This window comes from Helianthus annuus, chromosome 9 (genome assembly GCF_002127325.2).
Source record: "Helianthus annuus cultivar XRQ/B chromosome 9, HanXRQr2.0-SUNRISE, whole genome shotgun sequence".
NCBI lineage: Eukaryota > Viridiplantae > Streptophyta > Magnoliopsida > Asterales > Asteraceae > Helianthus > Helianthus annuus.
The window spans coordinates 7,438,680-7,510,768 of record NC_035441.2 but is presented as its reverse complement, the minus strand read 5'-3'; the positions used below and the strand labels follow the sequence as shown (position 1 = coordinate 7,510,768).

The 72,089-nt window shown below is 37.7% G+C and overlaps 2 protein-coding genes, 2 long non-coding RNA genes and 1 pseudogene across 4 annotated transcripts; 2 read left to right on the top strand and 3 right to left on the bottom strand.

Moving 5' to 3' along the window:
• Nucleotides 1-16,950: 16,950 nt before the first annotated feature.
• LOC110877108 (UDP-glycosyltransferase 74G1) lies at nucleotides 16,951-20,094 on the bottom strand. The gene is made up of 2 exons (XM_022125268.2): nucleotides 19,371-20,094; nucleotides 16,951-17,744 (listed from the first exon to the last, which is right to left on the bottom strand). Exons 1-2 carry the CDS (start codon nucleotides 20,025-20,027, stop codon nucleotides 17,019-17,021), a joined length of 1,383 nt encoding a protein of 460 aa, XP_021980960.1. The 5' UTR covers nucleotides 20,028-20,094; the 3' UTR covers nucleotides 16,951-17,018.
• A 4,643-nt stretch (nucleotides 20,095-24,737) lies between these two features.
• Nucleotides 24,738-25,225, bottom strand: LOC110874076. The gene is made up of 3 exons (XR_002555616.2): nucleotides 25,114-25,225; nucleotides 24,894-25,003; nucleotides 24,738-24,792 (listed from the first exon to the last, which is right to left on the bottom strand). It is a non-coding gene; the product is annotated as an uncharacterized LOC110874076 (long non-coding RNA).
• A 17,388-nt stretch (nucleotides 25,226-42,613) lies between these two features.
• LOC110874077 lies at nucleotides 42,614-44,283 on the top strand. The gene is made up of 3 exons (XM_035976811.1): nucleotides 42,614-42,939; nucleotides 43,762-43,824; nucleotides 44,083-44,283. Exons 1-3 carry the CDS (start codon nucleotides 42,832-42,834, stop codon nucleotides 44,281-44,283), a joined length of 372 nt encoding a protein of 123 aa, XP_035832704.1. The 5' UTR covers nucleotides 42,614-42,831.
• Nucleotides 44,284-58,849: 14,566 nt separating this feature from the next.
• Nucleotides 58,850-59,532, top strand: LOC110874078. Its single transcript, XR_002555617.2, has 3 exons — nucleotides 58,850-59,099; nucleotides 59,185-59,261; nucleotides 59,334-59,532. It is a non-coding gene; the product is annotated as an uncharacterized LOC110874078 (long non-coding RNA).
• Nucleotides 59,533-68,388: 8,856 nt separating this feature from the next.
• LOC110877109 lies at nucleotides 68,389-69,150 on the bottom strand (annotated as a pseudogene).
• Between the last annotated feature and the right edge of the window lie 2,939 nt (nucleotides 69,151-72,089).

Genomic DNA, 72,089 nt, shown 5'->3' with positions numbered 1-72,089 from the left:
GTTTGGCTGGAATTTGCTGCATTCAGCAACAAAATCCCTGGAAATATGTACCCCTCGTGCCACGCAATGGAGGAGTACACAAACGGCGCGACACGCGAGGCCTCTCGCGGCCCGCGAGAGAAAACAAAGAACCTGTCGCGGCATGCGACAGGCTCATATGATGCAAAACTTTTGTTAATTGCAGTTTCAGCTTACGGACTTGGTCATACACGCTATAAACACCCTAAAACTAACTCATTTCATGGTTAATGAAATGTAGGTATATTGTACGATACCGGAGGACGATCAAGCTTGACGAAGAACCGAACATGATCAAAATTCAAGCTTCCGCGATATGATTCGTCATCACGTTTTTATGCAACGAATGTTTTACAAAATGTTGAATTGTTTTATTTCTTAAAAGTTTTTAAGAAATATGTATTTTGTAAATTATGTGTAAGTGGATTTACACAATTAAAATCGAAAACTATATGAAAATCGTATAAACCAAGTAAGGGTCTTACAAATATAAACTTAATCGACTGAAGACCGTGTGGGAACCACTCATTGGCATATGGTCTTGGTACCGAAATTTCGTTTGATAGATTGCCGAAGTTCTGAGATGCGTGATCTTTATGTTGTTTATCATCTGGGTTTCATGGTTGCATCTTTTACCGAAAACAACGGGGACACAAGTCTAGAACTTCCATGATACCATAGATAAGTGTACATATCAAACATACATGTATATAATACATGATGCATACGACCATCAATAAGTGATAAAAATATCACAGTCACCCCCGAATAAGTGATTTTAAATCACATCTATCATCTGAGAGTCAAGTTCGTCTCTTTTGTCGGTACGATGGTACTAACCTGTTGTGTGTGCAGATGAGGCATCAGAACCAGCTAAAGGCGAAGCGAACGTGTTAGATGACAAGCTGTGGAATGAAGACACTACCTGGATGCAATCAGAGTATCAAGATGATTGAGTTGCAGCTGACCACTCATCAACACCACGAGAACCTGAAGTATTGAAGATCAAAAGATTCACAAGCATCATTCAAGGAGGAGTTTGTTGATACACTCCCTGTTTGTCACACATGAAGATTTGAAGACTCTACAGTGTGAAGAATGAACCATCACGAGCAACATCCAAGGGGGAGTTTGTTGATGCAGTTTTATGTGGATGTGGCTCGGTCGGTACAGTTCAAGACCAACGTCGCGACATTCCTCCGTCGTGCGCCCTAGAGATCGACACGCGAAGCACGAAAGCCCGCGAGCTGACATCACCATGACATCACCATGATGATGTCACCTTGAATATTATATGAGCCTTGTTGTGCATGCATAGATGCAATCATGGTTGCAAAAGTCGCTAGGCGCTCCCTAGTCAGATTCGGGAGTACTCGGCTTATGCGGAGATTACTCGGGGAGTAATTGGCCTGGGAGACCAGTACTCGTGCCTCGGCAGCCTACCTTGTAGTGAGTACTCGGGGAGTACTCGGAGCCTAGGCGGGACTTTTACAACCATGGATGCAATATATGATGTCAGATGCATGCCCACGAAATACTTTTGTGCATGCAATTATAATATGGACGAAGAACCTACATGTATTCCGTGGAAATGGGTCAACGAAGAATCTGATGTTTTGTCATGTTGCTTATGACGAAGAACCCCCCATGTTTCGTGAGGATGCAGGTGTTTGGCTATAAATACAGATGTTGTAGATCTCATTTAAAAGGCGAGTAAACACATAAAGGGTGAGCCGGTAAAAGCTTAGAGAGAGTGTAGTCAGAGAGAGTTGTTGGAGTGCTTGTATTTGTATAAATCTTGTACCGAAACTATGTCGATTTGAATACACATCTTGTTACACATTGAATCTTTGCTACGTGTTTACTCATTCGCTCGGTTTGTGTCGTAACGGGGATTCCGCACTCGTTAAGGCATCCGAAATAAGAAATGATCGTTGTCTGACGATCCGTATCGGGACCTACATAAGAGTTAAATGCCTGGTTGGTCCCGGTGGTTTGCAAAAATTGCAGACTTGGTCCTAATGGTTCACTAATTACAGAGTTGGTCGTAATAATTGTAATATTTGCACTCGAGTGGTCCTTATCACTTAATCAACTTGTTTGAAGTTGGGTATTGAACGAACGGCTAACCGATCGAATTACCGTCCGATTGGATTACTCTGCGGATCATGAGATACTTGACTTCAACACATAATTGATTTTCAACATGTTCAATGCACTTGGAATGCCACCCGATCGAACTGCAGTCCGATCGAGTGCCTTCTACTGAGAACTTGTTTATACTGAAGTGCCTAGCCGATCGGGTTGCCGGCCGATCGAACGACCGTCCGATCGACCGACCTGAAAGGTAAAGATACTTCAATGTTTTCAAATGCTACAACGAAAACTTCAAAAGTCAAACCATCATACACAAACACATCTTTCTCAAAGGAAGAAACAATCCACTCGAACAGCCATCCGATCGGACTGCCGTCCGACCGGACAACTGTCCGAATGGACCGTCAACCGCACGGTCAGCCGTCCGATCGACCAGTTGTCCGATCCTTCAACACTTGTTTCCGTTTAACGCGTTGCTTATCATTATGCTATTTTAACTATTCAGGCTAACCCTACTCTAAAGCGCTCCCTTCAATCCATCAACCGCTGTGAGTATACTCGATCCCTTTTTGCTTTATGCACTTTTGGGTGTTACATATGTTACTTATACAAAATCACAATCGAACACACTACTCAATACTTTAAACGCTAACCGTTATCGCATGTATTACGTGACTTAATGAATGCTTGTTGTTATGTTTACACATGGAATGCTGTATACCTGCCTTAGCGACGATAGTACTATAGTTTGGACTCTGCACCCGTTCACACAGGGGTTGTTAAGGACAATTACTTGCATGGATTACGGTGGTAATAATGTATTGCGAACTGCCTCAGGCAGTCAACCCGCAGTCATTGGTATCGATAGGTTCATGTCGATAACTAACATGCATCGTTTTCCTCTGTGTACGGGCTGGTTATGCGTAAACTATTTCGAACTCTATATGCTATTATCAAACTTGTATACTCGCCTTTACACTATGTGTATTGACTTTATTTTAACGTATGTGACAGGTGTTTAAGATGCTTATCTGCAAGGAAAGCGAGGCTAGAATAAAGCTCTAGAGCCCAACAAATAGTTGTCTGTAGTAGTCAAATCAATGGTCTCTAGAAGCAGATAAACAATTGCTATAATTAAATCTGAGTTGTCGGAACGGAATTATTTGCCTAGAATTTGTCTGTAATAATTTGTTTAGTATTTGAGGCATGGTATGGGACATGTTAATTTAAATTGAATAGTAATGATAACTGTTATGGAAACTTCTGGACAATCTGTTTCGCTCAGTGCCATGCCCCGATGATTCCGCCATCGGTTGGGGTGTGACAGATTGGTATCAGAGCCATAACTATATGCAATTAGGCTATACTCGACCTAGTCTGGGTCAATTTCTAAGAGACCTAGACTATAGTTAGGAACCAACAGAACAAGCTTATATGCTATATCTCGCAATTCTCGTTTGTGCTACACTATCACTACACTCGAATTTTCAAATAGAGACAAGCGATTGAGTCTAGAATAGGTGTAAAACCGCAAACTCTCGACCATAATCTGCTTAGTCGACCCGCGTTTTTACTTTCAAACGGGGAGAATTATACCAAATCAGGAGTGAAATCCATATTTTGATGAATAATCTCCTCTATTTTATTAAAATCGAAGGGAAGTCATCAAGCCAGGGGTGGAACCCAAACCTTGACAACTTATTCCACTCGATTTTGCTTTACAAAACACTCACCTAAAGTCTCGACAAACTCCAACGTCCTGAAGTCATGATACGATCAAGGGAATGCGTGCTGAATGCCCAAGAATCGAAGCAGAAGCGCGATTCTGAGAGTTGAAAAGTGATGACAAGTCTTTGAGAATAGTCGAATTGCTTTGGTTAGTCGATGTCTATTTAGCCGCAGACAATCTATTTCTCGATGTTTTACATATTTCGATCCTGAGCCCGCGAACTGCTGACTCTGATAATTCGTTGATTTTATGTGTTTTAAGTGTATTTATCTGTTTATGTGTTTAAATTTTTGGAGAATTATTCGATTCTGCTTCCACCTCGATTGACACGCACGACTCGCACTGCACTTCTATCTCAATACGCTGACAAGTCGCTACAATACGAACGACATTATGCTATGACATACGCTTATACTATACTACTGAATATGCTATACACGATCGCTATATTCGAACGACACGCAAAGTTGGAAAAATAGGTTTCTGTATTCTGACCGCCTCTGTGATTAAATGCGTATGTACTTATGCGCTTCTATGATTCTGTGCTCCATGTGCTTATGTGCCTCTGTGCTTATGTGAATATGTGATTACATGCTTATGTGTTTATGTGATTTATGTCCTATTTTGTGTTATTGAGCTTTAGTAAGTAGTAGACGTGTGAGGTGAGATTCGATTATGATGTGTCTGAGACCTATGACGATGTCTGTTGCAGACAATGTCGTCATCTGGACACCGAACCCCACTAACTCGCCAAGAAAAGAGAGACAAACGTCTTGCTGCTATCATCGCCAAATAAGTAGCAAAAGCTGTGAGTGATGTTTATGAGAACATCTGCAAGTCATCTGAGGAGTCGAGAACCGAAGCTCCTAAAGATGCTACCAAAACTGTTTTCAGCTTCAAACAGTTCAAGGCATGCGGACCAAAGTAATTTACCGGAGAAGATGGCCCAACAACTATGTTTCAATGGTTCGATTTCGTTGAAGTCACTCTGTGCCAAAGCGGCTGTCCTGAAAATCTCTGTACCCTAAACGCAACCGGCGTCTTCCAGTCCCGTGCTCTAGACTGGTGGACGACCGAACGAAACAAACGCGGGAATGATGCAGCCTATGAGCTGACCTGGGAAGAGCTGAAAGCCATCATGAGGGACGAATTCTACCCTCCCCATGAACGCCAAAATCTGAAGGATGAGTTTTGGAACATTAAGCAAAAGGATGGAGACAACGCTGCCCTGACTGCTCGCTTTAAGCAGCTCAGCATTATCTGTCCCGATCAAGTCAAGACGCCAGACATGGCAATCAAGAAGTACATTCGAGCTCCACCCGACTGTGTTGCGGATTTTGTTCACGCCACGAAAACTTCATTGATTGAAGAGACATACTTGCTTGCCGCTGAAATCAATGACAAGCGAGTAAAAGCTGGTTTTTGGGATAAGCCCTCCAAGTCTCTGCACCAAGCCACCACTGCGCCAACCGTTGAAACCACCACTGCTCAACCGTCAAAGTCATCACGTCGTAAGAAGAACAACAACAACAACAGCTCTAGCAACAAGAACTGTGCTGTTACTACCACTGTTGCTCCTCTCCAAGTCGTACCGGCTCAGCAGCAATCTCACCACCGACCAGCACCAGTAACATATGCGCCGCCAGCAAAGCGTGCATACACAGGCCCCCACCCGGCTTGCCCAACATGCTCATATCACCATCCGATGGGTCTTGCCTGTCGTTTCTACGCTCACGGCAACATGTACGGCCACTTCACTACTAACTGTCGTACTGGTCCTCGTCAAGCCCCAACTCAAGCCACCGCTCATCAAGCCCTGCTCCCAGCCCCGCAAGGCCAACACACAACTTAGGCACCCGCTATCAACGCCCGAGTCTGCTTCACTTGTGGTGACCCCAACCACTTTGCGAACATGTGCCCGAACCGGGTTGTGAAGCAAGAACCCCAGCAGCAGCAGCAACACCAACAGCAGCAGCCTCAGCAGCAGCAACAAGCAGCACGCGCTAGAACCTTCAACATCAACGTGCGTCAAGCCCAGGCTGATAACAATGTGGTTAATGGTACGTTCCATGTGAATGGTATTTATGCATCGTGTTTGTTTGATACTGGAGCCGATAAATGCTTTGTATCGTTTGAATTCGAGAAGCTCCTTAGTCGTAAGCGCTCCCAACTCTCCTCAACGTTCGATGTAGAAGTCGCCACTGAAAGAACTGTCGCTGTTAATTCTGTTCTTCGTGATTGTACTCTTGAGCTCAAAACTCACATCTTCCCAATCGACCTCATTCCGATGTAACTCGAAAGTTTTGACGTTATAGTAGGCATGGACTTTCTTCGCAAAAACCATGCTGAAGTTGTGTGCTCTGATAAAATGATTCGATTCTCACTCGCAAGTGGTGATTTATTGTGTGTGTATGGTGAAACTGCTTCGAAAGGACTCAAGCTCATGTCATGTGTCCAAGCTAGCAAGTATCTCCGTAAGGAATACAGAGCCTTCTTGGCTAACATTGTAGTAGCGGAGAAGGAAAAGAAAGGAAGTCCTGGAATAAGCGATGTCCCCATAGTTTGTGAATTCCCGAATGTGTTCCCTGATGATCTCCCCGGTTTACCGCCAAGTCGTGATATCGACTTTCGTATTGACCTCATTCCTGGAGCTAACCCCGTTGCCCAAGCCCCTTATCGACTCGCGCCATCCAAAATGTGGGAACTCTTGAACCAACTCAAGGAGTTACTTGAGAAAGGCTTTATTCGCCCGAGCACCTCTCCTTGGGGCGCGCCAGTCCTCTTCGTTAAAAAGAAGGATGGGTCGTTCAGGATGTACATCGACTATCGGGAGTTGAATAAGTTAGCCATCAAGAACCGCTATCCCCTACCTCGTATCGATGATTTGTTTGATCAATTGCAAGGTGCTACGTGTTTCTTGAAAATCGATCTACGCTTAGGCTACCATTAGTTACGCATTCAGGAAGAAGATATACCCAAAACTGCTTTTCGCACCTGCTACGGCCACTATGAGTTCGTTGTTATGCCATTCGGTTTAACCAACGCACCCGCGGTTTTCATGGATCTGATGAATCGCGTGTGTAAGCCATTTCTAGACCGTTTCGTCATTGTGTTCATCGACGATATCCTGATCTATTCCAAGTCGAAAGCCGAACACGCGCAACATCTACGTTTGGTTCTCGAGTTACTCTAGGGGAATCAACTCTATGCCAAGTTCTCCAAGTGTGAATTCTGGTTAGAGGAGGTTTAGTTTCTGGGTCACATTTTAAATAGTCAAGGTATACATGTCGATCCTGCGAAGATTGAAGCAGTTAGGAGTTGGATTACACCTAAGAACCCGTCCAAAGTTCGTTCTTTTCTCGGATTAGCGGGCTATTATCGACGATTTATCGAAGGATTCTCTAAAATCGCTATGCCGCTTACCACTCTTACGCATAAAGACAAGCCTTTTGTTTGGGGGACCGAACAAGAGTCTGCTTTCCAAACCATCAAGAATATGCTCTGCAATGCTCCTGTTCTCACATTGCCCGACGGGAACGATGGTTTCATTGTCTACTATGATGCTTCCAACCTTGGTCTTGGTTGTGTTCTTATGCAACGGGACAAGGTTATAGCGTACGCATCTCGACAGCTCAAAATCCACGAGAAGAACTATACAACCCATGATCTCGAGCTAGGCGCGGTTGTTTTTGCGTTAAAGATATGGCGACACTACCTGTATGGTACCAAGAGTACGATCTTCACCGATCACAGGAGTTCACAACATATCTTTGATCAGAAAGAACTTAATATGCGTTAACGCCGATGGGTAGAACTCCTCAACGATTACGACTGTGAGATTCGTTATCACCTACGCAAAGCCAATGTTGTTGCCGACGCTCTCAGCAGACGGAGTTATTTGCTCAGCATCCGCAATACCCAAGCCCAACACGATCTCAAAACCCTCATCCGCGAAGCCCAACATGCCTGTTTTAATGAACGGACTCTGAAGAAGGAAAGAATCTATCACGATGGAGGTCACCTTGTAAGCAAATCGAATGTGATCTTCTATTTTCTGGACCGAATTTGGATCCCTAAGCGGACCGAATTGCGAAAGATTTTGATGGATGAAGCCCACAAATCCCGATATTCTATTCATCTCGGTACCGATAAAATGTACCAGGATCTTCGCTACAAGTACTGGTGGCCGGGCATGAAGAGGGATATTGCTCTCTACGTTGGGAAATGCCTGACTTGCGCAAGGGTCAAGGCTGAACATCAAAGACCCACTGGCTTGCTCGAACAACTGCCAATCCCTATATGGAAGTGGGAGAGTATAGCTATCGACTTCATAACGAAGCTTCCGCACACGTCATCAGGTCACGACAGCATTTGGGTTGTCGTTGATCGTTTGACCAAATCTGCTCACTTTTTGCCAATACGAGAAGACTACAAGGTAGAACGATTAGCCCGGATCTACACCGACGAGATCATTTGTAATCATGGTACGCCTTGCGACATCATCTCTGACCGTGATGCTCGGTTTACCTCGCTATTGTGGGAAATGTTTCAAGCGGCTCTCGGTACGACGCTTAACTTAAGTACCGCATTCCATCTTCAATCCGACGGACAGACTGAAAGAACGATCCGTACTCTTGAAGACATGCTCCATTCGTGTGTTATAGACTTCGGTGGTAATTGGGATAAATACCTACCGTTAGTCGAATTCTCGTATAACAACAGTTATCATACCAGCATACAAATGGCACCATTTGAGGCTTTATATGGAAGAAGATGTCGATCGCCTATTGTGTGGCACGAGATCGGTCACTCGCAATTAACCGGTCCTGAGCTACTGCAAGAAACGACTGACAAAGTCCTCCAAACACGAGACAACTTGTTGAAAGCTCGAAGTAGACAGAAAAGTTGCGCCGATAGACGACGCAAGCCCCTTGAATTTGACGTTGGCGACTAAGTACTCCTAAAGGTATCACCTTGGAAGGGTGTGGTCAGATTCGGCAAGAAAGGGAAACTAGCGCCTCGATATGTTAGACCTTTTAAGATTCTGGAAAGGATGGGAAAAGTCGCCTACAGACTCGAACTACTGGAGGAACTTAGTAACGTCCACCCGACTTTCCATGTGTCAAATCTCTGAAAGTGCCTGGCTGAGCATGATTTAATTGTACCTCTCGATGACCTCCAAGTAAACAAAACACTACACTTCATGGAGAAGCCTGGCGAAATCATGGATCGCCAAACCAAGAAACTCAGACGCTCGCGCATTCCTATTGTGAAAGTCTGATGGGAAGGCAAACGAGGCGCATAGTTCACTTGGGAACTCGAAAGCGACATGAAGGCGAAGTACCCGCAATTGTTTGTTACGACTTCGGCCTAATTTCGGGACGAAATTCCCTAAACAAGGGGAGGCTGTAACACCCCTGTGTTTCGAAAGTCAAAGTCAAAGTCAAGATTCAAGTCAAAGGAGGAAAAGATCGCTAATTGCAATCTGTCACTCCTTGCTCAATCCCTGCTTAACTTGTTTGACTGTAGTTAGTCTATTTTTTTATGTGTTACGTTAGTTGTATTATGTGGAGTAATTATTAATAATCGAAGTAATCGAATGATTATCGCTGCGAACCGCTATACGACTGTGAATGATAGGAAGTAACAATGCGATAAAGTCAATTAAACGCTAATCAATCTAATCTAATCCACATCGCGCTCGCAAACTCGAAATACGAATTTTTGGTTGTGGATATACGTGTGTGTGTGCTTTATGTGTTACTTGTGCATGTTTATTTATGTACGTGTGGTAAACAATCGAATCGCAACCGAACTCAATCGCAATCGAATCGCAATCGCAAAACGAATACAAATTAAGGATGATTGTATGATGATATAGTATGATAATTAGTGGCGAAAAGACAGTGCGAGATATGAGTGGTTGGGATTAAAAGTAATTTGAATAGTAAATTCTATCGCATTCGCATCGTTCGCAATCAAAATCAAAATATCAAAAGTCGTCGCACCGAACACTCGAATCAGGCGACTGATCGACCTACAAATCATTCCGGTGGTTGTGTGGTTCAAGATCCGGATTCTATCCACGAGGTTCACCGATTTCGGGTTAAACGCTAAACACCGTCTCGAACCGTTCACTCACCGGATTTGGGTGATTCCTGTCCGATCAGGTGAACCAAGTAACGACGAGGTTTCGGTTGCTTGACACGTTGTCAAAATACCTCGATAAAACGACAAACAATCAAAACAACCAAGTGTTAGACAAACAGGCCGACCAGGTCAGGGTGCTGACCAGCCAGCCGATCGGACAGTCAGCCGATCGGCTAGCACATTGTCCCACACTTAATCAACTTGTTTGAAGTTGGGTATTGAACGAACAGCTAACCGATCGAACTACCGTCCGATTGGATTACTCTTCGGATCATGAGATACTTGACTTCAACACTTAATCGATTTTCAACATGTTCAATGCACTAGGAATGCCACCCGATCGAACTGCTGTCCGATCGAGTGCCTTCTACTGAGAACTTGTTTATACTAAAGCGCCTAGCAGATCGGGTTGCCGGCCAATCGAATGACCGTCCGATCGAATGACCGTCCGATCGACCGACCTGAAAGGTAAAGATACTTCAATGTTTTCAAATGCTACAACGTAAACTTCAAAAGTCAAACCATCGTACATAAACACATCTTACTCAAAGGAAGAAACAATCCACTCGAACAGCCATCTGATCGGACTGCCGTCCGCTCGGACAACTGTCCGAACGGACTGCCAACCGCACGGTCAGCCGACCGATCGGACTACCGTCCGATCGACCAGTTGTCCGATCCTTCAACACTTGTTTCGTTTTACGCGTTGCTTATCATTATGCTATCGAACTATTCAGGCTTACCCTACTCTCAAGCGCTCCCTTCAATCCATCAACCGATGTGAGTATACTCGATCCCTTTTTGCTTTATGCACTTTTGGTGTTACATACGTTACTTATACAAAATTACAATCGAACACACTACTCAATACTTTAAACGTTAACCGTTATCGCATGTATTACGTGACTTAATGAATTCTTGTTGTTATGTTTACACATGGAATGCTGTCTACCTGCCTTAACGACGATAGTACTATAGTTTGGACTCAGCACTCGTTCACACAGGGGTTGTTAAGGACAATTACTTGCATGGATTACAGTGGTAATCATGTATTGCGAACTGCCTCGAGCAGTCAACCCGCAGTCATTGGTATCGATAGGTTCATGTCGATAACTAACATGCATCGTTTTCCTCTGTGTACGTGCTGGTTATGCGTAAACTATTTCGAACTCTATATGCTATTATCAAACTTGTATACTCGCCTTTACACTATGTATATTGACTTTATTTTAACGTATGTGACAGGTGTTTAAGATGCTTATTTGCTAGGGAAGCGAGGCTAGAATAAAGCTCTAAAGCCCAACAAATTGTTGTCTGTAGTAGTCAAATCAAGGGTCTCTTGAAGCAGATAAACAATTGCTATAATTAAATCTGAGTTGTCGGAACGGAATTATTTGCCTAGAATTTGTCTGTAATAATTTGTTTACTATTTGAGGCATGGTATGGGATATGTTAATTTAAATTGAATAGTAATGATAATTGTTATGGAAACTTCTGGACAATCTGTTTCGCTCAGTGCCATGCCCCGATGATTCCGCCATCGGTTGGGGTGTGACATTGGGTGTAATCTTGATTGTTCGGGTCGAATGAGTAGCGGGTCAGAATTCGATTCGGGTCAACATGAAAATGGGTTGCCCGAGTTAGTTAGGAACGTGAGTATTGACCGAGTTTGTTCGAAGAAAGTTGAAATGGAGGACGTGGGTTAATTCAATGCACGTTAGCCATAATGTTAGGATTAGGTTGTTTGTTATTTACTATTTAAATTCATGTATGCATAGGTTTCTGTGTACCCCATTTTTCATTCTGATAGAACAATCTGTTCATATATCTTCTTCTAATTATACACATTTTCATACGTAAGTATTTGTGTATGAATTAGAGTGTGTAGTGAGTGGGGCCTGAACCGACATTTGGTATCAAAGCGGGTGAGAAACGAGGGCCGTTTTGAGAGTCGGTGGCGAGAAACAGCGCAGCCCCTTTTCGCTGCAGGGCAAAACGCAGCAATAGGAGGAACCGATGTGAAGACCATGAGGCTGTTTTTGATAGTCTAAAGAAGATTAGGAAGCAAGGCAGCCGTTATGTCCAAGAAAAATGTCACCGAAAGCAAGCCGCAAGTGAAAGCAAACCACAGCAGATGTGGAAGGCGCATTCCTTTTTGGCTGTAGGGGTGAGAACGAGCAGAAGAAAGTAACCGGAAAGTGAAGTAAGAGACCGTGGCAAAGAAACAGAAACAACGAAAATAAGGAGACCGAGTCACCGAAAAAGACCGTTATCGGAGAAGAAGAACTAATGTCGTGATAGACCGAACGACAGAAACCGAGCTAGTTCTTCATCCGGAAAGAAAGACCGCGACCGCTGTCGGAAGAATTCTGACGGGAGACAGAGAAGACCGACAAAGCAGCTTGACCGAGACCGTGGGTGTGACAGTGATCGAAAGAAGCTTTTATCAAAAGAAAGCTTAGACAGAATGATCAAAAGAAAGACCGAGATTGTGAACAAAGACCGAGAGTTCACATTAGACCGAGTCGTGAACCCCAGACCGAAAGTACTCACGTTAGAAAGAGGAAGACCGGATCGTATTGGTTCGGATAATAAGAGTAGTAAGAAGAAAGGAACAACATCAAGATTACATGGGTGAATGTTGGGTGTAATCTTGATTGTTCGGGTCGAATGAGTAGCGGGTCAGAATTCGGTTTGGGTCAACATGAAAATGCGTTGCTCGAGTTAGTTAGGAACGTGAGTATTGACCGAGTTTGTTGGAAGAAAGTTGAAATGGATGTCGTGGGATAATTCAATGCACGTTAGCCATAATGTTAGGATTAGGTTGTTTGTTATTTACTATTTAAATTCATGTATGCATAGATTTCTGTGTACCCCATTTTTCATTCTGATAGAACAGTCCGTTCACATATCTTCTTCTAATTATACACATTTTCATACGTAAGTATTGTGTGTGAATTAGAGTGTGTAGTGAGTGGGGCCTGAACCGACACACCACACCTGCTACTAACACCATCGCCGCCCCTGCTACTTAACCCGCCGATAACCAAAGCAGTGCTAAAAAATGAGAGACTACAGTACTTCATACAGAAAAGTGGTCTCCTGAATTAAGACAGTGTATTTAATCATGAAAGCCTCTATCCTAAACTAGTTGTAGTCAGCAAAACTATAACGCACATACAACTTCTGGTCTGCAACCATTTACTACACTAACTGATTTGGAAGATAATAAGCATACTTGGATTTTTTAACTAATTTTCTTAGCTTTACAATGATGTGTTTTCACCAAAAGTAGCCTGCCAACCAAGACATATTAATCTGAAAAAGGCAACAAAAGGCAAACTTACATGAGTGCCAGCCGAAATGTGAAGATATGATGATTTTGCACCATCGGATGGTGCATTTGATGGCCGGTATTTACCCCTGCAGAAGTCATTCAGTAACACATAACGAAGACAAGAAAAAAGAATCACATTAAACTATCCAAGTAAGCTACTTGCCTAGTTATCACTATGGCACTAGTGCATACTTGTATCTGCACAAGTTAAAACACATCAGTTTTTGCTAACAAACTTTCATAACGGCGGGTGAAGTAGCAGGGGCGGCGGTGGTGTTAGTAGCAGGGACGGCGGTGGTGTTAGTAGCATGTATGGTTGTAGGTTTTTGTGAGGGTGGGAGAGAGGGGAAGAAGAAGATGGTTTTATTTATTTTAATTACTCAAAGGTAATCTAGTTATTTCACATACATTTAACTGAGAAAATTAACAGAGGTTAGTGATAAGAACCATCCGAGTGCAAAAATTACAACTATTAGAAACAACTCTGTAATTAGTGAACCATTAGGACCAAGTCTACAATTTTCACAAACCACAGGGACCAACTAGGCATTTAACTCATTTGATAATGATAGGACAGTATACTGAATTGTTAGTGTTAAATTGCTAAATATATAAATTATTCATGATATTAAAATTACCATACCCCACCACAATAACCTATATCGCAAATATCTGTCCTTGACCGATATCCCGATTTTTTACCGCATTAACTACATAGTTCCTCAAAGAATCCTTAGGGTGAGAGGGGTGGTCACATTGTGGGGAGTGGTAAACTCCCATCAAAGCCAATCAAAACATTCCATGTCAACTCCACTCTCCACTACCCAATTTTACATTCAATCACAAGGGGTGGTTCACCCGAATATATCCGACTATGTTGGACGAGCTAGAGAATGGATGCCACGTTGTCTTTTCAAGCATATGAGTAGGCTATACTCTCTGTTTTAGAATTACTTCTTTTATTCTTCATTTCAATTTGGAATAATGAGTTTTATTAATCCTAACTATTGTCCATTGGCCGGCAACGATCCCAACTTCAAAGTTTCCCACTGGCGGTCCCATCTTTTCACATATTAGCCTTCAATAGACCCTAACTTATAGAATGCTAACGCCGTTAGTCTTCGGTTGCCGGAAAATCATTTTTGGTCGGAAAACTCCATTTTGACCGAAAAACTCAACATTTTCGTCTCAAACCTCTTTGTATCCTTATTACGCATCTTTAGGAACCTTTTCTAGTAAAAAGCCCCAATTATTAAGGTCGTCAAAAAAACTCATTTTTTGCTGGAAAAACTTCTTTTTGGCTGGAAAAACTCAACTTTTAGCCGGAAAACTCAAAGTTTTCATCCTAAACCTGTTTTTAACCATAGATTGAACCTTTAAGAACCTTTTTCTGACCAAAAACGTTTTTCCGAAAACCGGAATTAAATGGTGAGATAAAAGCTACATGATTTTTGGTTTGAAAAAAAATCATTAGAAAGAAACTAAGAATAGGGAACCAGACATGTGGGTGTGGTTTAAAAAACATAAAGCTCTACAAGTTGTAGTGAGAATACACAACCTCTTAAAAGAAACTAGAGTAAATTTTAATTTGCCCCATGTAGTTTGTGTCAAATTGAATATTCACACCTTTTTTATCTAGAATTTGCTTATTGACACCCAAAGATTTTCAAACGTTGCAATTACCATTGATCAGCCTGAGTTGTAAAAAAGAAGATGAATTCGCCAGCCATTTTTTACTGTGTCTATGGTGGTGGTGGTGGTGTGAATATGATACGCCTTTGGTGGTGGTGGTGGTGGTGGTGTGACAGTGGTAAACTATGGTTGTGCTCCGATTTGGGATTTACACTCCCCCTCAGCCTGATCACTTAACTTTTTTGTTCGTACAAAAGGAATGTGTGTGATAGTGAAAACTAGATCCCTAACCGATGAGATCTATTCATACAAAGTATTAATATCTGTTAGCAATCTGGGGACATCACCCTGATCGCGACATCTAACATTTCTAATAGAAAAGATTCTACAGATGTTTCCACAGATGATAGAAACATCTGATGGAACTTAACATCTGTTCTAAGACTCTCAAACAAACACTGTTATACAAACACTGTTCCATTGGTTAACATATGTTCTTTAAACCCTTGTTTGTAGATTCCAAACATTTTTTCAGGTATATATAGACTTTTGGTGCTGTCCAATAGTGCTTTCATGTTTTCAACAGATCTTTGAATCCTTTAAACAGATGCTCCGCTAGTATTCAAGATTCACTATCTTTGAGAGAAGATGCACTACATAACTTGTTTTTTTCTTGATCAGATCAGCATGTTTTGGCTTTTGCAATCATCATTTCTTTTAAGGTTCAACAACAACAAAAATTAAAATAAAGAGGTGTGTAAGGAAATATAGAACAATAGACCAACCTTACATTGGTGTAAAAAAGTAGGGTTCTAATAAAAAGTTATGAATTGCAAACACCTACTAATATAAAAATAAAATCATCCTAACCCACAAAAACACATCATATAAAAACAACTCACTACAGAATAATAAGAAACCAACATGAACGGATCTCCAGAACAAACATGTCCATCGAATAAGAGTGAAATAATCTAAGGCCAGAGCTAAAACATATAACATGCACATGATTAAGGGAGATACTCAAAGGGAGATATGTGGGGGGGGGGGGGGTTACAGCTAATAACTGCTTTGTCTAGAAACATCAAACATTCATAATTTTTCATACATAAAAAGCCCAACAGACTTTATGATACGAGAATTGTAACACATTACTAAATAAAGGAAATATATTTTAACACAAGCTCGGTAAGACATAGAATAGACTTTATGATACGAGAATTGTAACATTCGATTAGTCGTAGATTAATCGCTATTCCCAGGTTCACCAATTGGCCAATTAACTAGTAAGCGGTCAACAGTTGTCAAATCCAGTCTTAATTGGCCAAAAAACAGTGGTAGAGAAGTAAACGTGTGTTTTATAGTTCGGTAGATTATAAAACAATTGCTAGAGAAGTAAACGTGTGTTTTATAGTTCACAAATACACGTCAAGAATTTTAGTTTTACTGTCATCGACGTCAGAATTCAATTGAATAGATGAAGAACTACGTGACTTCGTTCATTGGAAGTTGTAAAGAAAATGAGTTTAATACACACATTGGTGTTAGCAGGTGAACAGACTAGGGGCATTTTTAGCCGGGTATCCTCGCAAGTAAACATACACATACTCCCAAGCAAACATTCACTCTAATCACACTAGCCCAGCTAAACTTTAGTTTTTCAACCGGAACAAAATTCGCATACTATGCAATAGAATCTAACCTAAAGGAAATTAGTGGCTGCCACATGCCAACCACTTACTAGACTACCAACATCCACCAATAGAAGAAAGCTATTGTATATGTGTTATCTACTTTAGTATAGTATATAACACTTAAAGAAAATAACGACAATTTCTCTCACTGGTATATATAACTTTTTGCTAAAACATAAACCTTTGTAACTAATATACCTTGTTGTAAAAATATGAAAGTTTAGATGTTCAAGTTAAACTTTGATACATGATCAATACAAAGTTCAATATATGCCTTAAATCCTAGTACGGAATTGCAAAAAAAAAAATTTTCATATATCATTCAAAAAAAATAATTTTGCACCCTGTGCATGATGGTAAATCATTCATGCTTTAGGTCATTTACAAATTCGTGAATATCCTTATCAGAGCTCCCACCTTCATCAACGGCTGCTTTAGCCAATTCTCTCCATTTTACCGCATTCATTCGGGCTAAGACTCCTTTCTCCTCCTCCATAATCTTCTTTATACACGACACCAGATTTCCTCTTCTCACTATCCCGTTTTCATCAGCCTTAACTCTCACTCCAACACCCCAAGTTTCATCTAGCAACTTGGCATTTGTAGTTTGATCTGTCCATTGAGGCATTCCAACGACTGGGACTCCAAGACTTATTGCTTCAAGAGTTGAGTTAAACCCACAATGTGTAACAAAGCATCCTACTGATTCATGGGCTAGCACATCCAATTGTCTACACCATGCCACAACCAAACCCTTTCCATTTTCTGTTACGTCCATAAAATCTTTTGGTAGTTTACTCTCTTCTTCAACCCTAACAACCCACAAGAAATTAACATGGCTATCGCTCAATCCCTGAGCAATTTCTTCCATTTGTTCGTGTTGAAGTTTTGCGTTACTACCGAATGAAATGTAAACAACTGATCTCTTTGGCTTTTCATTTAGCCAATTCATGCATTTGTTATGGTTCACTTTGAAGAGATTGAACCCATAATCTTTATCATCATGAAGTCGTTTGTCAAGATACATTGATGGAAGTGTTGGCCCGATTACCTTCAAATTCCACATCTTTCTCATCCACTCTATCACCTACAAATTAAAAAAAAACATCATGGAGATTAAACAATACACGAATTATGCGATTGTTACATTATATTTAATGACTTCTGACTAACATTAACAAATGCGTTCGTAAACTATAATCTCATCGAGACTGCCTTTATGGAACAATCACTCACTATTATCAATCTACCACATTTATTGTCTCAAAAGAGCCTTCTACGGTCTTTAACAAGCTCCCTAAGCCTAGTTTAAATTTGTTAGGTTGACACTTCCTTACCTTTTCCTAATGGACTTCTTGAATTTTATATATATTGGTTTATGCCGATGGCATTATTCTTTTTGTTTTATTTTATTTTTATTTTTTTATACATATGGGATAAAACAAGGATACTTTCAAAAGTTCATCGATCACCCGTCTAAAAAAATAGCTATTAAAGATCTCGACAAACTTGCTTATTATTTGGGTCTTGAGATAATATTCACTAATAAAGTAATCTCTGACAAGCGCAACCCTATCTTTCATGGTCGGTGTTTTTTGGCTACCTCTTCGCTTAGAGCATTTACATTGAACTCTTCATCTCCATCTATATAAAAATATATTTTTCTCTAAATTTTGTAAATTTTTTAAAAACATTCCATATCCGACTCTTTATCTCTATCTATTTTTTACTCAGAAACATTTATTTTATTATTTGTTCTTTTTTCTACGTACTCACAATAAAAATATAGAAGGTTGAATATGAATTTCTAAATATAGAGGTATAGTTTCTGTATATTTTTCTTTATTATATAAATTTCAATGTGATGATATTTTTGTTGTTTTTCTATTCTTTTCTATATATTATTCATAATAAAAGCTTCAATGTGAATGTTCTTATGTTCTTACTGATAGGTATTTAAGATAATATTTAAAAGGGACAAAATGGTCATTTAACTTTATTTAATCTGTTATATTTATCCTAAATATTTCATCAAATAATTTTATTTCTTTCACTTTTAGAAACTCGATTCTAAGGGCAGGCACGATGGAGCCGTGATATATGTTTATCATGCGTGGAAGAATGGAACACACCACCCTCACTGTTTTATATCACTCGTGCATTTCATAACGCGTGGAGAATATCACGCTTGAAGAATGGAATATTGTGAGGGAATGTGAAGGTTTATTATTGCGTGTTATGAGTGATGGGTATTTCTACTAAAAAAGGTTGTGAGTGATGAAATAATGGTTTATGACATGACGGAACTTGATTGAATGTTGTAAGTGATGAGTGATCACCACCTCCACCCCTAAGGGAAGGCGGGGTGGGGAAAGTTTTTCCTGTGATGGAGAAGTTCAACGTGTGGAAGTTTCAATTTTTCCACCGCCACCATACAATCTTAACGAGTGAAGGATTGTTTCCGTGAAAAAAATCACGCGTGATAAATGGATGGATGTGAGGGGATGTGATGGGGTGTGAAGGTTTATTGTTGGGTGTTGTGAGTGATGACCATTGCCACTAAAAAAGGTTGTGAGTGATGGAATAATGGTTGATAACATGGCGAAACTTGATTAGATGTTGTGAGTGATGAGGCCCCCTCCCCCCTAATTGTTCCTCTATGTTGTGACATCTAATCTAATATGATTTATGAAAAAAAGGAAGCAACACTCACCTTGTCCTCAAGTTGGTAGAAACTATTTGTGAACACCCAACGTGCTTGATCAATATTAGCGAACTGATTGAACACAATCTCAGACCAACCAGGGTATGGTCCATAATTGTGTACAAAAGATGGTGTCTCCCAGCTTTCAAGCAGTGGCAACCCAGGAACCGTAACAGGTGCACCCAATGGCAAAGAAATCAAACCCTTATAAACATGATAATATATGCTGTTTACACTACAAGCTTGAGTTAAAAATGACCCGCCATCAATTCCAAACTCCATGGCCACATCCAAAGCCCATGTCATGAAGGAATCATAGATGATTGCATCAACTGTGTTCCCCTCACTTTGAAGCTTCTTGATAAGATCAGCTAGTGATTTGGACCCAACTTCTTTGAACGTTTTGAGGTAGGTTTCGGAGCTTTCAGCACTCGCGCTACCGCCTTCGTCAAAACCATCAGAAATGGCTTTAATTTTAATGGAGGTAGTGTTTTCTTTATGGGAGAGCTTTGTGTTTAAGATGTAGATGGTTGTAACTAGTGTTGTTTTGACACCTTTTGAGAGTAAGCGTTTGCCAAATTGGATAATAGGGTTTATGTGGCCTTGTGAAGGATAGGGGAAGAGTAGAACATGTGGTGATTTGTTCATCTTATGTTGTTCAGCCATTGTTGGTCTCTAGGAAATGATAGTGATAGTTGCTGGTTGGCGGCGGTTTGTAGTACTGTCATTTGTCACTTTAAATTGGATATGTGGGAGGGGCAAGCAATACGTCATTGCTTAAGTCACCATGGTTGGATTTTTGTTTGAAATGTTATCTTTATTAGGTCTCCTTATACGATTTGGTTTCGTTAACTTTATATAACTAGTGGGATTCTTATGTGTTTTGTGGCAGGCTTCGGTCCATATCATTTGATTTATTATAGTACCACTGTGATTTGGTATAGCAATTTATGTGACGTGTTTTACATCGACGAAAAACCATAAAAATGAATACTAGTACTGGGTCCGTTGTTCTTTGATCGGTATCGGTTCGGTTCCACTACGTCAAAAACCACTTACAGCCACACATATGGCCAAACCGTCCAGAAAAGTGTGGCTAAAGTTCATTTCTAACATTTGAAAAACTTTCAGCCCACTTATCGCCACACGTTTTACGTATTCGTGAGACCATTGTATAACAGCTAAAAACCTTTAGCCACAATTTAAGAAAAAACGGTGACATTTATTAGTCACACTAAAAAATGTGGCCAAATGTGATCTATGACCATGATAATTGTTTTATGTGACCAAATACACATGTTTTTGAAACATTTAGCCACATTTTGAGAAAAACTGTAACATTTATTAGCCATACTGGAAATGTATGGCCAAATGTGATCTACGACCATGGTATTTTTAATTATGTGGCTAAAAGCACATTTTCGAAAAAAAGAAAAAGAAACTAAGACATTTAGTAGCCACACTTAAAAGTGTGACCAAATATGATATACGACCATAGTATTTACGTGAGGATATGGCTAAAAGGTAATACATATGGCCACATACTTTTTAGAGAGAGACTAGAGGTTAGGCAATAGTCACACTCAAAATTACAAGATTTCATATGGCTTTACATAAACATTCGCCACACCATCTTTACTTAGTTTATTTTTGTGTGATGGAATGATAGCAAATGTCATGAATAATATATGTGACCAAAGGTTATAAAATAGTCACACTTAAAATTGCAAGATTTTGATATGACTTTATATAACAACTAGATGTACACCCGTGTGAATACACGGGTTTGTTCTAATAACGATCGGAATCAAATACTAAAAAACATATTATAATATATTATTTAAATTCTTTGTGTTTAGTTACATATCTTTATAAAACAATGTTAATGTGGTTGTTTTCTGTAGCCATGACAGATTTCTTTGAAAGTTAAGCTCAGTTGGGAAACCTGCAATTTATAACCATAACATTAGTTAGTAATAATTTACAACAGGCCAACGTTAGAATTGACTTGTGACATGTGTAACAACAGCAACAAACCTTTGCAACTCCATAGAAACAGCATAAGACAATCTGGTGAATATGGCGGTTGAACAACAACGTTGTTCGATGACTCAGAATCTGTTGAAAAAGAGAGTGTACCCTCTCTTTTATTTCTTGTGACAACTCTAGTCTTTCAACCATGTCGTTGATTCTTGCAGCAGCTAAGTTCACAATCTATCCACATAAAGATAAAAAAGCATTAATGATCAACTAATTAATAACAGCTTCTTGTACAGGTCTGGTACCTCGCTAAAAAGCAAATTAACAAACGTACAAACAACAAATTTGGATGAATGAGCTTCGAAAGCTCTTCAAACATACAAACAGTCTCATTACGACTCATCCCTCTAGCACTCTCCAAAACCTTCACTGCCACATGTCACCTGGCAGTACAACTCAGTAAACGGGCCCACACCTCCCTTCTGCCAGCAAGGACTCTTTCCCAAACTCGGATGTGGCACCCATCAAATCCTTAAAAGTAAAACTCATCAACGGCTTTTCAAATCTTAAATGTATGCTAATAAACTTAATAAAAAATCAGAATAACTCGGGTCACCCACGGGCATACCGCAAATAATTGGGATTTGAGTGAATTAAGTTGACCTAAGTTGCTACATCTGGATTCGCGACGCATATTGTCGACTTCATTTTATGGTAAAAATAACTCAACATTGGCTTGAAACACTGTTTTAACCCAACAGTGGTTTCAAACATTGTTTTAACCCAACAGTGGTTTAAAACTCTGTTTTAAACCAAGAGTGGTTTCAAACCACTGTTTTAACAACACTGTTCTGACTCAACAGTGTTTTCAAACACTGTTTTTAATCCAACAATGGCTTGAAACACTGTTTTAACCCAACAGTGATTTCAAACCTTGTTTTAACCCAACAGTGGTTTCAAACCACTATTTTAACAACACTGTTTTGACTCAACAAAGTTTTCAAACACTGTTTTTAAACCAATAATGGTTTCAAACACTGTTTTTAACCCAACAGTGGTTTAAAACTCTGTTTTAATCCAAAAGTGGTTTCAAACCACTGTTTTAACAACACTATTTTGACTCAACAGTGTTTGAAAACATTGTTTTTAACCCGACAATGTTTGAGTTAGTAAAATAAAAGCTGGTAGGTTGAGTTAGTAAAATATATATAAAATAAAAGCTGGTAGGTTGAGTTAGTAAATTTAACAAACAGTTGAGGGACATAATGGAATCAAATTCTAGATAAACAAACAACAATAAAACATGGAACGGAAGAAGCTTACCAATGAATGATGTTCTGAACTGGAAAAACACAATTAAGGGTGGTGGATTTGATAAGAAAGTTGCGTAGAAAACACAAGTGTTGAAGAAGCAGCCTGCACAGCACTGCTCTGCTGAAAACCAGAAGGAGTGATCAGCTTTGTTGCACATCGATTCTACTTAAACGAATCTGGAACTCATTCTCAGTCATTAAGGAATAAGGATAAACTGCATCTCGGTTGCTTTTTTTCTTAGTCAAAGTTACTGGCCTGACCTGTATATAATAGATTATCTATCATTTAAAAACAAAATATATAAATAAAACCATCACTTCCTTAACTGAAAATTGGAATTTATAGTCAAAGGGAAAATTGGGAATTAAGGTTCTTTGAGAAGCTTCTTCATGAATGTAACAACACCGCTATTCACGGTTGTTGATCCGTCGACACATTTGGTGGTTTCCACTCAGATCTAGGGATGAGCGTGGTACCGGTACCAAAAATCTTCAAAACTGGGTACCGGTAGCGAAAAGTATTTGAAGGTAAAAATTGGTATTTTACCAATACCATACCGAACTGGTACGGTACCGAAAATGCCAAAAAGTGGGTGCCAGTATAGAAAAAATTTGGCACTGGTAACCAGTGTCCCTACTCAGATCTGCCAACACCGGTAACAACCGACAACCTTCCGGACCATTGCTATTCTTAACTGTATTAAAACTAAACCCCGAAGCTTTAACTTAAGAGTAACCTGATAACCATTGCTATTTTCCACACAAATAATGGTAGAAAAGGGTATATAACATGATATAATGCAAGGAGTCGACAGAAGTTAATTTGCTATTTTTAATATTCAAAATGATACAAAGGAATCGTGGATGTAAAATATGTTTGTGTAGAATAACACATTGATATAAGCAACAATCTAATTAATTTTTAGATTTTGATTTTGATTTTGATATTATTACTTTTTCCTAAAGAAACTTCTTTGACTGCTGAATTGTATTACCTAATTATTATTTTTTTAAGCAACTATGATCTCTCAAGCTAGACCAGAAACAGGCGTATAATTTGCAAACTTGATATGGTCTTGTTCATGAAAAAATAGTTAAATTAGGTGGGATTAAAGTGGGAAAAGCTGTTGTTGCAATTCATAAGATAACAGGTTATGGCCTGAATTACTCATTCATAACAAAACATGTCGAAATTACTTCTATTAAAGGAAGAAAAAAACTATTGCTAAACAACTATTGCGAACCAATTGATGCAAATAAAAGTTAAAGAAGAGAAAACTGACCTGAACGGATCCTTTTTAACAATTCTTGATCAGGTACCAGGTTTTTCACACACTCACATCTGCATATATAAATATTCTTTAGCATGTACTTTGGCATGTATGAGTACACAAACCCATGTCAACAGATGAGTAAACAAACCCATGAGTACACGAACCCATGTCAAAAGGGATAAACTTTAGCGTGTATGCATAATCTACAATAAGTAAAGATCATCTTATTATCTCTCTAAAAACAAACCCAGGTCGAAAAGCATAAACTTTAGTACCTGAATGGTGGCACCAATGCGTCGCTAATAAACATGTTTGTTTTTGCATGCTTTATCTTTTTAGCTGGTTTATTCATTTTCGTTGCCCGAGTTGAGGTGATGTGTTGGGGAATGACTCGAGTCTCCCACGGGCATACCGCAATCCATCTCTCCATCCAGCTCCAACCCCAACTTGCTTTGCTTATGTCATAATATGCTATGTAATTATATGTTTACAAAAAGTAAACAACAATTCTTAAATTAAAAACACATTAGGGTCGTTTAAACATGTGAACTTGATGTTGATGAAACTCAGTTGGAATTGAATTCATTAACTGAACTCTAGTATCTACTCAAGCTTGGTTAAGATTGGCTCTATTCAAGCTTTTACTACGCCTCAGATTATTTTTTTCTATTTAACCCGTTAGAGATACAACAACTTATTAATAAGTAAACGGGTCGAATTTAGAAACATAGACAAACGAAATCCATACCTGCATATCAGAGGTCCATGGAGTGAAGTTGTCACGAAGGAGTTGCATGATCAAGGTGCTATATTGTGAGACTCCTCACCTAAAGTATCTGGCTCTGCAATTGCTTCATCAAAAGCCTAAAAAGAAGAAAACAAACACGCATTCATGTCAGTTTAGATGGAAAGAAACCGAAACGAACTATAGGTCCAAATTTCTTCGGATATTTTGATGTTTATACCTGTTTTGCAAGGCTGCAAGCGCGGTCTGGAGAGTTCAAAATTTCATATTAAAAGACACAGAAATTGAGAGCCAGACCGAGGCGAATTGGGTGTTCAATGTTTCAATAACCTGCAAATATTGAAACAGATTGACAACTATTTATCAGGGATCATTGCAGAAGAATATTGTTCCATGTGACTTGGACAGAATAATAATTCCACAACTTAAGTTTCTAGTACCTCTAGTTCATGAGACTTGGACTGAATTTTCAACTGATTTGGAAGCTTCTTTTGCTTTAATCTGCTTTCTTTAACCATCCAGAGACGACGCGTTCTGAGTTCCAGCTGTATTAAACATTACCTGCATGGCCCAACATAGAAGAACAGATTAAGAAAGTTATAAGACGAAACATAAAGGAATAGATTAAGAAAGTTACCCCTCCTGTGGCAAATATCTTCTTGCCTTCTGCTTTACTTAGGAGCCATGTTTCCATCATGTAAGTTACCCTCTTGTGGCAAATATCTTCTTGCCTCCTATGTTTCTGCCGCGGTTTCGTTGTTTTATGCGGTCGGGGTGTGACACGAACAACACTAGATTATATATGTAATAATGGACCATATTGGGTCTTAATTGATAACAACGGACAATAGTAGGTGAATTGTATGTCTTACTGGACCATATTGGGCCTTAATGAATTACAATGGGCAAGATTAGAGCATATATGTCTTAATGGACCATATTGGGCCTTAAGAGATCCCAACGGGAAATAGTAGGTGAATTATATGTCTTAATGGACCATATTGGGTTTTAGTGGATCATAAGGGGAAATACTAGATGATATATGTCTTAATGAACCATATTAGGCCTTAGTGGATCACAACAGACAATAGTAGATCATATATGTCTTAATAGACCATATTGGAACTTAATGGATCACAATGGATATAGTAGATCATGCATATGTTCAACGGGCCTTATTGGATCATAATGGACAATAGAAGATCATACATGTCTTAATGGACCACATTGGACCTTAATGGATCGCAATGGACTATAGTAGATCATGCATGTGTTTAACGGGCCTTATTGGATCATAATGGACAATAGAAGATCATACATGTCTTAACGTGCCATATTCGGCCTTATTGGATTATAATGAACAATAGTAGATCTAATATGTCTTAATGGACAATGTTGGGCCTTGTTGGATCATAGTGGCCAATAGTAGTCTGATCTGTGTAAATGCAACATATAAATTACATCAAATGAGCCATAAAACTAACCCTTTTTAAGTACTAATGTTGGAAAAAGAGTGTTTTTGTCTTCCTTTTGTATTTGCAGGATTAAATGAGCTCAAATTAACAAAAGAAGCAAAAAGGCAGCTAAATCTAACATAGATACAAGAAAAGGAACATAAGTGGATTGCCCGACCCCTCGACAGCATCCTCCCAAGCAAAACAGAGAAGGCAGAAGACTGAACACGCCCCGTGCTCAGCGAGCACGGAGCCGTGCCCAAGAAGCAGCAGAAAAGACAAACCTATAGAAGCTTCTATTGCCCACCACGGGGCCGTGCCCAGTGAACACGGGGGCGTGGAGAAAGTACTGCAAGCGCATTAATTGTAATTGCGAATTACAATTAATAAGAAGAGAGATTGTCAGACAGGCATGGGGCCGTGCCCAGCGGACACGGGGCCGTGCCCAGGCTTCTGTTCAGCCTATAAATAGGAGTGCTTGGTTTCATTGCAACTCATCCCTTGGCACACCACCTCTCTCACACTTCATCCACCATCCACCACCATCACAACACCATCATCCACCACCATCATCCATTGTCCATCATAGAGTGTGTGAGTCGTCTTGGGATCCAAGATTGATCGTAAGAGTTCTTGACAATCAAGGCCATGTTTGCCTAAGTCTCTTACATCACTTGGTGAAGACAAGTGTTTAGTATAATACTTTTTATTTTTAATCTTTTGTACTTTTTATTTGGTTTTGTATTAATGACTTTAATAACTAGTTGCTTATGTTGAAGGTGATTCTTCCTTATCGTTTGTCCGTGGTGTCTTGGCATTATTTTACTGTCTATATAAAATAAAAGATTTTCACCATTCGTATCTCCACGGTCTATATGTAGGTATGTTGGCTACCTGGTCGGGGGTTAAGGGAACGGTTTGGTAAAGGTCTTGCCCTTGTTCAGCGTTTAGAGGTCCTGCAAGGGACCTGGGTCAAATTTAGTAGGATCTCCTTCAATACCCAAAGGTATTGGATGGCGGGGATCCAAACTCTTTGACCCCCTCATAAGTTAACTACTATTAATACTATAACCCGGCTATTTAGGACTATATCCCTGCTGACTCAGACTACTTAGTCGAGGGTAACGTCACCTCCAAAAGAGGGGCCTACCATAATTTGCATTAATAACTTAATTCATTATCTTTCAATAATCCGACCCTTTAGGATTGTATCCTTGCTGACTCAAACTACTGGGTTGAGGATAACGTCGCTTTCAAAAGAGGGGCCTACTACAACAAATAAGATAATCTCTTAAACAAGTGCAAAAGTGCGAAAATAATCAAAGGTTATACTAATACACGAGTCGGATCCAAGTGATTCATCTTGTCTATCTGTTTTTATTTTTATTTTATTTTTCAGCATTTAGTTAGTTTTATTTTCTTAGTTTAAAAATCTTTTCTAACATTCTGATTTGATTAGACGTTGACGATAAACCGGTACTAAAAGCTCTTGTGTCCTTGGACGACCTCGGTATCTTACCAACACTATACTACGTCCACGATGGGTGCACTTGCCCATATGTGTGTTTAGTGTTAGTAAATATCGTGTTTTATAAATTTAAAACTTGGCTAAAAGTGTAAAAGGGCTTAAAATATACATCTAAAACATAACACACTTCACGCATATCAAGTTTTTGGCGCCGTTGCCGGGGACACAAGGAATTTAGGAAAGCTTAAAATCGACGGCCTAATCAGTTTTTCAAAACCTTTTTAAAACACGCGCACATTTTTCTGCATTTTAGTTTAGTTTGCATTTACAGTAGCCTGAACACGGGGCCGTGCTCACTGAACATGCCCCCGTGCTGCATATTTATAGTTAGATACCCAGATACAGAGTCTGAACACGGGGCCGTGTCCACCGAATACGCCCCCGTGCTCAACGAGACCAGTAACTTTAATTAAAACGCCCAGATACAGATCCTGTACACGGGGCCGTGTCCACTGAACACGGGGCCGTGTCCAGCCTTTTGTTTCCGTTTTTTATTTTGTTTTCTGGTCCCGAGACTCAGTTGTGGTCTGCTGAGTGATTCTTATGGATCAATACTCAGGAGGTTACAACTACACCTATAAGTAGGATGATTATATGAGGGACTATTGCACTAATTGTGGTAACCCGCACTCGGTACAATATTGTAACTTGTTTCAACCGTCCACTTCATACAACCATTATGAGGAGCCCAGGTACGAGCCATCAACTTCATACACATCCTATGAAGACCAAAGGTATGAACCTCCTTCCTCATACTCATATTTTGATGAACCAAGGTATGAGCCTTCATACTCATACTTTGAGGACTCAAGATATGAGCCACCACCTTCATACTCTTATTATGAGGAACCATGGCGTGAACAACCCACCTCATATGAGTACTATGAAGAACAAAGTTTCGACCCTTATCCATCATATACTTATCATGAAGAACAATGGTGTGAACCATCTACTTCATATGAGTACTATGAGGAGCCAAGGATCGAACAACCGGATTCAAGCTTTGAGGATCCCGATCCTTACTCTATCACCGACATAGCCGATAGGATAATAAAAAAACTCAAATTTATCGAAGGATGCATAAAAGAATCTCGCGCAAGGGAAGAGGAGTCCCGCGCGAGGGAAGAATTAAAAAAGGAAGAAACGATAATTGAGGAATTAAAAATGGAAGAACAAATAAGTGAAAAACCGACTCATAAGCTAAACAACGAAAAAGGTGAGGTCGATAACGATAAAATTCAAGAAGAGTCTAATTTAGAAGAAATTAATCTCTTGTCACTTTCTTTTGAAAATCATTGTTTAGTTACCCCTCATGCTAAGTTTTTAAAAGAGCTAAACACTAATACTAAAATTGAAGAAATGGTAAGTGTTAAGTTAACTAATGATCAAACTTCGCTAATAAAAGAAGATCCTTTTGAAATTAACATTACACCGGTTCCATGTTTCTTTCAAAATTCATTTATTAGTAATGTCACCATTGATAAAGATCTTTGCGTTAACATAATGCCTAATTACATTTTTGAAAAGTTAAGCATTAGTGATTTTGCTCCACTTCAAATACCCATTTTTCTATCCAATCGGAAGGTAATAAAATCAATCGGTGTGGTTGGGGATGTCTTGGTTCAAACAAATCAGATGGTTATTCCAACCGACTTTGTCATCCTCGATGGCGCTCCTCTAGTCTTGGGAAAACCTTTTGTAAAAACTCATGAAGCTTTGAAAAACCGGAAATTTAACAGACTACCTCTTCAATTAGGGGTATTCAAAAGGAACATAGATCTTGAGCGTTCAATGAAATATCCTTTTGGCAATATTGATCCCCTAATTGAAGATGAAGATGAGCCACCCGATACAACTGAAGAAGATGACCACTTTGTTGAAGAAGAGGTCGCCATAGAACAAACCTTTAAGGTTCTTGATCTAGATGAGCCACAAAATAAGGTGTCTCCTAAAGACCCACCCATTGAGCTCAAAGAACTTCCTAAGGGTTTGGAATATGCTTTTCTAGACAAAGATGGTAATTTACCTGTAATTATTTTCATCTAAATTAAGTAGCGTAGAAAAAGAAAAATTAGTTAATCTTCTTAAAAAACACAAAAATGTGATCGCTTGGAAGCTTGTAGATATTAAAGGAATAAATCCTTCCATGTGCACGCACAAAATTTTAATGAATGATGACTACAAAACAGTAATACAACCACAACGAAGAGTAAATCCCAATGTGCAAGAAGTGGTTAAAAATGAGGTCATCAAGCTACTTGACGCCGGACTAATCTATCCTATCTCTGATAGTCCATGGGTAAGTCCCGTCCAAGTAGTCCCAAAGAAAGGAGGTATGACGGTAATAACTAATAAAAAAATGAATTAATACCGACAAGAACCGTCACAGGATGGAGAGTTTGTATAGACTATAGACGATTAAATGAAGCAACAAGGAAAGACCACTTTCCTTTGCCCTTCATTGATCAAATGTTAGAACGACTATCCGGTCATAAATTTTACTGTTTCTTGGATGGTTTTTCAGGTTACTTTCAAATTCCAATAGCACTTGAAGACCAAGAAAAGACAACTTTCACATGCCCTTACGGAACTTTCGCCTATCGACTCATGCCATTCGGTCTATGTAATGCACCCGCAACATTCCAACATTGTATGGTGGCCATTTTCCATGACATGATAGAAAAGACAATGGAAGTCTTCATGGACGACTTTTCTATCTTTGGAGATTCATATGACCAATGCCTCGATAACCATGAACGAATGCTATCCCGATGTGAGGAAACTAACCTCGCCCTTAACTGGGAAAAATGTCATTTCATGGTAACAGAGGGGATAGTATTCGGTCACAAAATCTCAAGCGAAGGAATGGAAGTTGATCGAGCAAAAATAGAAACTATTTCTCGATTACCTCCACCATCCTCCGTTAGAGCAATTAGAAGTTTCCTAGGGCATGCCGGATTTTATAGAAGGTTTATCAAGGACTTTTCAAAAATTTCAAGACCTCTAACAAAATTACTTGAAAAAGATGCACCCTTCGTCTTTGACAAGGAATGCAATCAAGCATTTCTAACCCTCAAGGAAATGCTAGTCAATGCACCTATCATGATAGCCCCTGATTGGAAATTTCCTTTCGAAATCATGTGTGATGCAAGTGACTTTGCTGTTGGAGCAGTCTTGGGACAAAGAACAGAAAAGCATTTCCACCCAATTTATTATGCTAGTAAAACACTTAACGATGCACAAGAAAATTACACAACTACTGAAAAAGAGTTACTAGCTGTGGTATTTGCTTTTGATAAATTCCGTTCTTACCTTGTTCTTTCTAAAACTGTAGTCTATACAGATCATGCAGCTATCCGATACCTCTTCAAGAAACAAGACGCAAAACCCTGTTTGATCAGATGGATTCTACTCCTCCAAGAATTCGACATTGAAATCAAAGACAAAAGAGGAGCAGAAAACACTGCTGCAGATCATCTTTCACGCCTAGAAGACCCAGCTTTGGAGGCAACCAGGGACGAACAGATCAACGATAAATTTCCCACAGAGTCTTTGGAAATGGTGGAAAGCAGACAAGAACCATGGTATGCCGACTATGCTAATTACTTAGCTAGCGGTATAGTCACCAAAGGATGGCCACATCATCAAAGAAAGAAATTCTTTGCCGATGTAAAGCATTACTTTTGGGAAGACCCTTATCTTTTCAAAATGTGTGCCGACCAACTCATCCGAAGGTGTGTCCATGGTAGCGAAGCGCGAAGAATTCTCCGCCACTGTCATGAAGGTCCATACGGAGGACATCATGGTGCCGCTAGTACCGCACGAAAGGTATTTGATTCAGGATTTTATTGGCCAACCATTTACAAAGATGCACAAGATCTTGTAAAGACATGTGATGCTTGCCAAAGATCAGGTAATATTTCTTCCAAGAACAAGATGCCTCGAAGTGGCATTCTCGTCTGTGAAATTTTTTATGTGTGGGGACTCGATTTCATGGGACCCTTCCCACCGTCAAAAGGAAACAAATATATACTTGTGGCGGTTGATTACTTGTCTAAATGGGCCGAGGCCGAAGCTCTTCCAACAAACGATGGAAGAATAGTGGTAAAATTTCTGAAAAAATTATTCTCTCGTTTTGGAACACCAAAAGCTTTGATAAGTGATAGGGGTACCCATTTTTGCAATCATCAACTCGAAAAAATCTTAACAAGGTATGGGGTCTATCACCGGGTCTCAACAGCATATCACCCTCAAACGAATGGACAAGCCGAAGTGACTAACAGAGGTTTAAAACGAATACTTGAAAAAACCGTAGGATTAAATAAAAAGGAATGGGCTGATAAATTAGATGATGCTTTATGGGCTTTTCGAACTGCTTATAAAACCACTATAGGCACAACCCCATATAAGCTCGTCTATGGAAAAAGTTGTCATTTGCCAGTAGAAATAGCTCACAGGGCCTACTAGGCAATAAAAAGCGTAAACCTAGACTTAGAAACTGCAGGTAAAAACCGATTTTGTCAAATGAATGAATTAGACGAATTAAGGAATTATGCATACTCTAACTCCGAAATTTATAAGGAAAGAATGAAAAATTTACACGACAAATATATTATGCCTAATGAATTTCGAGTAGGAGACCAAGTTTTGTTGTTTAATTCACGACTTCGATTATTTTCGGGTAAACTAAAATCTAGGTGGTCTGGACCTTTTTCCATCACCCATGTTTTTCCTCACGGTGCAGTAGAAATTAAAGCTCGAAATGGGATTCCATTTAAAGTCAATGGCCAACGGCTGAAACTCTATCGAGGATCCATTAAGGATGAGGAGGAAGAGATCTTGCTTCAAACGATTAACGAGTGAGAAGCACCCACATCATACCTAGTATGTTACGAACAAGTGAGTATACATCGAAACCGGTAAGTCTTCTAACCATGTTTTCGGAAAAATGAGCACTCACACGAGCACAAAAAAAAATATTTGCTCGGCACGGGGCCGTGTCGACGCAACTGACGGGATAAAACCCTCTTTTCATAACAGTTACCTCATTCCACACGCCCCCTTTTGCCGAAAACGCTCTGGTTCAAGGCGATTTTCCGTAGATTTCCAATGTTACCTCCACGTTTAACAACATCAAGATGTCGAAGTTCACAAGATTTAACGCGAATGAGCTCGACGCTAGGGCAAGATACGAGTTACTTCAAACAAGGCCCGAGGAGTACCCCAGACAAGCGTGCACGGACCTGTTAACCTTAGTAAACCAGCTCGACCGATTCAACAACATCGTTACTGGACCACTAAGGGTTGCATTAACCACTCGGCTTCGGTCGGTGCATCAATGCACCATGGAGTTCTATAGTACTTTTACCTTCACTTCAAGGTGTGACCCGTTCGACAATGAAGGGGTTGCATTTCGATGTGGTGGAACGAGATACTCGATCTCTATGGCACAATTTGGGGCGATAGTGGGACTGTACGCGGAAGAAGAATCGGGGAATGAGGAAAACACTGGGGGGTTACGAGATTTGGATGAAAATGAACGTCAAGCCGCATGGGCCCAAATCGGTGAAGGAATCTACAACCCAACAGCACCAAGAGTACTAAGCTGAGGGATCCGCTTTATCGCTACATTCATAGGCTCCTCACTTACTCTCTTAGCCAACGACACGACAGTAGTGGCGTTGTTGGGTTGAAAGATTTGGTAGTCCTTCACTGCATCCACAACCGAAGGGCCCTCGATATTCCATATCTCCTGCTTCGAAACATGCATCTGAACCGTCTTGCTCGTGCACCAACACCTATCTTCTTTGGAGGATAGGTGTACCGCCTCTTCAAGCACTTCACGCGCATCCCTAGGTCCTTTGAAAGGAGCCCATGGTCGGGACGAGTTGATTATCACATTTGCCGCGCCATGAACCTACTTTATGAGGCGGAAGATGGATCAGTGAGTCAGAGGATGCAAGGCCACGCATGGAACCCACAGGAAGCCCTAGTTCTTCACGCTCCACCTCCTCACTACCAGTATCAACCCCATGGTGATTCGGGTCAATCCTCCTCACAAGGAGGCGGTTTTCCTAACCTTCAAAGTTTACATGATCTTTTGCAGGAAAACCTCATGTGGACCAGGAACACCTACAACCTTGCCAACAATACATACCACCGGGTCGGAGCTATCGAACGAAACATCAACGATATACAAGACGACATCGGCAGCATCCGAGAGTATATGGCGGGTCATGGGGATGGAGGTGATGACAGCGATGAGGACATGGACTAGGGGATTGAAGGAGCAGGAGCGGGTTGATGGCAAGCCCACAGATTTAGGTCCCTTTATCTATCGAAACAATTTGTGGCCTGCGTGCCAAGTGTTGAACAATTTACTTTCCTTAACTTCTTTTATTTTCTGCTTTATTTTTCTTTTACTCTATGGTTTGAACAATTAACTATGGTAATTTAGGATGTTGGTATTGCTTGGTGTGGTATTTAGTGATGAAACAGGTACAAACCAAGGCTTAGAGTGCTAAGCATTAGCACTCATGAAGCCAGGATGGGAAACCGGAGGAAGGAACCTATTTTTCAGGCTTACAGACAGTCCACACGGGGACGTGTCCAGCCGACACGCCCCCGTGCCCACGTCCCAGACCTGCTGTTTGTTTACTTTTCTGCAGATTTTAACCAGACACGGGGCCGTTCCTAGCCAACACCCCCCGTGTCCACCTTATGTAAGTTTTCATTACTGGCAGTTGACCACGGGATCGTGTCCAACGGACACGGGGCCGTGTCCAGACCGCCAGTAACATAAATTTTTGCTTTTAACACCATGTTACACATTCAATCAACCTAAAATTTAATTTTTGGGACACATTGAGGACAATGTGTAATTTAAGTGTGGGGGGATGCTAAAACCTTGAATTTTGCAAGTCCTAATAACAAGCCTTACACAAAACTCTATTGGAATCGCTAATCACCCCGAATTTTTTCAAAAATTTTCATTTTTTTACTTGTCTAAAGTTTAAGTTGGGAATTCTAAGACTAACAAGGTTATATTTTTACAAATTTACAACCGATAGCGTCGTGATAAAAAGAACCAACATAAGAAAATTATGAAACGGCATGACAAGCTTAGTTAAAATTCGATTATATATACTTGATCACATAAAAACCCATTCCCACAAAAAGTGAGTTTTGAGCCTTTATTGAGCATACAAATATACATCTTTACGCTAAATGCTTATTTTTCGTTTCTTGTGTGAATAGCCGCTTGGTTCTTACGACTCTAGAACTTGCCACGACAATTCATTCCCGGTCCTTACCAACTTAAACCCAAGTAAGTATATGATGGAGGCATTAGGACTAACCCTTTTTCTTTCAATACCATTATTTTTATTTTTTTTACCTACCCAAAAATCCCCCTAGTTAACCCCTTTGAGCCTAAACCTTTTTCATTTCTTACCCCAAAACCCTTTTTACCCACAAAAAAAAAAAAAAAAAAAAAAAAAACCCTTTTATTTTTACCCTTTATTTTAGTAACTAGCTCGGTTTTCGTGTGACTAAAAAAAAGAATTTTACAATGAAGTTAGAAATAAACAAACAAAGCTCCTAAAATAAAAGCTTGTTTGAAGAAATACTTCATTAAGATAAAAAGTCACTAAAACAAAATGTTTTACGAAAACCGACGCTTTTTACGCTTTTCGCCCTTTTCTACTAACCACTAACCCAACTACCCACCTTTAGCCCGACCCTTTACCCAAAAAGTCCTCTGGATATTTACAAAGATAAAAAGTTAAAAAGGAGGAGGATTGACTGCTTGGCAAGCCTATGGTAGGAATAAGTTCCATGCCGCTCTCGAGTGATTCACTAAAAAAAAAAGATTCGGCCGAGTGTGAGTGATTTCTCCCGTGAGGTATGTGAACATGTATATAAATGGAATTTTAAAAAGGCATGTTATGCCCAAATAAGTAATTTCTCTTATGAAACGTTCTAAATAAATCATAACGAATAGGATTGTAAATAAATAAAAATAAAACCCAATAAAGATCTTGGATTCCCGACACTCTATGACAAGCCAAAACCTTCTCTTCTACCCATTCCATTTGGGAGTGTAAGCCACGTATTAAAGAGTTTTGCTTGAGGACAAGCAAAAATTCAAGTGTGGGGATATTTGATGTGTGTAAAATGCAACATATAAATTACATCAAATGAGGCATAAAACTAACCCTTTTTAAGTACTAATGTTGGAAAAAGAGTGTTTTTGTCTTCCTTTTGTATTTTCAGGATTAAATGAGCTCAAATTAACAAAAGAAGCAAAAAGGCAGCTAAATCTAACATAGATACAAGAAAAGGAACATAAGTGGATTGCCCGACCCCTTGACAGCATCCTCCCAAGCAAAACAGAGAAGGCAGAAGACTGAACACGCCCCGTGCTCAGCGAGCACGGGGCCGTGCCCAAGAAGCAGCAGAAAAGACAAACCTATAGAAGCTTCTATTGCCCACCACGGGGCCGTGCCCAGTGAACACGGGGGCGTGGTGAAAGTACTGCAGAAGCATTAATTGTAATTGCGAATTACAATTAATGAGGAGAGAGATTGTCAGACAGGCACGGGGCCATGCCCAGGCTTCTGTTCAGCCTATAAATAGGAGTGCTTGGTTTCATTGCAACTCATCCCTTGGCACACCACCTCTCTCACACTTCATCCACCATCCACCACCATCACAACACCATCATCCACCACCATCATCCACCACCATCATAGAGTGTGTGAGTCGTCTCGAGATCCATGATTGATCGTAAGAGTTCTTGACAATCAAGGCCATGTTTGCCTAAGTCTCTTACATCACTTGGTGAAGACAAGTGTTTAGTATAATACTTTTTATTTTTAATCTTTTGTACTTTTTATTTGGTTTTGTATTAATGACTTTAATAACTAGTTGCTTATGTTGAAGGTGATTCTTCCTTATCGTTTGTCCGTGGTGTCTTGGCATTATTTTACTGTCTATATAAAATAAAAGATTTTCACCATTCATATCTCCACTGTCTATATGGAGGTATATTTCCTACCTGGTCGGGGGTTAAGGGAACGGTTTGGTAAGGGTCTTGCCCTTGTTCAGCGTTTAGAGGTCCAGCGAGGGACCTGGGTCAAATTTAGTAGGATCTCCTTCAATACCCAAAGGTATTGGATGGCGGGGATCCAAACTCTTTGACCCCCTCATAAGTTAACTACTATTAATACTATAACCCGGCTATTTAGGACTGTATCCCTGCTGACTCAGACTACTTAGTCGAGGGTAACGTCACCTCCAAAAGAGGGGCCTACCATAATTTGCATTAATAACTTAATTCATTATCTTTCAGTAATCCGACCCTTTAGGATTGTATCCTTGCTGACTCAAACTACTGGGTTGAGGGTAACGTCGCCTTCAAAAGAGGGGCCTACTACAATAACTAAGATAATCTATTAAACAAGTGCAAAAGTGCGAAAATAATCAAAGGTTATACTAATACACGAGTCGGATCTAAGTGATTCATCTTGTCTATCTTTTTTTATTTTTATTTTATTTTTCAGCATTTAGTTAGTTTTATTTTGTTAGTTTAAAAATCTTTTCTAACATTTTGATTTGATTAGACGTTGAGGATAAACTGGTACTAAAAGCTCTTGTGTCCTTGGACGACCTCGGTATCTTACCAACACTATACTACGTCCACGATGGGTGCACTTGCCCATATGTGTGTTTAGTGTTAGTAAATATCGTGTTTTATAAATTTAAAACTTGGCTAAAAGTGTAAAAAGGGCTTAAAATATACATCTAAAATATAACACACTTCACGCACATCATAGTCATACATGTCTTAATGAACCATGTTGGGCCTTAATGGATCACAATGGACAAAAATGGATCATACATATTTTAATGGACCATATTGGGCCTTAATGGATCACAATGAACAATAGCAAATCATATTTGTCTTAATGGACCATGCTGGGTCTTGCTGGATCACAATGGCCAATAGTATATCATACATCTCTTAATGGATCATGTTGGGCTTTAATGGATCACAATGGACAATATTGGGCCTAAATGGATCACACTGGCCAATCGTAGATCATACATGTCTTAATAGACCATATGGGGCCTTAATGGATCACAATGGACAATATTAGACCATAGTACATGTCTTATTGGACCGTATTGAGCCTTAATGGATCATGATGTCCAATAGTAAATCATACATGACTTAATGGACCATATTGGACCTTAATAGATCACAATGGACATTAGCATATCATATATATCTTAGTGGGTCATACTAGCCTTAATGGATCACAATGGATAATTATAGATCGTATTTATCGTTTAATGGATCTTATTGGGCTTTAAAGGATCTAAATGGACAACAATAGAACATATTTGTCGTTTAATAGATCTCATTGGGGCTTTAATGGATCACAATGGTCAATGGTCAATGGTGAATTATACATGTCTTAATAGACCATATCGGCAAACTAAAAAACATGTGACTATTATTAAGGGTGCAGAAGAACTAAGTCAAGCTCGACCAGGCTCGAGCTCAAGCTTATTTAACTTAATATAGTTTTTATAATATTATAATGCTATTTAATATTATTTTCATTCATACTTATATATTAAGAAAAAAATAAATAAGTAATGAGTTCGGGCTTGTTTTCTAAATGTGCTTGTTTTTAGACTCAGAGACTAATTTTGAGTTTTTTCGTCAAGTCGAGATTGACTAACTTATTCATAGCCCGACTCACTTACATCCTTGAGCCTTAACTCTTAGTTGTCTATGCTCATATCTCATTTATTTACCCAAAATTCCTTTCCCTCCGACCAAAATCAATCCTCCCATCCAAAAATTCATTTCCCTCCTAACCAAAATCACTACTACAATATGAAGCATTAGACGGTGTTCATATTTTGTTTAGACGGTGTTATTTTAATAACACCGTCTTAAAATCAATGACGGTGTTCATATTTTGTTTAGACGGTGTTATTTTAATAACACCGTCTTAAAATCAATTCCTCACATGACCACTGTGCAAATCCAATTAAAATATTCAACAAAATTCCATACAACACCGTCTTATGCTTAAACCCCGTCTTATGTCTACATACGCACCCTTTAGACGGTGTTCCCTTTGAACACCGTCTTATATGCTCATGGTTTAGACGGTTTCATTTTAATAACCCGTCTTAAAATCAACTCCTAAAACACGTATCTGGTTCCCAAAATTTTTAATTTCCCACTCATTGACTTTTAGAATCGGAAGTCATCTCTCCATGAGTCCATCACCCACCCCAATCGGTTCTCTCCCTCAACCTCATCGATCGTCTTTCCTTATTCGATCGATTCCGATCCCCCATACCTGACAGATGGTCGTCTCTACCCATCGATTTCTACCACCATACGACTGATAAATCGCGGCTGAATGACCGACGAACCACCACTGCACCAGCAGACGACCCATCATAACCGATCGATAGGATCATTTTTTCGCAACTCCTCGTTTCAGTTCTCACTTCAGCCCTGAGCAGGTAATTTTTCCCTTCCATCAATTAACCTTGCTTCAATCACACTTAGGGTTTTAATTAAATTGTTGAATTCGGTTGTAATTTTAGAATGTGTGTTCGACTGTTTGAGGGGGTATATCATGTTACGTGGATTCAAATGGTTTTAACAGAAGAAACGCTTGTAATATAGTTAATTGAAAATAGCATCTTCAATGAATTTTAAAAGAACCCAGCGGTTTGGTTTTGAAAGAGCAGAATGAGAGGGGATGGATTATTAAAGGCATATTTTTGGCAAAATTTAGTTTTGGTGCATTAGCTTACATAGTCATCTGAAAAGGGGAATCATGGTTATTTCATCCAAACTGGTTGTGAAACTTTACATGTTTGTTACCATGTTTTCATCTGAATTTCATTTTCAAGTCTACTATTTGGACATTTATATACTCTGTTGGTGAGTTAATGATCTAAGGTTTGTTGAAGGATATTGCAGCAAAGATATAATTATATGCACAACAAAGGCCAATGATTAACTTATGTACAGTAGTTAACATATATATTATTATTCTTATGGTTTAATTGCCTTTGTTATCGCTTAAACTTAGGGGTGCAAACGGGCCGAGCCGTGTCCGAGCTTGATAGGTCTTGAGCTCGAGCTCGTTTAACTTTAGAATATCCTTTATGTATATTCATATTAATGGTGCCTGTTTCAACTCTTGTTGCTGCTCCAACGCCACAAAACGTGAATCATGTAGACGTCTTGGTTACTTTTTAGCATGAAGTTAATGAGGAAAACATGCTTAATAGGGTACTTTTTTTTTTGAAAAATTGTTTGCCTTGAGTTAACCATAAGATCCACTCTGTTTGTTTATATGCACAATCTTCACATAGTTAGTTTCTTTTAATGAATATTCAGTTTGGAATCTGTTACCTCTTTCTCTGCAGTGTAAGGAACAAATAGAGAACACAGAGGAGAAAAAATGCATCCAAAGAAAACGATGAAAAGAAGAAAAAGGAAGCCAAAGAAGCAAAGTCAAAGGAACAAAAAGTGAAAGAGAAGTTGTAGGAAGTAAATCTGTTTATGACGCAGGGGCTCATGATCACTCATCTTTGGATGAGGTTAGATTGGTACTTTACATGAAGTCTTAATTTCTCACATCAAGTTTGGTTCTCTGTGATATTGAAACTGTTGATGTCTGTTTTTTTACTGCCCAATTTTTCTGATTTTTTCACCATGTTTCTTCAGATAGGATCTAAACAAAGCCCCTACTAATATTGAGGTTGTAGTGGTCCACAGATGATGACACGGATGCATCTATTGACAACATGGAAGAGGAGGTACTTGTTAAAATTCGTGTTATTCTCCGGTCTCTAATGATAATTTTTGTGTTATAAAATACTATTTATGCATATATTGACCATATGAAAGACGTTTGGACAATTGATCTGTAAATTTTTGTTGATATTGTAGTTAAGGTAATATGTTGGGTGTCTGAGCCAGTTATAAATGATTGCATATTATATGTTGGTTTTTTGTCTAATTGTTAGGTGTTCGGATGATTTTCTTATACATGTTTTTCTTTTGAATCAAGAACAATGAGTTTCGTAAATTAAAGAACACTTCGATTTTTTTGAATCAATAATAATGCTTGTTTATATGATTTATTATGGCAGGGTAGATATCATGGATGGGAATGCGGCTACATGGTTCTCCAACATATGTTTGACTTTGTCAATTTGTATCAAAACCAGTTTCCCGAGGAAGTAAGTAAAATATACTTGTTTATCAGTTTATTACTTAACTGTTTTTTTTTTAAACTTAGAAGGTTCAGATGTATATAACATGTAAGTATATACATAGCTTTAATGCCGATGTTATTACCGATTTTACTTTGCCTTTAAATTTAGTCTATAATATTTGTAATAACTCTTTCTATCTACTTTTATTTTAGATGTGGCACGCCACGAGAGAGGCTACGGATAATGAAATAGATGTTTTGTTGATGACGTTGATGCCGAAGTTTTTTAGCGAGTTAAGTATTTCGCTAGATTAGCGTATGTAGTTTATTTATACAATTTAACGTAGTTTGTTATGCATTCACAAATGATTGTAGTTTGACGGGTTTATCTCCGAATTGGATGTCTACGGGTTTATTTTCGATTTGAATATGTATTGTTTTGGTTTGATTTGAAAATGTTCCATTGGTGTATGTGTATAAGCTTGATGTATTTCCTGGAAAACCTTTTATATGTTTTTTTACTGCAAATGTATTTCCAGTTTATACGACGGTGTTCACCAAGTTTAAGCCGGCAGTTTATAAGATGGTGTTCACGAAGTTTAAGCCGGTGTTCAAACTCTGAACACCGTCTAATAAGACATGAAGTTTAAGCCGGTGTTCAAACACTAAACACCGTCTAATAAGAGATGAATTTTAAGTCGGGGTTCAAACTGAACACCGTCTAAAAAGACATCATTTTAAACCAGCGTAGTTTAAGACGGAACACCGTCTTAAAAGCGATTTCACCCCGTCTTAAGCTCTATTTTGTAGTAGTGAATAAATCTAAATTTTCATTTCCCTCCAACAAGATTCACATCCCCCAGTCAATTCAAATGAAAGACCTTAATTAGCCTCCCTTTACATACTCAACCTTTACACCGCAACCCTAATCCCTAACAATCGAAATTAGCATAACTATTATATGAAATTAGATATTCATTAATAACTATGAACAACTTTGTAAAAATTTAATTCTCAAATGTCAAAGGTGTTCTAATAATAATGAAGCAGATGGGTCAACATGTGTGAAAAATAACAACATAAAAAAATGATTTGCCCATTTGAATACAACATAAAAAAATGAGATTTCAAGATCGTGTGCTGGAAGATGAAACACAAAGAAAAAAAAGTTAGGATTTCAATCTTCAAAACGAACCGAACAGAATAAAAAAACATGTGGCTGATGAAAAAAATTAACCCTTTTAAAGAACCGAAATGCCAACCTCTTTTAGAAAACTGACGAGATTTATACACTAGAGTACACTTCGTTTAATAAAATATGTGCACTCAATCCTTAAAAATGATTGGTGTTGTATGCTCAAAACAAAACGTCGCTTAACCCCGATCTACACTACATACCTCCACCCCCGATTGTAAATTCATTTTTATTTAGAATAGTAGATTGGCTTGCTGGAAGCTTCAAGAAAGATGAAGGCATAGATCTACTTAAGAGCAAGCAAGCGTCACAAGGCTTGACCGAGACAACTAAAAAGACTAAAATGGAGCTTTCAACTTTGACACAAGCAAATATTAGGTATTTGTATTATTAAATTTTTCTTTCTGAAATTATTTTATGGAAATAAGAGCATTTTGTATTCTACTTTCATTAATTTTTTACTTTATTTTGATTTCTAATAACTACTGTTGCACCCAGCTCTTAGATGGGTTGATCTTAGGTAAGACATCATATCTTTTGGGTTTACTTGTTATCGTTGAGTCTCGACCGGAGGCACTCGCTTAGGTATATACAATGCTTACCTAAATTGTGTGATACTATCTAAATATGCATCTCAGTTGCAACAATTTTTTTCCTCATCTAAAAGCATGTCCCGGATAATATTTACAATGTGAACAGATAACATCATTGGCTATATGATCTGGGAATGGGATTTTATTGAAGGGCGGAAAGGAAGCAAGATGGTCCAACCAAAAATGAGGCCAGTACAAGTTGAAGCAAGAGTCGTCTCAACCAAAAATGAGGTTATTCTTTCAGCTTTGTTTTCACATATTTAGATTGTAAATGAGTGTTTATTTTGTATAAAATATTTGATTCATTAAAAATCGCTAGAAAATCATTGAGTTTCAAAAGAAGCTTGTTATGATCTTATGACAAAATATATGTTTGATCCGTGGATCAAAATGCGAGGGTTCAAGTCCCGTTGTGGGCAAAACTGGATTTAGGAGTAGGTTTAGGGATGAGTGAGTATACCTTTCAAAACTGGATCCATAAAATGTTATTTCTAAAATATTGTATACTTTAATTCTTTCTTTCAGATTGCTTTATGGTTGATTCTGTTTAGGACAGCTGAATTCGTTATGCGTCTGTGTTAGTTTATCATTTTATCTACTTGATTTTGTTATTAAAACTTGAATTTGTTTGGAAATAGTTCGGGATATCTACATTTTGATGCTTCCTTGTATGTTCGGATTTAATCACAGCACTTTAGACATCTTCTGGCCCATTTGAGTATTAACCATTTTAGTTAGCATTTATTTATTCACCCATTTGACTCGTTAGAGATATAACATAGCTCACAGACTTACCCTTTAACTAAATGGGCTGAAGTAGCCGGTCTCCACCTTTAGTAAAGCCAAGGCAAAACATATAAAGGTTATTATTATTCAGTTTTCTTAGGTTCACACAACCATAATCAGTTAGGTCCTATCTTGTTGTTCTTCATATAAAGGTTATTATTATTCAGTTTTCTTCGGTTTGCCTATTACTTATACTAGATTATCTAGTTAAGATACATCAAGTGAATAGAATCATGTGTTTAACCAGTGACTTTTGCATGTATATAGGTTGCGCGTCTCCTTGGAGATAATGCCTTGGCTATTGAAGTAGTATCTGGTGCTTGGTTGCAGGTTTGTTACATATTGACTTATAAATAAACAAGTGCAAATTTAGTTATTAACATAGGTGTGAATGTTCCGGTTGATGATCAAACTCTTGTTGGTGGTCCAAGTTATGAGAGAATAGTGCACATATCTCAGAGCACATGTTATCAAGGTCGTTTCGATAATTCACTCACAACTCTAGAACCAGATCTTATAGCCAATTTAACCGCATTATTTGATCATTTCTGTACTAGTGTCATTAGATCGAAAACTAAAACAAATCAGTTGTTGCAGGATATTCGCCCAAAGGCGAATAAGTTGCCGGTAGGACCACGCGTGGTGAGAAATCTGAATTTTCCAAGATGGACTTACCATGAAAATTTACCAATCACAAAGAACAAGAACCCGAACGCAACAGGAAATTGCATCACTTTCAAGTCAAAAAGCAGCGACTATATAGACATGAAGAAAACAACCTATAAATAGTTTTTAGTTTATGTGTATTGTCATATTTCTTTTCAACTTTTGTAGATAGATTTTATAAGAAGTTTGTTATTAGTACTTAAGTTGAAAACTTATGTATGAATTTTGGTTTATTATTGTTAATATCATTTGGTTTTAGGTTTTTTCTCATGTTTACAGCTGTTTTATTTTACAAGAAATTGAGAATGAAATGGTTAATTACACGAAAAATGGCCATATAGAACCACAATAAATACGTGTGACCAAAGCTTAAACAATAGTCACACATAGAATTATAAAATTTCATGTTACTATAAATGAACATTAGCCACACCATAGTCACTTTGTTTCTTGTTTGTGTGGCGGAATGATAGCAAACGTCATGGAAAAAAGTTACGTTTGATCAAAGATTATACAATAGCTACACTTAAAATTACAAAAATTTGTCTGACTACAAATAACCATTACCCATACCATAATTACTTTGCTTTTTATTGTGTGACAGAATGATACCAAACGTCATAGGAAAAGAAAATTATGTGTGACCAATTGTTAGACAACAGGCACACTTAAAATTACAAAATTTCATGGCTATAAATAACCACTAGCTACACCATAGTCACTTTGTTTCTTGTTTGTGTGACGGAATGATACCAAACGTCATAGGAAAGAAGATTATGTGTGACCAAATGTTAGACAATAGCCACAATTAAAATTACAATATTTGGTGTGGCTATAAATAACCACCAGTCACGCCATAGTTTGTTTTTGGTTGTGTGACAGAATGATACCAAACGTCATGACAAAGAAAGTTATCTATGACCGAATGTTAGACAATAGCCATACTTATAATTACAAAATTTAATGTGCCTATACATAACCATTAGCCACACTTTCATCACTTTGTTTTTTGTTTGTGTGACGAAATGATATCAAATGTCATGGGAAAAACAAATATGTGTGACGAAATATTAGACAATAGCCGTGACACCTGTGTCACTACGACCATCATACAAACGCAAATCCAATGAAATCTTTTATTTCATTCTTGTAATTTGTATAAATATGTGTATCATTTGCGCATATCAATTCTTTTTCGATTTCGAGCTTTAAATCGCTTTCTGGAAGGTTATACGTGAACTGATGCGTAAATGTAATAAGTTTAATGCGACAAACATTCCGGAATAGTGACATAGACTTAAAATACCTGAAATAACCTTTACATAACTTAGAAATAAGTTTTGGAGGGTTTGGTGTGTCAAAAACAAGTTTATTCGATCGAAGGGACTATTTGTGTCAAACTGCGAAACTATGCTGATTTGTATGGTAACGAACATTCCGAAACTTGATCATAAGTTAAACATACCCTAAATATCCTTTACATAACTTAGAAATAGGCTTTGAGGGGTTCGGTATGCGAATATAAACTTTTTGATCAAACAAGGACTAAAAGCGTCAAAAAGTGCATAAGTTTGCATTATCGCACATATCTTACATTCCGAGCGTATCCGGATATCCAAAAATTTTTGTAATCATTAAAATATTTTATTTTAGTGATTGGAATGCAAAAATACCATTCGTCGCGCAATTCGGATCGTTTTTGTGTCCGTTCGAGTTTTCGTCGTAATTAACAGAATAACGCAACCGTACGACCAAACGAACCGGCATCCGTGATATTTTTAAGCATGCTTCAAGTACCCTATGCTTTAACATCCTTTTAGAGCCTTTAAAATGGGTTAACAAGGTTTAAACGCATCGAATATGGCTTAAAAGTGTTGTAGGGACCATTTCATCCATTTTGGCAAAGTTTCTGGATCTGGCTAGTGGTGGCGTCGCGCCACAGCCTAATGGCTGTGCTGTGGCAGCACGCCACAGCCTCATCTGGGCAGAAAAAAATCAATTTCAGCAACAGCAGGCCTATTTTTGACAACCGGGTTGTTTTTCAGGGGCTTTTGTGTAACATTCTCAATACCATGAGCTAGTTTTGGACACCCATAGAATTGTAAAACAATGTGCCACAAATGGATGGTTTTGATCCTTGTTTTGCAATACCATTTGATGGTTTTTGAGTTCCCCATGTTTTGTAAACCATGGGTGACAAATGGAAGGTCAAGATCGAAGCTCGTTTATCGATGAACGATCCTAACGGTTCTTCATTTTATATAAATACCCAACCCCATTTCATTCCAAACCCACACCTTGATTTGAATTTTCTCTAAGTTGAAGGTCAAAGCTTCATACCTGAGAATGTTTGGATCAAATCTCCTAGCTTGGACCTTTTGTAAGTATTCTTTCATACTTTTATGCGTTTTTAAGCGTAAAAGTCAAACTGTGTTTGACTTTCTGCTTTGACCAGGTAATGGTCAACACGAAGTTCATTAGAACTTCGCAACGTGAGCGTAATCACGATGGTTATAGTCCCTAGTGACTATACCTAGTGATTACCACGTTGATTAGGTGTAGTGACGAGTCATAGTTTCGGTCAAAATGCGCGTTTATGCGTATTTTGCAACCAAACTATTTTTGGTATCAAAACCCTTTGTTTTGATATCAAACTTGTTTTCTAACTTCTCTAAACATGTTTTAACATGTTTAACTCGTCACTTTAGGTTTAGTGCTTATATAGGGTCGTAAGGTAAGCGGTCAAAACAACCGCTTAGACTTTCGAACCCGAGCCGTTTGGTCGGTCATTAGGATTCGACCAAACATATTTTTTGACCATAGTTGTATAGGAAATAACCTTTCGAGGTTATACCTTATGGTCACTACGTTTAGTTAGTTGTATGATAGGTAGTTTATATGCCTTAGGAAAACGACTAAAATGCCCTTATTACGCATAAATTCATTTTAAGCATATGTAACCTAAATTTTACATCAAACTGATTAGGCAACATTATTAGACATGTTAAGGCATATAATACTTGTCATAGGACTAGTTAGGCGGTCCGAACGCGTTTTACGCGAACGACGCGTTAAAGTAGCGTAAGCTACCTAAACGGGTCGTAATGGGTCATAAGCAGTTAGGTTTGGTTTTGATTTAGTATGTAGGCTTTGTTAAACAATATTAAATGAGTCCCCATACTCATTTGGTTTACGAAACCTCATTCTATCCGATCTTCCGATTTGGGTCCGGTTTATTTACATAGTTACCTATATTGGGTGCCGTTTGATTCCGTGATCCCTCTACCTTTGCTTGGTTGTTATTCAAGACTTCTAAGCAATATCAAGTGAGTACATAGTCCCCTCTTTTACTGTTTTCAAATGTTTTGGGGTGAAACATGTGTACCTATTTGTTATTTTCATAATTTCGACTATATGATTATACATGCTAGTACATATCTTTTGACAAACTGATTGATGATCTATAGTTTATACACTAATTTACAAAGATTATAAAATTTATTGTTGGTTTGTACTTATTTTATACATTCACCAAACCGATTGGTAGTACGATATAGCGCTATAGGACTAAACACCCCATTCCTGTTGTATGGAATGTCAGAAACCAAATTTTATCCAAATAGAAATTGCCTTTGTGGTATTCCTATAGTCTCTAAGGTGTAGTTTAATACACTAAGGTTTGAAAGAATTCTAAATCACATTTTCTTTTGTATATTTTGATATACTTCCAAAGTATAGTTTGATATGCTCTCATATGTGATATTATTTACCAAAGTATAATTTGAAATACTATGTACAAATCCAACATATATTTCGTTATTTACTAAAACATAGTTGATATGTTATTTACAAAACCAAAGCATAGTTTTGATATGTTATTTACAAAACCAAAGTATACTTATGATATACTATCGAAAACAATTAATTTAACAACTAAAGTATATTTGACATACTATCTGTTTAACTCTTTTGAAACTAAAATATATTTTAATATATTACTTATCCGACTTTCTTAAAACCAAGGTATATTTTTATATACTACAAACCTTTTTATCAAAACAATGTTTCACAAACAACATATTTTATACAAGCTCATTTTTACTTGGTTATTCATTTCATTATGCATTATTATTTTATAACATCTGATTTCTTATCACTTTTTGTATGAAATATAAAATAAAATATTTTAAGCACATGACTACTTTTGTTAAACATTTTCTTTAAACTTACAAGTCATGAATCCTGTTTAAATAAAACCTAGGTAACTCACAGGAATTTTTATGCTGACGTACCTATTTTCACATGTGTTTCAGGTGCTGCATGTGATGATTATTTGATGCATGCTATACATAGGATGGACTCGTGCCTTAGCGACTTTAAAACTTGAAAGACAATGTTTGTATTTAACTGATTTGTAATAAAACAATGAGTTCAATAATTCAATAAAACAAAACTATTTAATCCATGGTTGTGAAACAATGATTCTGTTACAACATTCCCCGACGTTTCCGCCACGATTTGTTGTTTTACTTGGTCGGGGTGTGACAGAAAAGTTGGTATCAGAGCCAATGGTTATAGAGAATTAGGTTATTAGTAATGCTTTGACCTAGACTATAACCTTCCTAGGACCCTAACACAAGATTCTTGTGTTTAGATCTTAAAACAATACCGTCACTTGTCCTTAGGTGACAACCACAACAAGAACACAAATTTCAAATCCGCTTTGAAAACTAATCATCTGTTCTATGATGATTTATTATAAGGTTTTGAATCCTCAAATTTTTAAAATTTCATCAAAGTTTGGGTCCTATAGTGTTAACACGTGCAATCTGGAAGGGTGGATGCCTATATCCTAAGTTTTCTGTCTAAGACTAGAGTGTTAGTATAAATCAACATAATCAGACCAGTCACTCTTACCTGGGAATTCTTGGGATGAGTGTCCACTTATAGGCTAAAGCATGTCTTCGCAGTACATTATATTGATCCATTTACTTTGATTAATCACTGCGTGTCATTTGTTTGTTTGATGTAACGAACGAATGATCACCTTCCTTGTGTTTGTCGATGTTTTCAATACCTCATTTGTTTTTCCAATTGACAACCTCACTCATTTCTCATGTTTCCTTGTCCTTTTTAGACAATGCCTCCTCGACGAGATGCACAACCTCTAACCAACGAAGAAGTCGCAGCCCTTGTCTCTTAGCAAATGGATGTTGTGCTTCCGGGCATAGTAACCCAGATCCATCATTTATACAACAACAATAACAACAACAATGCTCAGTGTAGTTTCAAGACCTTCAATTCTGCTAAACCTTTTAAGTTTTCTGGGTCTCAAGGAGCAACTGCGCTCCTGCAATGGTTCGAAAGTTTGGAGAGCACATTCAGACATGTGCAATGTCCGAATGAGTGTAAGGTTGTGTTTCCATCCAGTGCATTCGAAAAGCGTGCTCTTACATGGTGGAACGGTGTGATGCGTGATAGGGGTGCTGATGTGGCACTAGCTCAAACTTGGGAAAAGGTTCGAACTCTAATGATGAAGGTGTTCTGTCCTTGTCATGAGCTTAGAGCGTTGGAACGGGAATTCGACTACCTAAACCAAGACAGTGGTGAACATTGAGCCTACACTGACCGTTATGAGGAACTGGGCCTGTTATGTCCTGCCATGGTTACGCCTGTGAAGAAGGCGATTGAAAAGTACACTGATGGTCTTCCTGACTTAGTTCAGGATATCTTTACTGGTAGCAACCCTACTACCATCAAACAGGCCATTGAACTATCTGCTACCCTGACTAAATCCCAGATCAGGAAAGGTAAGCTTTTTCGAAAAGACGACCCGAAACCCTCTGACAAGTCTACACAAGAAGAACCGAAGGATAAACCGACTGAGACATCCAAGAAGAAGAAGCGTAAGGCATCACAAAACTGCGCAATAACTGCTCAGAACAATCAGGTTGCACCCAACCAGTCAACACAACCTCGTACAAGGAAAAAACTATGTTGGTACCGCACCTTTGTGCAACAAATGCAACCGTCATCATCTGGAGCAAGTACAGTGTCACAAATGTACCCAATGTGGGCGATTGGGACATTTGACCAATACCTGCCATTATGTTAACCAAGCTGCTGCAAATCTTGTTGCTGCTCAAGCACAGTTCCCGCCTGGGTCGTGTTATAACTGTGGTGACCTTACTCACTACCAAAACAATTGCTCAAGACTTGTTAACGCAAATCCAGCGCGTGGACGAGTGTTTAACATAAACGAGGCAAACGCGAACGACAATGCAGCAGTGAACAATTAGTCTTTTGTATTTCCTAGTATGTTATCTTTCAATGTTTGAATCAACTCAGTTGTTATATAAATAAAATTCGTTGTTTCAATTTTATTTTACGAAACTGTTATGTATGCTTGATACAACCCTTCGATGCCGACACCAAGGAACTGTGTTCCTTACAAAACAAACCACTCGTGTGGTTCTTTCATTTTTATGATCACTTGTGATCTCCCGAAAACCTTAAGCACTCGTTTCTTTTGAAGAAACAAAGGCAAATTCCTATTAAGATCTTCCTATCTTCATAGTTAGATTCTTGAAGTTGTTTAAAGTGCCAAATTGAATCCATAGATTGAATTCCTGATGTGCTTTAAATACTCGTGTGCACAATTAACAAGAAAATTAACAAAATAAAGATCAAGTTAAACAATTATGTGATTATGTGCTTATATGTTTTCTTTTATCTTTTGTGTTTTGTGTAATCCGAATAATCATTATCCAAATCCTCATAGAATCTTCCATATCTCCATTTGGGGAATTCATAGTAGGATATCCAAAGGTACTACCGTAAATCCTTAATGGGCTTCTACGTAATTGTTAAGACCCTTGGATTATGAAGTACTATTCTATAATTCGACCCTTTGAGTGGTCTAGTTAAAAAGATTGATTCAAAACCTGGTTAGGAATATCATGTGAAGATCCCTTAAGTGGTCTATTTAAGGAGATCGTAGGACGGTCTGGTTAAGGATATCATGTGTTGATCTAGTTAAAAAAATCGTTCGTTGATCTAGTTAAAAAGATCCTTTGGTGGTCTAGTCAAGTTACTTCATGTTTATTCGATTGATTTTTCCCCTACACATCATGAAATGAATTGTGCAGACTGTGCAAGGAATTACGTAACTATGGATGCATACATAATTATGGAATTCAGTGCACAGAAACCACAACAAGTTTTGTCATGTGTTAAGACCTATAGTGGTAAGAATAACGAGACGGGAACAATGTAAAAAGGGCATGGTGAATACGCCGCTGGTATTTCCTATATATAAGTGTTCCTTATTACATTGCAAACGTAGCGTTATTTAAGTTACTAAAAGTCCTGGACCATGACCAATGTTATTTTATTTTACACTCTCCGACTCTGATTTCGAGCACACACAAATTTCCGGTAACAGTCTTCATAGGAAACATTCTTCTATCCGTTGTTCGAAACTCCATGTTTTGTTTCTTCAAGGACATCACTTGGGCAAATAACAAATTCACTAAAAATCCAAACGTGGCCCAGAGTTTTACTTAGGGTACGAAGGATTCATTCGAAAGCGAAACAATCACAATTGTCTTCACAAGTTTCCTCTAAAATTAAATTTCGGGACGAAATTTCCTAAAGTAGGGGAGATTGTGACACCTGTGTCACTACGACCATCATACAAATGCAAATCCAATGAAATCTTGTATTTCATTCTTGGGATTTGTATAAATATGTGTATCATTTGCACATATTAGTTCTTTTTCGATTTCGAGCTTTAAATCGCTTTCTGGAAGATTATACGCGAACTGATGCGTAAATGTAATCAGTTTAATGCGCCAAACACTCTGGTATAGTGACATAGACTTAACATACCTTAAATAACCTTTACATAACTTATAAATAAGTTTTGGAGGGTTTGGTGTGTCAAAAACAAGTTTATTCGATCACAGCGGGGACTATTTGTGTCAAACTGCGAAACTATACCGATTTGTATGGTAACGAACATTCCGTAACTTGATCATAAGTTAAACATACCCTAAATATCCTTTACATAACTTAGAAATATGCTTTGAGGGGTTCAGTATGCGAAAATAAACTTTTTGATCAAACAAGGACTAAAAGCGTCAAAAAGTGTATAAATTTGCATGATCGCACATATCTTACATTCCGAGCATATCCGGATATCCAAAAATTTTTGTAATCATTAGAATATTTTATTTTAGTGATTAGAATGCAAAAATACCATTCGTCGCGCAATTTGGATCGTTTTTGTGTCTGTTCGAGTTTTCGTCGTAATTAACCGAATAACGCAACCGTACGACCAAACGAACCGACATCAGTGATATTTTAAGCATTCTTCAAGTACCCTATGCTTTAACATCCTTTTAGAGCCTTGAAAATGGGTTAACAGGGTTTAAACACATCGAAAATGGCTTAAAAGTGTTGTAGGGACCATTTCTGCCATTTTGGCAAAGTTTCTGGATATCGCTAGTAGTGGCGTCGCGCCACAGCCTAATGGTTGTGCTGTGGCGGCACGCCACAGCCTCATCTGGGCAGAAAAAAATCAATTTCAGCAACAGCATGCCTATTTTTGACAACCGGGTTGTTTTTCAGGGGCTTTTGTGTAACATTCTCAATACCATGAGCTAGTTTTGGACACCCATAGAATTGTAAAACAATGTGCCACACATGGATGGTTTTGATCCTGTTTTTTGCAATACCATTTGATGGGTTTTGAGTTCCCCATGTTATGTAAACCATGGGTGACACATGGAAGGTCAAGATCGAAGCTCGTTTATCGATGAACGATGCTAACGGTTCTTCATTTTCTATAAATACCCAACCCCATTTCATTCCAAACCCACACCTTGATTTAAATTTTCTCTAAGTTGAAGGTCAAAGCTTCATACCTGAGAATTTTTGGATCAAATCTCCTAGCTTGGACCTTTTGTAAGTATTCTTTCATACTTTTATGCGTTTTTAAGCGTAAAAGTTAAACTGTGTTTGACTTTCTACTTTGACCAGGTTATGGTCAACACGAAGTTCGTGTGAACTTCACAACGTGAGCGTAATCACGATGGTTATAGTCCCTAGTGACTATACCTAGTGATTACCACGTTGATTAGGTGTAGTGACGAGTTATAGTTTCGGTCAAAATGCGCGTTTATGCGTATTTTGCAACCAAACTATTCTTGGGTATCAAAACCCTTTGTTTTGATGTCAAACTTGTTTTCTGACTTCGTTAAACATGTTTTAACATGTTTAACTCGTCACTTTAGGTTTAGTGCTTACATAGGGTCGTAAAATAAGCGGTCTAAACAACCGCTTAGACTTTCGAACCCGACCCGTTTGGTCGATCATTAGGATTCAATCAATCATATTTTGTGAGCATAGTTGTATAGGGAATAACCTTTCGAGGTTATACCATATGGTCACTACGTTTAGTTAGTTGTATGATAGGTAGTTTATATGCCTTAGGAAAATGACCAAAATGCCCTTTTTACGCATAAATTCATTTTAGGCATATGTAACCTAAAGTTTTACATCTAAACTGATTAGGCAACATTATTAGACATGTTAAGGCATATAATACTTTTCATAGGACTAGTTAGGCGGTCCAAACGCGTTTTACGCGAACGACGCGTTAAAGTAGCGTAAGCTACCTAAACAGGTCGTAATGGGTCGTAAGCACTTAGGTTAGGTTTCGATTTAGTATGTAGGCTTTGTTAAACCATATTACATGAGTCCCCATACTCCTTTGGTTTACGAAACCTCATTCTATCCGATCTTCCGATTTGGGTCTGGTTTATTTACATAGTTACCTATATTAGGTGCCGTTTGATTCCGTGATCCCTCTAGCTTTGCTTGGTTGTTATTCAAGAGTTCTAAGCAATATCAAGTGAGTACATAGTCCCCTATTTTACTGTTTTCAAATGTTTTGAGGTGAAACATGTGTACCTATTTGTTATTTTCAAAATTTCGACTATATGATTATACATGCTAGTACATATCTTTTAACAAACTGATTGATTATCTATGGTTTATACACTAATTTTCAAAGATTATAAAATTTATTGTTGGGTTGTACTTATTTTATACATTCACCAAATCGATCGGTAGTACGATATAGCGCTATAGGACTATACACCTCATTCCTGTTTGTGAAACAATGATTCTGTTACAACACTCGCCGACGTTTCCGTCACGATTTGTTGTTTTACGTGGTCGGGGTGTGACAATAGCCACACCATCATTACTTTGTTTTTATTGTGTGACGAACTAATAATAAATGTCATAGGAAAAACATATATATGTGACCAAAAGTTAGACAATAGCAACACTTACAATAAATTCATGTGGTCGTTGCTACCTTTTAACCATACTTAATATACAAAATGTTTGATTACAACTCTTTTTGTCTCACTTTTATTTAACTGATGTGGCTAAAACATTCTTTTTAGTAAATATATGTGACTATATAATACATAGAGACACACTTTAATTAAATTTATGTGGCTATTAAAACCCTTTAGCCACACTTAATTGAGGAAATGCTATATTTTAACTAAAAATGTTGGGGGGGGGGGGTAGTTGCACGGACCTCCCATCCGCCGGAGTATTGCAACTCCGCAAGCTAGCTTAGCCCCATAGCTGCCTGGCGGTGATTACCCACGGTGAAGAGCCCCAACACCCCAATAGGGCATTGTCGGGAATCGAACCGGTGACCTCAAGAAGAGGCTGGGTGAGCCTGGCCAACTGGGCTACCCCAGAAGGTTTTTAACTAAAAATGTTGTTACCCTTTAGCCACACTTTTAAGTTCTAAGGCCACTAAAAAGTGTATGTGGCCGTATGATACCTACGATGACTCGAGGTTTGGTCACACTGGATATGAAATAAATATTTGTGGCGAAAGACATAGTCACACTTTTTTGGTGTGGCTGTATCCCTATTTTGGCATTGTGTTCGCTACACTACTGGTAAAGTATCCACACTCCATAAAACTTGTAACAACAAAAGATACTTTGTTACGAATACAACTCTATACTAAATGATTTTTATACTGTCACATCGAGAAAATTATAAAAAAGAATAGGATACTGACACTGATGTTGCTTGGTCGATATATAATAATTATTACTTAAAAAAAATTAAATAATACTTCCAAAATGTTTTTTTTCGTGAAAGTAAAAAAATAATTACAAACAATAAAAACCAAACTGAAACAAAATATCCAACGGGTGAGATGCAAGGGTTAGAGTTTATGATCGTTCACACACGTATTGTAGCTTGTTAGTCGCACACCAGGTACAGCCAAAACATCAACGACTCATTTTCGACTACGATCTTGGTTGGCGGAGCAGACACACCTAAGTCGGCGCCACCACAGGCACCAGTAACGTGATGGATATCATATGACATTTTTGTAATTTTATACTTTGGGAAATTTTAGTAATTAAGGCAAAGTAAGAAAAGTCAAGTGGTAGATTTATACAAAATTGAATACTATTTATTATTGCATTATTTAAACTAGAGTAAAGTTCTTTTTGAGTCCCTGTGGTTTGTGCATTTTAACCATTTGAATCCAAAAGCCAAACTTGTTTTGATTTGACTCCTTGTGGTTTCTAATTTTAACCATTTGAATCCAAAACGTAAACAACATTCAATTAGAAACATTTGGTTTTTTGATTCAAATGGCTAAAATTAGAGATCACAGGGACTCAAATGGTTAAAATTAGAGAGCACAGGGACTCAAATCAAGACAAGTTTGGTTTTTGGATTCAAATAGTTAAAATGCACAAACCATAGGGACTCAAAAAGGACTTTACTCTTTAAACTATTTATGGAAGAGCTATGCAATAACATTTGTACTAAAAGCATAAAGATTTATACAAAATTGAATACTAGGAAAGAAGAGAAAGTTGTAAATAAATATAAGAGTAAACTTCTGTTTTGCGTCTGTGGTTTGGTCGTTTTAACGGTTTTGCCTCAATCATTTAAAAACGACCATTTTCCTCTAATAGTTTACTATGTTTTTCCTATTTACACTCTGTTCCCGAGACTCATTTAACAGGGGGAGGGGAGGGAAAAGAGATGAAAATATTAAAAACCATGTTCTCGAGTTTCATTTAACAGGGGGAGGGGAGGGAAAAGGGAGGAAAATATGACCAAATATAACCATATATTCATACTCCCAAATTGGAGAGAAAATTTTCCTTCCCCTCCCCTCCCCTCCCCTCACCTCCTCCTGTTAAATGACTCGGGAACATAGTGTTAGTTTACCGCCTCTAATTCCATCCAAATTGTTTATTAACTAAAAAGGTATTTTATTAACTTCAAGTATAAAACTTCCATTCAACAGTATTACCCTTACCGGGCCCTAATCCATCTTAGCACTCCACATATTGTATTTCTGTCTTTGGCTAAGTTTTATTTTTAGCTATTTGGCAAAAATAGGTTATATGTTGGGCTTTTACGAAAAAAAAAAGTTATAAAGTCAAGCCAAATGGAATAAAGCGAGCAAACTTGATCATTAATTGAACCGAACTCAAGCTTAAGTATCTAGCTAGATTTTTAAATTTAAATCAACCTGAGCTGGCTTGGTATAAAGTTTTAAGCTCGCCTTGGTTTGCGCATCGCGCGGATACCCTCTTAAGTTTTATGTTCCTTCCGCATCGCGCGGATACCCTTTTAGGAAACTCGCGTGATGTGGCAGCGGTAACAATAAGCTACACTTCATTAATTTTAATGTCAAATTATTATTTAATTGAAATGCATACTATCTATTTTCAAAATTTTTAGAATACCATCTACATGACGCGCCGCCTCCTCGTTGGAGCGGCGATGTGGTGCGCCGTCATCTTTACAGGACTGACGTGCTTGCTACCCGCCATCTTTCTCACGCCGCCACCTGCCATCTCTCCGCAATATGAAACTCTCATGTCTATGCTCATTCGGGTTTTTATGCGGAGCCTCATACTAGGCCTGGCAAAATAAACTCTTACATCCATGTTTTTTTTGGTGCTTATGGGTCTTTTATTTTACCTATTGGGTCAATCTGGGTAACATGTAATTTTTAATGGGTCTAAATGGGCCGAAATAAAAAAAATCAAGGGTATGGACAGGTCAGGATAGGTATACAATCGTATACTCTATGTAGTATACAATTAGGGGGGGGCAATTCTGACCCAAATGCATAAACATGGGTCATTTTGGACCCTAATTTAATTATTATGGGTTAAATTGGGTCTCCTTGCAATAATTCGCGGGTCCAATTGGGTCAGAACTAAACTGGAGAAATTAGTTGAAGGGTCAATTTGGGTTTAGAAGGAAAAAGGGACGGGTTGAACGGGTTATTAGAAGAAAAAAGGAACGGGTTCTCTAGGGTTTCTTCTCAGTTCTACTCACAATAGGGGGGGCAATTCTGACCCAAATGCATAAACATGGGTCATTTTGGACCCTAATTTAATTATTATGGGTTAAATTGGGTCTCCTTGCAATAATTCACGGGTCCAATTGGGTCAGAACTAAACTGGAGAAATTAGTTGAAGGGTCAATTTGGGTTTAGAAGGAAAAAGGGACGGGTTGAACGGGTTATTAGAAGAAAAAAGGAACGGGTTCTCTAGGGTTTCTTCTCAGTTCTACTCACAAGCAGCGGGCGACGACCTCCGCCACAGACCTCCGCCGTCTCCTCCGCTACAAACCCACATCGTCTTCGACGTCTCCTCTGGCACAAACCCCCACCGTCTCCGCCATCATCTCCTCCGAGCGTCGCCACCATCAGGTTTGTATTTGTCTCGTCATTCTTTCTCTCCACTGATGTCCCGAGACACCAATCGACCCCCCGGTGACAACAGACCCGAACCAACCCACATCCTCAGCTAACCGGCTAACCCAGACACCGATTTAAGTCGAACCCCTGTTACCGGACCCAAACAGTTCCATGGAATTGAAATTAATCTTGAATAAATTTAGTTTCTAAGTGTAGCAGATGTATTTGAAGTTTTGAGTTTCTCTAGAGTTTTAAGTTTCTGGGGTGAGTTTTACTGTTTTAGTTTGAATGTGGAGTACTTTTGTGCTGTTTACTTACCGGTAACTTGTAGTTTTGGGCCTGTTTGCAGCTTCATTTTGGTGATACTCTTTGTTGATTCAATGTGCCTTTTTTTTCTGAGCACCAAGTGCTTGATGAAATTCCCCAATGAGAGTACAGTTTCAAAAAATGATACTTTCATGTATGGTTTTCAGTATATTTCTTTTTGCATCACGTGTGGAGAATTCAGTTGTATATTGAAGAGGAGATGTGCAATGCGGATCAAGTTATTAGTGACATGGCGAAAGACATGAAAGAAAAGTTTGATAAATATTGGAAAAATTATTCCATGATTTTGTCTTTTGCGGTTATTCTAGATCCTCGGTACAAGGTTAAGCTTGTTGAATATTGTTTCTCAAAGCTTAACATGACATTTGAAGAGAGTGAATGAAATTGAAGTGTATTGTGGATGGTATGCATAAACTATATGATACGGAGTATAATATTCAATCGAAGACAATGCATGATTCTTTAATACCCGAGAGTTCAAATGTTGGTGGCAATACGCTCGATGAGATGGATGGGTTCGATACATTTCAAAGCCAATTCAAAGTTGCTGATAATGAAAAGTCACGGTTGACATTGTATTTGGAGGAACAAAACGTTGATAGAAAAGTAGAACTTGATGTTTTACAATATTGGAAGGAAAATCAAGTAAGGTATCCAAAACTGGCTATAATGGCTCGCGATATATTGAGCATCCCGATTACTACTGTTGCTTCCGCATCATCTTTCAGTATTGGAGGTCGGGTGTTAAGTAAGTATCGAACTTCATTGCTATCATCAAATGTTGAAGCATTGCTATGCACACGTGATTGGTTATTTGATTTAAAAGGTATTAAAGTTCATTCTCTTTGCAACTTAATTTGTATAATTATAAATTATTTAATAATTCAACTTTAATTTTTTTACGTGTTCAGATGAAAACGAGAATGAAATGGATGAAGATCTTGTTGAAGACATTGAAGCATTGATTCCAACTTTTGGCAACTTTTAGGTAATTAATTTAGACTATGTTAAAACAATTTATTATATATATTTACGATAAATTTGACCCGTTATAACATAGGGACTTTAAAGGAAGCATCCGTGAAGAAGCGCAATTCGTCAAGACGTTTTGTATGTTATTGAATTAGATCTTTTGTAAATGCAAGGAACCGAACTAGATCTTTTGTAATTTTCAGTTTACTTAACGGTTTGCAACTTTAGTAATTTGTAACCTGACTTCTATGATTATTATATTTAGTTTTATGGTTCTGGTTTGATTATTATCACATTGGTTCAAGTTGTCAAGTTTAGATCTACTAGCTGTTGGTGCGGTGCTCGTCCCATTGAGCAAGTGAGAATGCATTTTTCGTCGATCGCTTCTAGTTTCTCCAGTTTCAAGAATTAAGTTAACGGGTAATCACTCTATATCCTCTATACTAATACTTGCCCTAAATTCAAATTCATCCTCGTTAAATTGACAGAATGATTCTGTTCATTTTTCAAGAGTTTAAAGTTCTGGGTATTATTTTATCTTGAAAAGTTTGAACCTTTGCTATTTGATGCCGTATAGTGCTTTACGAAATCTGATAAATGATACTTGTTGATTCCAGCATAAATATTAGCCTAATCCATCATAAACATCATTCTCCTCTGTTGATGCAACCTGTAAGTCAAAGATCTACTTAGTTTTGCTACCTACTTTTTTCTTATTTATTCCAGCTTCAATTTTTTGTCAAGATATATAATGTAACTCATATAGCTAAACTTTTAACCATAGTCAAAAGTTTCAACAAAAGTTTCTTCAGACTCTTGTCTACCCATATTTAATAATTGCTTTAATTTAACAGGGACCACAAGCTATAAACAAAAAGTTAAAAATATAAATGTGTAACTAAGTATCTCTACGATGCTATGACCAAACCCTTTCCGGTTATTTTTTGGTCAACAAATTCTTTTACGAGTTTTTCCTCCTCTTCAGCCCTAACAACTAGAGATGGGCAAATCGGGTTTTTTTTGTATACCCGGAACCGGTTTTTACCCGTACCCGGTTCTTAACTGAGTCTGACCGGACCCGATTCTTCTAGGACCAGGTTCCGGTTAGTACCCGGTTTCAAACCAAAATTACCGGAACTGTTCCTAACCGGTCCGGGTATGTTGTAACCGGTTCCTCCGAGGAACCGGTACCTCCGGGTATCTTCCAGAAAAAGCTGCAATAAAGTTGTCCGAATCGATTCCTAACGGCTTTATATCCGTTGGAATCGATTAATTGCCATTAAAACTTTAAAATCGGTTTCAAGTATTTATAAGCATATCACCTTCAACCAAAACTTAGTCTCACTCAAATCGGTTTCAACATTCAAGTTACACCTCAAAACTCGGTTATGGCATGCAACTAGGGGTGCAAACGAGCCAAGCCGAGCCCGAGCTCGAGCTCGTTTAACATATTGAAGCTCGAGCTCGGCTCGATTCGAGCTTTATTTCTGAAGCTCGAGCTCGGCTCGAAGGTAATTTTCCAAGCTCGAGCTCGGGCTCGACTCGTTTAGTATTTATTAATTAATTTATATTAATTATAACTATTGTTATATATATAATTTAGTTATTTTTTATATTTATATAAATGGTAACTATTATTATATAAATATATGTTTAATATGTTAATAAAAAAATATTCAAACAGAAAGCTCGATTAGGCTCGCGAGCCGGCTCGAGCTCAATAAGCAAAGCTCGGGCTCGAGCTCGTTTAGTAAACGAGCTTGTTGTTAGGCTCGGGCTCGAGCTCGTTTAAGCTCAGCTCGTTCGAGCTTTTTTTTCGAGCCGATCTCGAGTAGCTCACGAGTAGCTTGGCTCGTTTGCACCCCTACATGCAACGATGAAGTGATCATTGTTTTGGAAACCAAATAGAAACCCCCAAGTTTGGAAGCACTTTGATCTGTGCCTGATGTCTGATAGTCATGAAATGGCACGTTGCAAAGGTTGTGGGAAGTTCATGAAGGCTACGACGAACTCGACCCTTAAAAAACAAACCGACCGTCATTGTCCGGTGACAAAGGCTGCGGCGAAGAAAAGTGAAGGCGATGAATCATCCGGAACCGGTTCGAAGGTTTAGTATGTTTATGTGATGTTGGTTTGAGTGTGTTTTATGTTAATCTTATTTTAGATATGATGTTTAGGTATGATGTTTGTTTTTAATGTATGGTAGGTAGGTAATGTTTGGTTGTAATGTTTTAATGTAATTGGTTTTATTTTAATCCTGCCGGTTCTTTGTGTTTATGGAGGAACCGATTCCGGGTAGGAACCGGGTACGACCCTATTTTTTTTATAAAAGGTGGAATCGGGTACGAACCTACGGGTTTTTTGAACCCGGAATCGGTTCTTCTATACAGCGGATAGGAACTAGAACCGCGGTTCCTGGTCGAGTCTACTGGGTTGGGTTTAGAACCAGTTATTATGCCCATCTCTACTAACAACCCACAAGAAAATAAATTTGCTACCGCTCAAACCCCATGCAATTTTGCTCAAACCCCATGCAATTTCTTCCATTTGTTCATGTCCAAGTTGTGCCATGCTCACGATTGATATGTAAACAACTGATTTATGTGGTTTATCATCTAGCCAAGTGATGCATTCCTTGTTGTTCACTTGATGAGATTGAACCAGTAATCTCTATCATCTTCTAGTAGTTTATAAAGGTCTATAGATGGAAGTGTTGGCCCTATCATTATCAACTTCCACATCTTTCTTAGGTATGATGTTTGTTTTTAATGTATGGTAGGTAGGTAATGTTTGGTTGTAATGTTTTAATGTAATTGGTTTTATTTTAATCCTGCCGGTTCTTTGTGTTTATGGAGGAACCGATTCCGGGTAGGAACCGGGTACGACCCTATTTTTTTTATAAAAGGTGGAATCGGGTACGAACCTACGGGTTTTTTGAACCCGGAATCGGTTCTTCTATACAGCGGATAGGAACTAGAACCGCGGTTCCTGGTCGAGTCTACTGGGTTGGGTTTAGAACCAGTTATTATGCCCATCTCTACTAACAACCCACAAGAAAATAAATTTGCTACCGCTCAAACCCCATGCAATTTTGCTCAAACCCCATGCAATTTCTTCCATTTGTTCATGTCCAAGTTGTGCCATGCTCACGATTGATATGTAAACAACTGATTTATGTGGTTTATCATCTAGCCAAGTGATGCATTCCTTGTTGTTCACTTGATGAGATTGAACCAGTAATCTCTATCATCTTCTAGTAGTTTATAAAGGTCTATAGATGGAAGTGTTGGCCCTATCATTATCAACTTCCACATCTTTCTTATCCACTCTATCACTTAAAAATTTATAATTAAAAAAAAAATCTTATCACGGAGGTGAAACATGATTGCTACATATATTGTTATTTTATTACGTACGCATCTGTCACCTAAAAATATACATCTTAGAGCATTCACATCCAAGGTATCAAATTTTGTGAGTGGTGTTTTTAAAATATAAAAAGTATAAAAAGTGGTTGTGAGTGGAGGAGAGAGAAAATGTTACCGTTCATCTGTATATTTGGGGGGACACTTTTCCCGCCCTATAATTTTTTAATATATTTTGAAAGTGGTTGTGAGTGGAGGAGAGAGAAACTGTAATGATAAAGGTATAAAAAATATTATTTAATTGAAAAGGAGAGAGAAAATGTAGTGTTTTTTAGTGTAATTTAGGGTGAAAATATGGTGGAATGAATGTGAATGCTCTTAACAAGTTTGTTTACATAATAATAAAACGCTAAGATCTCAACATTTAGGTTGGAAGGTGTGAGATAAAGCTTCCACATATACGCCACGCAAACATTACAGTAGATTTTAGTTCAAAAATGTTACATCTGTTAATTTAGATCGCGTGGTTTAGCGCCACTTTTGAAGAAAAATAATAAAAAAACAGTAAACAAAAACATTTGAATGGCTCACTCAAAGTGGCCCCCACCATATATATATCTTTCGCACTCGCAATGGTGATGGCGGAGAGTTGTATGGCGCCCATTTGGCAGAGGGGGATGGTGTTGAGGGCGTCACTAAGCTGAGCTGATGGGGGGCGTTACCCAACACCGACCAGTCTTAGAGCGAAGAGATTAGTAATATGTTTGCCGTTACTATAGTCTATATTATATATATATATATATATATATATATATATATATATGTGTGTGTGTAAGTATAATAGTTAGTGGGATTACAATATTCGGTCAATATTAGTTCGGTTCGATGCAGTCTTGATACTTGATATATCAACCGAAAGTGATATGCTTAATTGTATATCAACACATGTTTTTATATCGGCTAATCTATAAAAACAAAAATCGGTACTAATATCAACCAATATCGGCTCGGCTAATCATGGCACCATTAATGTACCGACACTCGCTATAGCTTATGGTACAAAAAAGTACTCTATTACGATACTAAAACAATGAAAAAGATAAACGGTCTCATCTTATGTATTAAAAAATAAAACGAATCATCTTAAAATTTCGTGCTTATTTTTATGTACGTTTTCAATTTATTTACGTTTTAACGGATTTTTTTGGAAACTAGTTGGGTCAGCTATAATATGTTTTTATTAGACAACAATATAATTCGATATACTTTATGTTTCAATATCGCGGCAACACGTGAGACAACTTGCATATATTAATTGGCAACTTGCTTTCACTTGCATCTTTTTAGACCACCCGTAGTGGTTGCAAATTTGGGCGTTTTTGGGGCTTAATCATGCCCAATATCGCCCCTTTTCCACTACGCATGGGCGTGATTTGCTTTTTTTTTTTGTTTGGGCGTTTTATAAATCACGCCGGGTGGGGGAAATTTTGTCCAATCACATGTCAGCTTACATTATTTGGCCAATAGGATTTTTTAAATGTTTTATTTTATTTTATTTTATTTTATTACAAACATAATGCCCCAAAATCCCCACATCCCCACTGCACTCATTTTAGAAAACGCCCAATAATACCCCATTGCTGACTGGGCTATCACATGACGCAAAACGCCCAAAGATGAATATTGCCCACTACGCATAGTCTTAGTGTTGAAAATTACTACTTTTTTTCATGGTATGATACCTATTTAGGGATCAAACTTTGACACTTAGACTAAAGGGTATGGAGAGGATGGGTTTGGAGAGGATGAGCCGTCACGTAGGCGCCACGTAGGAGTGGCTTGGAGGGGATGGACCTAGGGGGGTGGGGGATGAACCCCTTTATGTATATATATGTGTGTATGTATAGGTATATGTGAGAGGCAAGAGGAGAAAGTGGTCCGGCTACCCCGGCTGTGGGTGGCCGGTTGTGCCGAGCCGAGCCCCAGGGGGCGGTGTGGGGGTCCGGCGCCGGGCCTAGCCGAGCATCAGCCGGCCCCCATACCTTCCAGTCTTATCGAGTCCTTGTTAACACGTGCTCAATTGTGAAGAGAGGGAGTTATCATCACTTCTTCACAGAATAACTTTCCAATGCTAATTAGTCCTGGATCAACTGGTTTGGAAGTAGGCCGAATTTCATAGCCTTTCAATAGGAGGTTATGGGTTTAAATCTTTTTTGGTTTAATATTCTTCAGGTGAGTTAGTTAGAGGTGTTATCACAGTGGGTCTTCTAGCAATAGGTTTACCCTGAAATGGTGGGTAAGCCTGGTCATCATTGTTTTATGTGTTCGAAGGGTGTGAGTGACATTTCGACCATCAGTTTGCCCAAATGACCAGGCTTATATAGTATTCGTTTGCCGTTAAAAAGTAACTTTCAAATAAACCATGAAGAAATGAAATACATTCAACAAATGGAGTACACAACTTACAGACGAGAACCTAACAAGCCCTTAAACTTACAGAAAATATATAAACGAAAAACTGCAGCCAACCACCATTCGAATTGATGAATAAAAGTAAAAAATATGGTAGCTATGGAGATTTTTTTTTTTTTTTACAAAAATAACTAAAGTTTTTACTTCACTATCAAAATAAATAAAATTTAATGTTTTATTGATATTCGTACATCTATACAAAATTATACCTTTACAAAAACTAACAATATATTTATACATTATTATTGTTGTTGTTGATGTTACTTTTATTATTATTGTGTCGTTTATACATATGCGGATGACAACAACATAAAATGTAATATTAGGAATAATAGATTTTAATAATACTTATTAGCCGTTAACCGACAACAGTTCTAACTTCCAAAATAACCAGTGGTCGTCCCGCTTTTTCATATATTGTAAATTAATGTACTTTTACTAAACCAAAAAGGATAAAGGAAAAAAAGAAATTAAGATCTGTTAGTAACGTCTATTAGTTTACAATATATGAAAAGTTGGGACCACCACTGGTTAATTTTTAAGTTGAGACCGCTGTCGACCAACTACTAATAATTTATATTATTAAAATCCATTATTTCATATTATTATAAAGTCGTAGTTATTGTTATTGTTACCTATGTAAACTTTTCTTTTCTCTAATTATAAATTGATCATATAAGGACTTTAACGTTTTTTTTATAATTGTTATTGTTTCTTATTTTAATAGGGGTTTTTCATGTCTTTTGTTTGTTTCTTATTTTAATATTTTGGTTTTAGCTTTTCACTGTTAACGTGATTTTTTTTCTAAAAGGGTGTAGTTGAAAATTTTTTTTACCAAAATAGGTAGTTTCAAAAATATTTATTAAAATAGGTATTTTTTAAAAAACTCAACTTTTCTCCCTCCAAATCTTTTAGGTAAAGATAATTTCTATTTAAAACAATGTTCATTAACAACATGACTTATAAAAAAAGAATTAAATGTTATTTTTAAATTCATGAAAAAAAAATATTCTTTAACATGAGTTAAGAAAAAAATAGATAGTACGACTTTATAACAAATTTTTTAAATGATATTAAAATTATTTTATTAATAGTTTTTAACTATATTTTAAGAACGTTATTAAGAAAAAGTTTTTAGGGGTGTTAAACGGGTTTTTTTTTCAACGCAAAACTAACCCAATCAAATAAAATTTTGACATAAAACACATACCGATAAATTAAATTAAAAAAGGGGTTAAACAAGTTAACTCACGAACCCGTCGGATTGACACAAAACAGACTAGTTAGCTAAACAAGATCATAGGTTCAACCTAAAACTAACCCGTTTATACTAAATCCAAACTCCTGAAAGCTCATAAAAGACGATATTCTTAAGGATATTATATCAACCATTTATAACTCATATTATTTGATCGTTCTATTTTATAAAATGTCTTGAAAAAATAAATATTTTTTATTATTTTAAAACATACTTAAAAGTTTTCTAACAAAATTAAAAAAAAATTGTTATAAGAAAACTAATAGAATGTTTATGAAAGAATAATAGAATGTTTATGAATGAATATAAACTTTTCTATTAAAAAGAGTTTTAACTAAGTAAAAGAAAACGTTTATATTTAAAAGAAATTAATAACCTTTTCATCAAACTTGATTTGACTGAACATGTTTTTAACTTTATTAGAAACTTATTTTTTTAACTCAATCTAAAAAAACATTGTTTTAAATAGAAAGTACTTTTATCCAATAAGATTAGGAGTGAGAAAAACTAGTTTTTATAAAAATACCCATTTTAGTAAATATTTTTAAAACTACCCATTTTGGTAAATAACTTTTCTAACAACACTCTTTTGGTAAAAAAACTCCTATTAACGTTGCGTATACGTTTTAGTGTTGCGAATACGTTTCCGTTTCAATTTTATCAAAACTTGGTATGCCCTCGCCGTGAAGCGTGGGTGCATTTATCATTAATTATAAAAATATTATATTCATCATATACTCCGTGTAACAATTATTAATAGGAAGAAGAATAACAAATTATAATTTACAATATTATTTGTATTTACTTTAAATATAAGTTATATTTAAAAAAATATAAAATATAAAACTAATATTATTTATATATATTATTAAATGCAATATAATACATAATTTTAATTATATGAAAAATAAATATATTTATTATGTATTACATATCTTTTAGTGATCAACCATGTAATATATGTGAGCGTTAGTTATTAGCATAAGTTAGTTTTTATGATCGATTCACATTTTAATAAAAAATAACATAGTTATATGAAGTTTTTTACTAATCATATACTTATATCATTTTTATTATACAATCCCGTGTAATACATAATCTATAACCTAATATATTATATAATACTAGGATATTATTTTATTTATCAATCAAAAGTTTATAACTAAACCGTATAAGGAAAGCGTCAACTAAAAAATGTTGGCCAAATTTAAGAAAAAAAGAAAAAAAAATATTATCCTGTTCTTCAAAGCTGAGTTTTAAAGTAACCATAAAGTAACCATAATATGAATATGATTTGTTTTTACTAAAATTTAATCAACCAGAATTGTAAATATATTTACTCCTAGAATTTAATTTCGATCATTCAAAGCAACTGGATTCTGAATATTGTTCCTCTTTGTTGTATTATCAGTATTAGATAGGTGTTTATTTATTCGTTATAAAACCATTAAACCGTGAACAGCTTAATATGTTTCCTTCCTCGGTAAATAAACTCAAAAATGGCCTGTATTTTATGTAAGGGCCAATATAGTTCAAACCATTAGACCATGTGTAGTGGTTAAGAAATATAATGCCCCCACCATAGGGCATTATCCGACACGTGGCAACTCAGTCAACGTGGTGCGTTATTGCAAAATTGGCGTAGTGGGAATAATGCCCAAATAATGCCCCTTTCAATCCTTAAAAAAAACAAAAAAAAAAAAAAACAAAGTGATTTCTCATTGGTTGGTCAACACAAGTCAAAGTTCCAACAATTGCAAAATGGCGTTTTAATAATCACGCCACATTCATTTTTTTTTGAAAAATAACGCCCGGTAACGCTCTGTGTAATGGCGGCCGGGGCGTTATAAGGCGTTCTTTTTTTAAAAATTTTTTAAAAATCACGCCCCACTACGGATGGTCTTAGCAATGATTTGTTTAGGTTCGTTTTAGGTTTTTAACAATAAAAAAAACCGTTATTAGGTAGAATATGTGTTATTGGTGGAGAATGAGGCGTGAGTAGGCTATGTGGGTGTGGAACACCACTCCTCCCCCCAACAAGAAATTAATTTGCTGAGAACAAATCATATTAATTTCTTTATAGATACAAATAAATATGGATACAAATATTACACACTTTCTTGTATTTAGCATTTATAAAATAACTCCATCCCCTATCTTTCTTGTATTTAGCATTTATAAAATAACTCCATCCCCTATCTGCATGATGGTAAATCACATTCATGCTTTAAATAGTTCGGATACAAATTCATCGATATCCTTGTCAGAGCTCCCGCCTTCATCGACAGCTGCTTTAGCTAATTCTCTCCATTTTGCGGCATTCTTTCGGGTTACAACTCCCCTCTCATCCTCCATAATCTTCATTATACACGACACTATATTTTCTCTTGTCACTATCCCTTTCTCATTAGCCTTAACTCTCACTCCAACATCCCAAATTTCATCTAGCAACTTAGCGTTCGTATTTGATCTGTCCATTGAGGCATTCCAACAACCGGGACTCCTAGACTAATTGCTTCAAGAGTTGAGTTAAACCCACAATGTGTAACAAAGCATCCTACTGATTTGTGTGCTAACACATCCAATTGTCTACACCATGCCACGACCATACCCTTTCCGGTTATTTTTTGGTTTGCAAATTCTTTTGGGAGTTTTTCCTCCTCTTCAGCCCTAACAACCCACAAGAAATTAAATTTGCAATCACTCAATCCACAAGCAATTTCTTCCATTTGTTCAAGTCCAAGTTGTGCCATGCTCCCGAATGATACGTAAACAACTGATTTCTCTGGTTTATCATCTGACCAATTCATGCATTCCTTATTGTTGCACGGACCTCCCATCCGCCGGAGTATTGCAACTCCGCAAGCTAGCTTAGCCCCATAGCTGCCTGGCGGTGATTACCTACGGTGAAGAGCCCCAACACCCCAATAGGGCATTGCCGGGAATCGAACCGGTGACCTCAAGAAGAGGCTGGGTGAGGCTGGCCAACTGGGCTCCCCCAGAAGGTTTTTAACTAAAAATGTTGTTACCCTTTAGCCACACTTTTAAGTTCTAAGGCCACTAAAAAGTGTATGTGGCCGTATGATACCTACGATGACTCGAGGTTTGGTCACACTGGATATGAAATAAATATTTGTGGCGAAAGACATAGTCACACTTTTTTGGTGTGGCTGTATCCCTATTTTGGCATTGTGTTCGCTACACTACTGGTAAAGTATCCACACTCCATAAAACTTGTAACAACAAAAGATACTTTGTTACGAATACAACTCTATACTAAATGATTTTTATACTGTCACATCGAGAAAATTATAAAAAAGAATAGGATACTGACACTGATGTTGCTTGGTCGATATATAATAATTGTTACTTAAAAAAAATTAAATAATACTTCCAAAATGTTTTTTTCGTGAAAGTAAAAAAATAATTACAAACAATAAAAACCAAACTGAAACAAAATATCCAACGGGTGAGATGCAAGGGTTAGAGTTTATGATCGTTCACACACGTATTGTAGCTTGTTAGTCGCACACCAGGTACAGCCAAAACATCAACGACTCATTTTCGACTACGATCTTGGTTGGCGGAGCAGACACACCTAAGTCGGCGCCACCACAGGCACCAGTAACGTGATGGATATCATATGACATTTTTGTAATTTTATACTTTGGGAAATTTTAGTAATTAAGGCAAAGTAAGAAAAGTCAAGTGGTAGATTTATACAAAATTGAATACTATTTATTATTGCATTATTTAAACTAGAGTAAAGTTCTTTTTGAGTCCCTGTGGTTTGTGCATTTTAACCATTTGAATCCAAAAGCCAAACTTGTTTTGATTTGACTCCTTGTGGTTTCTAATTTTAACCATTTGAATCCAAAACGTAAACAACATTCAATTAGAAACATTTGGTTTTTTGATTCAAATGGCTAAAATTAGAGATCACAGGGACTCAAATGGTTAAAATTAGAGAGCACAGGGACTCAAATCAAGACAAGTTTGGTTTTTGGATTCAAATAGTTAAAATGCACAAACCATAAGGACTCAAAAAGGAGTTTACTCTTTAAACTATTTATGGAAGAGCTATGCAATAACATTTGTACTAAAAGCATAAAGATTTATACAAAATTGAATACTAGGAAAGAAGAGAAAGATGTAAATAAATATAAGAGTAAACTTCTGTTTTGCGTCTGTGGTTTGGTCGTTTTAACGGTTTTGCCTCAATCATTTAAAAACGACCATTTTCCTCTAATAGTTTACTATGTTTTTCCTATTTACACTCTGTTCCCGAGACTCATTTAACAGGGGGGAGGGGAGGGAAAAGAGATGAAAATATTAAAAACCATGTTCTCGAGTTTCATTTAACAGGGGGAGGGGAGGGAAAAGGGAGGAAAATATGACCAAATATAACCATATATTCATCCTCCCAAATTGGAGAGAAAATTTTCCTTCCCCTCCCCTCCCCTCACCTCCTCCTGTTAAATGACTCGGGAACATAGTGTTAGTTTACCGCCTCTAATTCCATCCAAATTGTTTATTAACTAAAAAGGTATTTTATTAACTTCAAGTATAAAACTTCCATTCAACAGTATTACCCTTACCGGGCCCTAATCCATCTTAGCACTCCACATATTGTATTTCTGTCTTTGGCTAAGTTTTATTTTTAGCTATTTGGCAAAAATAGGTTATATGTTGGGCTTTTACGAAAAAAAAAGTTATAAAGTCAAGCCAAATGGAATAAAGCGAGCAAACTTGATCATTAATTGAACCGAACTCAAGCTTAAGTATCTAGCTAGATTTTTAAATTTAAATCAACCTGAGCTGGCTTGGTATAAAGTTTTAAGCTCGCCTTGGTTTGCGCATCGCGCGGATACCCTCTTAAGTTTTATGTTCCTTCCGCATCGCGCGGATACCCTTTTAGGAAACTCGCGTGATGTGGCAGCGGTAACAATAAGCTACACTTCATTAATTTTAATGTCAAATTATTATTTAATTGAAATGCATACTATCTATTTTCAAAATTTTTAGAATACCATCTACATGACGTGCCGCCTCCTTGTTGGAGCGGCGATGTGGTGCGCCGTCATCTTTACAGGACTGACGTGCTTGCTACCCGCCATCTTTCTCACGCCGCCACCTGCCATCTCTCCGCAATATGAAACTCTCATGTCTATGCTCATTCGGGTTTTTATGCGGAGCCTCATACTAGGCCTGGCAAAATAAACTCTTACATCCATGTTTTTTTTGGTGCTTATGGGTCTTTTATTTTACCTATTGGGTCAATCTGGGTAACATGTAATTTTTAATGGGTCTAAATGGGCCGAAATAAAAAAAATCAAGGGTATGGACAGGTCAGGATAGGTATACAATCGTATACTCTATGTAGTATACAATTAGGGGGGGCAATTCTGACCCAAATGCATAAACATGGGTCATTTTGTGTAACACCCCCAAAATCCCACTTGCGGAAATCTCGCGAGGCGTGTTATGCATCAGAGTTCGAGCCACCAATCACATTGAACCAATAGTAAATACTTAAATAAAACATAATATCAAATCTCAAAGTGCTGTGTAGCGGAAGCATTTAATAAATCGTTTAGCAATTGTTCCATAATAATACTTAAAACTAATGTATCCAATGTAAATTAATCCAGGAGCCTCGATCCATGACCACTCCAGCACTCCCAGATAGCAAGTCCATGTTCCAAGTGTTAATGACCTACAAGCATGCAGACAAGTGCGTCAGACTACG

Bases quoted from the DNA above. Each gene is read 5' to 3' on its own strand.
- LOC110877108 (XM_022125268.2), bottom strand. From the start codon at position 20,027: ATGGCTGAACAACATAAGATGAACAAATCACCACATGTTCTACTCTTC. The intron at 17,745-19,370 runs GTGAGTGTTGCT...TTTAATTTGTAG, and splicing joins TCTACCAACTTGAGGACAAG to GTGATAGAGTGGATGAGAAA.
- LOC110874077 (XM_035976811.1), top strand. From the start codon at position 42,832: ATGATCTGGGAATGGGATTTTATTGAAGGGCGGAAAGGAAGCAAGATG. The intron at 42,940-43,761 runs GTTATTCTTTCA...GCATGTATATAG, and splicing joins TCGTCTCAACCAAAAATGAG to GTTGCGCGTCTCCTTGGAGA. The intron at 43,825-44,082 runs GTTTGTTACATA...AAAACAAATCAG, and splicing joins TATCTGGTGCTTGGTTGCAG to TTGTTGCAGGATATTCGCCC.